Source organism: Chelonoidis abingdonii, chromosome 1 (genome assembly GCF_003597395.2).
Source record: "Chelonoidis abingdonii isolate Lonesome George chromosome 1, CheloAbing_2.0, whole genome shotgun sequence".
Lineage (NCBI taxonomy): Eukaryota > Metazoa > Chordata > Testudines > Testudinidae > Chelonoidis > Chelonoidis abingdonii.
The window spans coordinates 235177642-235249451 of record NC_133769.1 but is presented as its reverse complement, the minus strand read 5'-3'; the positions used below and the strand labels follow the sequence as shown (position 1 = coordinate 235249451).

The window sequence follows — 71810 nt, the reverse complement described above, 5'->3', positions numbered from 1 at the left end:
CCTAAAAGTAAATATACAATATGTTGTTATTTTAAAACGATCTTTGGATGGTCTTTTATACTTTGGATTAAGCAGTTGGCTATGTGATGTGCAGCCCACGGTCTCAGTAGGAATAAGACAACAAGGAAGTCCCAGGCTCAATGTCTAAGTTAAAACTGCCCAGTAATGATTTGATCACATGCCTCCCAGCAGAAATGTAGGTGACTTTACCAGTGGACACTTGGGTGCCTAGGGACTTCAGGTGCCTACAGAATCAGGCAGCAGCTGAGCAGGGGTTTTGTGAATATCAGTGGCACCACTATGTGGAACCTGAATGTCTAAAGGGGCAGTTAGATGCCTATGTCTCTGTTGTGAATCCAGCCCTCAGGCACTATAATAAAATAATAAAATAATCGTAGTAGTACCTAGCTCTTATATAGCATGTTTCATAGGTAGACCTCAAAGCTCTTTACAAAGGGAATTAAGTATTGCTCCATTTTACAGAGAATTGAGACACAAGGTGTGACATTGCACCACATATGTTTTATGGAAATAAGCTAGTGAGTGTGAATATAATGTAACTGGAATATGCTTTATACTAAAGGTCTCTTGTCAGGTATTATTACAAAGCTTATAATCTACTGAGTGTGTTCATCCTATTTGTTTGCATGTATTAATTCTATATCTGGAGTTAGGAGAAAAAGATATAAACTTGTGTTACTGATGTAAACATGTTAAGTGTAAGCCATTAAGGGTGCTTCAGAATCAGTGAACTGTGAATGGATTTGTTTACCCGGAACCCTTCCTATGTACGTGTGTCTTCCATCTACTAGGTAATGAAGAAGGAGGTCTTACAGTGACATGTGATCATGTCACCTAAACTGGAATCCATCTTAAACTGGTCCTTTTCCATTTAGAAGGAGGGGTGGGGAGCTAGGGAGACAAAAGATTCCTGCCTTGGGCCAAAGCTATAAAAGGGGGTGGAACAGAACAAAGGGGGCTGCAGTCATGAGAAAAGCCCTAGTTACCACCTGAGTTGCAATTAACAAGGATAGTACCAAGGGAAAGGATTGGGCCCAAACTAAGAAGTAGTCTAGTTTGTGAAAGAAGCTTATTGGAACATCTCTGAGGGTGAGATTTACCTGTATTCAGTTACTTAAATTAGGCTTAGACAAGTGTGTTTTGTTTTATTGCTTGGTAACTTACTTTGTTCTATCTGTTATTACTTAAAACCACTTAAATCCTACGTTTTACACTTAATAAAATCACTGTTGTTTATTAATTAACCCAGAGTAAGTGATTAATACCTGGGGGAGCAAACAGCTGTGCATATCTCTCTATCAGTGTTATAGAGGGCAAACAATTTATGAATTTACCTTGTATAAGCTTTATAAACAGTAAAATGGATTTATTTGGGGTTTGGATCCCATTGGGAGCTGGGTGTCTGCGTGCTGGAGACAAGAGTACTTGCTGAGCTCTTTCCAGTTAAGTCTACAGCTTTGGGGGCATGGTTCAGATCCTGAGTTTGTGTTGCAGCAGGCAAGTGTGTCTGGCTCAACAAGACAGGGTTCTTCAAAGAAAACGGGCTGAGAGGTAGTTTCAGTACATCAGGTGACATCCCCCAAGGAGTATCTGTGACTGAACCCGTCACACAAAAAGGGGAAGTGCCTTGCCTAAGGTGTGACAGTTCTGAGGGTGCCCAGGATTGTAAGTCATCTTGTTAGCTCCCCTGCCACCAGTGTGAGTGAGACTTAAGATCAGCACTTTGTTTAATACTGCAACACTAAGATATAATTATAGCGAAAACAAGAATAAGTTTATTTTCAAAGATTCAAGAGATAGTGAGTACGGATAATGAAAACAAGGGGTTACATATAAAACAAAATCATAGCATGCCTTCTAGAGACTAAATTTAACTGAACAAGCCAATCTCCTGTTAGCAGCTTATCTCACCCCAGATGTCTTCTGCTGCTTTTTCAACTAAGCCTAGCTGTGAGAAGGACAAAGAGGGCGGGGCTCCACTCTGCAAACTTGTAGCTTCTTGTTCTCTGTGAACACAGAGTATCTTCCACATGGAGGTCTGCTATGTGCCACATCAGCTCCTTGCCTCCTTTGAGTAGCATGGCCCCTGCAGGAACCATGGGTGCCAGGCCTGACTCACATTTCCTAACTTCTAAGTGCTTGACTTTAAACCTAATAAATTCTTTAGGGTTTTGTGTTTCAATTGCCACAGTTTTTGGGAGTTATAAGTAGAAGGCAAGGAAGATCCCCTCATCCTGTGCCAAGAAGTAAATGAGCAGTACATTTACATTCCACAGTTTTTAGAAAAGCAAAATGAACAAACAGAAATTCCATCATGGGCACACATGGGTCATTAGCAAGGTTAGAACCTTCAGATCCACCACAAAGACCTTCCACTTGATAACAACTTATTACTGCTTATCAGTTAGCTTCTGTCATAGTATACTTTCCTCAATCTGAACCTTAGAGTCCAAAATGAGGTACTAGCATGAAATCCTCTAAGCTTAATTCAGCTTAGATCTGATACGCTGCACCAGTCAGGACTCTGAGTGCCTGAAAAAATTCTGGCCTCCCCAAAACCTTCCCTGGGGACCCCCAAGACCCAGACCCCCTGGATCTTAATACCAGGAAAGTAAACTCTTTCCCTCCCTAGTGCCTCTCCTAGGCTTCCCCTCCCTGGGTTACCCTAGAAGATCACTGGGATTCAACTCCTTGAATCTTAAAACAGAGGTTTTTCACCTCACCCAGAGGCAATACAGATTCAAGCTCCATGAATCTAAACAAAGGAATTCCCTCTTTCCACCTCCCTTCTTTCTCTCTGTCTCCCCACCACTTCCCTGGTAAGTACAGACTTAATTTCCTTGAGCCTCAACTGGGGAAAAAATCAAACAGGTCTTAAAAAGCAAAACTTTTAATAAAAAGAAAGAAAAATAGTAAAACTTATCTCTGTAATCTAGATGGTAAACATTACGGGGTCTTTTAGCTTATAGACAATGGAGAAAAGCCTTCTCCAACAGAAATACAATTTAAAATACTTTCAGCCAAATACACATTAAAACTCTACCAGCCAGATACACAGTTGCAAATACACAAACAATCAAAAGACTATAACCACCTTTTTACTCAATACTCACTATTCTGAATACATAAGAGACTGTAGCAGGGAGATTGGCAAGAAACTTGGTTGCACATCTAGTTCCTTCCAGGCCTCAGAGAGAACAAAACAAACTCCAAAAGCCACAAACAAAGGCTTCCCTCCACCGAGATTTGAAAGTATCTTGGTTCCTGAGTGGTCATCTGGTCAGGTGTTGCAGGTCACTGTTTGTTAACCCTTTACAGGTGAAAGAGACATTAACCCTTAGCTATCTGTTTATGACAGCTTCTCTTTGTGGACTAGCACTAGAAGGGGAAAGGACACTTTGCCAGTGGCTTTCACAGATATTTGCTGACAAGAGAGGAATGGGGAGACTCAGGAATCTTGGATTCTATTGGCTTTGGTATGCTCTACTGGGCACAGACTCTGCTGCCCTTTCCACTCAGGCTTCACCCCTTCAGCTGGACCCTTCCAACTTGTCCCAGTCCTGTCACTTCTCCTTGTTCAGTTCCTTTTTCCTTGCCTACCCAGTCCCAGTCTCCACTCCTCAGGCGTCTCATCCTAGGCCCAGTCTCGTTGCCCAGCCAATCCTACTCTTTCTCTTCAGGTTTTTCTGTCTGAGTCCCAATCTTCCCCCCTCCTCATTCCCAGTTTCCCCCTCTCCTCATTCTTCCCAGTCTCACTCTTTTTGCCCAGCTAGTTCTAGTTCTCCCCTCCTGAGTCCTCCTATGACCGGTGTCTCCCACAACTGGCTCCCAGTCCCAGTCTCCATCCCAGGCTCCCCATCCAATCTCATCCTCCCCCTGTACCCAACCCTGGACCTTTGTCCCAGTTTCTTTTCCCAGCCAGTTCCAGTTCTTTCTCTGCACCTCAGCCCCTTGTCAGATACATCTCCCTCGCCACCCTCCTTCTTCCTCATACTGCTTCCTAGTCTCAGTCTTCTTGTCCAGCCTGTACCAATTTCGACCCTCCTCTCAGGTCTTCACCCAATCTCAGTGTCCTGTCCTCACCCCCAGTCAATTGGCTACCAGTTTTTCCTCAGACCCCACTTTGCTCACTAGCTTCCAGTCTCCTCTGGGTCTCAGTCTCCTTGTCCACCCAGTCCCAGTCTTCCCCCAATTCCGAGTCACAGTTTTTCTCCTCCAGTGTCCCAGTTTACCAGACTGCTTGTCTCAACCTACTCCTTTCCATCTCCCTCTGGTCTGGGTTTTGTCTCTTCTGCATTCAAGTCAGGCAGCTTACTCCTCCAGGCAGCCTGGATCCCAGTAGGGGGGTTATTGAGCACAGAGGAGACACGGGATCCTTGATCTCAGTTCCAGTGTCCTGCCTCACACTGGGAAACAGCAATTACAGAGAAAGTCCTGTTAGCCCTGGGCTGGAGCATGCTCAGTCACTCAGTGTGGATTGTGCATGAGTAGTCCAGTCAGTGCCAGGAGCTGTAAGAGGCTTGACCATGCACACTGAAGATGGAATCTTCAGACATTTTAGCTGCTAAAATGAAGATGTCTCTACTGAATATGTGCACACTGCAATTTTTTAAATGCTTATAACTTGGCAAAATGTAGGCAGATGTTTTCACTGGGATGGCAAAAGGCACATCCCTGACACAACACTCACCCCCTTGCTGCCAAATTTCAAGTCCCTGCTCTAAAGCATGGGTGCCCTAGAGCAGCTGTTCAAAGAAAATGCCACCCTAGTCCTAGCCTTGTTCTCAGAAGCAGCTGAACTATTTTGTCTGAAATTTTCCAAAACAATTCAGTCTGAGGCAGACACCCAGCATGTAAAATTTCAGACCAGACTGTTCAAGTTCGGCAAAGTTATATGTAACTGAAATGGGAAATGTCAGGAAACCTTAATAACAGGTAGAGATACCGCACACACTCCTGTTACCCCACCCCACTATAATAAATGGAAATGGAGCCCTTAATTCCAGAGTTTCCCATGGTTTTATGTATGGTAGAATAGTGATTGCCCTTTTCATATCTCTTAATTAAATTATGGAAAAGCAAGAAGTACACTTCGTATAAGTAATGTCAGGATCTCTCTGTAGAGCTGTATCCTGAAAAGAAGAAGTGCCTCACCCACTTGGGTTTATGGAGCCATTGTAAACAGCTGAAATTAGTGTAATTAGCAGGGCTGAACCTGAAGGAGATTTGAAAGGAGCAAATTTCCCCTTAATAAAATGAATTAGTTTTTATGTAGTAAAGGGAGATTGCAGAAGCAAAAAAGAGTTTCCCCTATTAAATGTTTACTGTCTGAGCCTTGCTAATGATGGTCTCAAAGAATTTAGAAGTTGATTTTCTCCTCCCATTCAAGTCAATGGCAAAATTCTTATTAGCTTCAGTGGGAGCAAGATTAGCCCTTTACTTGCTTATACATGGGGATATAATTTTCTTCATATATAATATTGAAAATCAGCCTGATATTAAATAGTACCAGTCATGTAATATTTCTGAAAAGCTGTACAATGGATTATTGTTGAAGGGAAGTTTTTTATGAGTTGTGCTTTGATTCTCACTATGGAGTCTGCTGCTCTGACAGCTTGATGCCTCTGTCCAGTTCCTTCCAGTGCCTTAACTGAGAGGGGACAGAAGTATTGAAAGCATGAGTTATTATACTGGTGGGAAGATTTGCATGATTGGATAATGAAAGATTAAGAGGGTGAAAGGAGAGAGAGAATGGGACTCTGTCAAAAATGGTATATCTGTTTCTGAGTCATCGATGGAAGCAAATGATCTTGATTTCTTATGGATCAAATCTCTAACAGGTAAAACACAAGATGAGGTAGTAGTTGATGTCTGCTACAAACCATTAAATCACACTGGAGAACAGGATGAGCAGATTCATAAGCACTTATCATTAAGGGGTAGGGAAAAAACTCTGTAATATTGGGGGACTTCAATCTGAGCAATATGCCAGAGGTCTTCCAGGACTACACTGTCCCTGGAATTATCATGGACAAGTCTGCCATTCCCATCTATAGTGGATCAACACCATTACTAGAGTTCCTTTTGCTCCTGATGTACTTAAAGAACTCCTTATTGTCTTTAATTCGGTGGGGCATGGAGGTCTCCTTTTCTCCTTTGACTTCCCTTATCAATTTTCTGCAATTCCTAGCTTCTAATTTATATTAATTGCTATCAACCTCCCACCTTTTCCCCCATCTGTTATACATTGCATTTATTTTTTACAGCTGCTTTCATTTCCCTATTAAGCTAGATTGTTTTTGTTTGTTTGCTTGGGTTTAGTTTTTTTAACCATTGTAGTCTTCTTTCTTGATTATAGGATTGCAGCTTCTTGGGCAACTAGTAAATTGTTCTTAAACCATTCCCAAATATCCTAACTTTTTTCTGTTTAAATTCTATTTCTCAGTGGATTTGGCTCATAATTGTTTCAGCTTTGTGAATTGGCCCCTTTAAAGCACTAAATATTTATATTACTGGTTGGCACTTTATTACATTTGCACGTAATAGATATAATCACGCAATGGTCATTTTTCCCCAAGCAACCACTAATTTTAGTTCTGTGATCAATTTTTCTTGATCTGTCTCCGGTAAAAGGAGGTAGTGGAGGAATCCTGCTGGGGAAGAAGCAGATGTAAAAGAAGGGGCCAGGAAAAGGAGCCAAGAAGCAGATGACAAGAGGCAAAGCATAAGAAGTTATTAGTTTGGAAATTTATTTATTGAACTTTCTGTTGCCCTGAAAGGAGCATGGATTTTATATGACTTGGCTGGAGGACTGAGCCACAAAATACACAGTGAGAGGCAGTTGGCTTGCAATAGGTACAGGAGCCGAGGATAATGGCAACCTCACCCACTGACACAAGGGGGCATTATGGTGGCAAACCCAACTTATCATAACCTATGTTAAATTGATTAAAATCTGGCTTTCTAGTAGATCTCAAAATGTAATTGTAAATGGGGAATCATTAAGTGGGTGTATTTCTAGTGGGGTCCTCCAGGGATTGGTTCATGGCCTTATATGAACCATCTAATATTTTTAGCAATGACCTGCACAAAAATATAAAATCATGCTGATAAGTATAGATGAAACCTAGATTTGGGGAGCGATAAATAATGAAGAGGGCAGGTCACTAATACAGCATGATCGGGATCGCTTTGTAAGCTGGGTATAAGCAAACAATATGTGTTTCAATAAGGATAAATGCAAATATATGCATCTAGGGACAAAGAAAGTAGGCCATACTTATATGGTGGGAGACGCTATCCTAGGAAACAGTGACTAAAAAAGACTTGGCTATCATGTGGATAATCAACTGAACCTGAGCTCCCAGTGCAGTGCTCTGGCTAAAAGGGCTAAGGTGATCCTTGGATGCATAAACAGGGAATACTGAATAGGAGAAGAGAAAACAAAAGATCATAAGAACGGCCACACTGGGTCAGGTCAATAGTCCATGTAGCCCAGCATTCCATCCTCCGATAGTGGCCAATGCCAATGCTTCAGAGAAAATGAATAGAACAGGCAATCGAGTGATCCATCCTCTGTCATCCACTCCCAGCTTCTGGCAATCAGAGGGTAGGGACAGCCAGAGTACTGGGTTGTATCCCTGACCATCTTGGCTAGTAGCCATTGATGGACCTGAACTCCATGAACTTATCTAGTTCTTTTTTGAACCCTGTTATAGTTTTATCCCTCATAACATCCCCTGGCAATGAGTTCCACAGGTTGACTGTGAATATATTACCTCTGTTATTTGGTACTGTTGTGATTGCTACTGTGCAGTACTCATGTGTACAATTCAAGAAAAAGATGAAAAATTGGCCAGGATTCAGAGAAGAGCCACAAGATGGATCGGGAAACACATCGGTTTCTGAGAGATTCAAGGAGCTCAAAATATTTTGCTTATTTAGCTTATCAAAGAGCAGGTAAGAGGTGATTTGATCACAGTCTACACGGCAAGAGAAATTTTGTAATACAGGGCTCTTCAATCTAGCAGACAAAGCTATCACAAGATTCAGTGGCTGAAAGTTGAAGCTAGACAAATTCAGTCTAGAAATAAGGTGCACATTTTTAACAGTGGGTATAATTAATCTTTGGAACAACTTACCAAACTTTTTGGTGGATCATGGATTCTTCATCACAATAAAGTTTAAGATCAAGATTGGAGGTTTTTCTAAAAGATATGATCTAGTTCAGTGCTTGTCAACATTTTGTCCTTTGTGGACCTCTAAAAAATTTTGAATGGAGGTATGGACCTCTTTGGAAATCTTAGACATAGTCTGTAGACTCCCAGGGATCCAGGGTCTGCGGCCCATGAGTTGAAAACCACTGATCTAGTTCAAACAGAAGTTAATTCAGGAAAGTCGTTTGGCCTGTCTTATACAGGAGGTCAGACTAAACTATTACAATGGTTCCCTCTAGCCTTAAAATGTATGAAAGCTACAAAATATGGATTTACAGGTAGTAGTACAGGCTCTGAAATAAAAGCACTCAGAATATTTATCCAAAGTTCCACAGGTTTTGGAGAGCTGTTTCTTCATCACATTGTGTTTTTTCTGTGTGGGGCCAGTGAAGATGCAGGAAGGCCAAGGGATGAGCCTGGCCACACAGCCTGGTATCTACAGGAAAACCTGACCCAAACCCCACTGATTTCTGGCTAGATGTGGGTGCAACACTTCACCCTATATTTTTCATGGTTGTAGATTATGATCTGATTATGACATAATTACAATGCAATTTGTACAAGATGAGTCATAAGGTGTCACTGGAAAAGTTATATTTTGCTGAATATGATTATCTTATTTGTGTATATGTATAATTTTGGATCTAAAGTTATGAACATTGACTATGTATCTGTATTTCAAATGTAGGTTTCAGAGTAGCAGCCGTGTTAGTCTGGATCCGCAAAAAGAACAGGAGTACTTGTGGCACCTTAGAGACTAACACATTTATTTGAGCATAAGATTTCATGGGCTACAGCCCACTTCTTCGGATGCATGGAATGGAACATATATTGAGGAGATATATATACACATACAGAGAGCATGAAAAGGTGCGAGTTGCCCTACCAACTCTAAGAGGCCAATTAAGTAAGGGGAAAAAAAAAAAACTTTTGAAGTGATAATCAAGATAGCCCAGTACAGACAGTTTGATGCTCTCTGTATGTGTATATATATCTCCTCAATATATGTTCCATTCCATGCAGGGGCGGCTCCAGGCCCCAGCATGCCAAACACGTGCTTGGGGCGGCATGCGGCTCCGGTGGACCTCCCGCAGGCATGCCTGCTGAGGGTCCGCTGGTCCCGCAGCTCCGGTGGTCCACCAAAGCCACGGGACCAGCGGACCCTACACAGGCACACCTGCAGGAGGTCCACTGGAGCCGCCTGCCGCCCTCCTGGTGACTGGCAGAGTGTCCCCCGCGGCATGCCGCCCTGCTTGGGGCACCGAAATGTCTAGAGCAGCCCCTGATTCCATGCATCCGAATTAGTGGGCTGTAGCCCACGAAAGCTTATGCTCAAAAAAATTTGTTAGTCTCTAAGGTGCCATAAGTTCTCCTGTTCTTATTTCAAATGTAGTTACCCTTGAATGACATCATCTGTAAGCAAGATGCAATCCAGCCTAGACAGCTGGTTGTGAAGGGCCTATTCAGGGTAATGGGCCATTAGGAAAAACAATAGGCCTTAGGAGATGGCATAGGAGCTGATTTACTACAGAGAATTCTTTCCTGGGTGCCTGACTGGTGAGTCTTGCCCACATGTTCAGGGTTTAGCTGATTGCCATATTTGGGGTCAGAAAGGAATTTTCCTCCAGGGCAGATTGGCAGAGGCCTTGGGTTTTTTTTTGTGCCTTCCTCTGCAGTGTGGGGTATAGGTCACTTGCTAGAGTCTCTGCACCTTGAAGTCTTTAAACCATAGAATATCAGGCTTAGAAGGGACCTCAGGAGGTCATCTAAGTCAACCCCCTGCTCAAAGCGGGACCAATCCCCAATTAAATCTCCAAATCACCCCTTCAAGGATTGAGCTCACAACTCTGGGTTTAGCAGGCCAATACTCAAACCACTGACTCAAACCACATCCCTCCCCCCATGATTTGAGGACTTCAGTAGCTCAGACATAGGTTAGGGGTTTATTACAATGGGTGGGCGAGAGTCTGTGGCCTGCGTTGTGCAGGTGGTCAGACTAGAAGATCATAATGGTCCCTTCTGATCTTAAAGTCCATGACTCTATTTAAAAGAAAAAAAAAGCTTAACCCACACCTGGTGAGCCTTCCTGAGAATGCTCCAGACAGCCTGTAAGTAATGGCTGCTATTATTCAGGAGGGCATGTGACCCGACTACATGACACTGATCTCCATTTTGGGTACCTGTATTTTTCCACAAACTGGGCAGGGAACTGTTTTTGGAACAAAGAATTCCCGCCGTATGTTAAAGCTATACAAGGTGGGGTGTGACATCATTAGGGGGCCTCACTCCCCGCACAAGAGAACTTCTGAAAACACCTGAGAAACAAAGACTGGACCACTGGGGGAAGTGCTGGACCCAGGCTAAAAGGATTTCTAACCACTATACGGAAACCTGGTGAACTGCTTGTACCATCAGCCAGGGTATGAAATTGCTAATTCATATTCAATCTATCTAGTATTTTAGGTTTGGTTTGCGGTTTTGTTTATTTGCTAGGTAATCTGCTTTGATCTGTTTGCTATCACTTATTATCACTTAAAATCTATCTTTTTGTAGTTAATTAACTTGTTTTATGTTTTAATCTAAACCAGAGTGCCTTTGATGGAAGTGTCTGGGGAAAATCTCAGCTTGGTTTAAAACAAGCATATTGTGCATATTCCTCTCCACATTGAGGGAGAGGTGAACTGGGTAATAAATTCATACTAGTCAGGGTCTTAATCAAGGCAGGATGGTACAGCTCTGAGGTCCTAGGCTGAGGGACTGTGGGTTATTTTGGCTTCAGCCTCTCTATTGTTGATTCATGCAGTGGCTGGCCAAAGCTTGCATGCAACTGCAGCTGGGTGTGTCCCTGACTGTGTGAATGCTGGTGGGAGTGGTCTATAGCCTGTCACAGTAGCACAGTGCTGAGAGGGAGTCCAGGCTTGTGAGTCAGAAGGCTCAAAGGTAACCCAGTTCCATATGGTATCCTGGGGGGAACATAAGAACTTGAGAACGGCCGTACCGGGTCAGACCAAAGATCCATCTAGCCCATTATCTTGTCTACCGACAGTGGCCAATGCCAAGTGCCCCAGAGGGACTGGACCTAACAGGCAATGAACAAATGATCTCTCTCCTGCCATCCATCTCCATCCTCTGACACACAGAGGCTAGGGACACCATTCCTTACCCATCCTGGCTAATAGCCATTTATGGACTTAACCACCATGAATTTATCCAGTTCTCTTTTAAACACTGTTATAGTCCTAGCCTTCACAACCTCCTCAGGTAAGGAGTTCCACAAGTTGACTGTGCACTGCATGAAGAAGAACTTCCTTTTATTTGTTTTAAACCTGCTGCCTATTAATTTCATTTGGTGACCCCTAGTTCTTGTATTATGGGAATAAGTAAATAACTTTTCCTTATCCACTTTCTCCACATCACTCATGATTTTATATACCTCTATCATATCCCCCCTTAGTCTCCTCTTTTCCAAGCTGAAGAGGCCTAGCCTCTTTAATCTCTGCTCATATGGGACCTGTTCCAAACCCCTAATCATTTTTGGTTGCCCTTTTCTGAACCTTTTCTAGTGCCAGTATAAAACCTGTCACAATGGGGCCTCTCTCTCCATGTTTCTCCTAGAATCCCATCAATGGCAGCATGGTTTTCCCTTTTGTCACTTACATTCTTCCCAAACCTTTTACTCTCTGTCTCTTCCCATTGTGCATGCAGTGTTGATGTAGCCATGTTGGTCCCAGAATATTAGAGAGGCCAGATGGGTGAGGTAATATATTTTATTGACCCAACTTCTACTGGGGGGAGAGACAAGCTTTTGAGCCACAAGGAGCTCTTCTTTTTCCTTTCCCTGGCCTGAAGAAGAGCTCATTGTGGCTCGAAAGCTTACCTTTTCCCATTATTGGCTTATTAATTCTATCGTTACTATCACACCTAGTACTGTGACCCTATGCCTGAAATAGTGTTGCTGGTCTCATTTACCAGCCTCCTTTTCCTCTGTTAAATTCCTCTTTAAAATCCTGTTTTCTGAACAATTCCTTCTCCCTCACATCTTCAATAATCCTCCATTTGTAGTCCTATTTTATTTGTGAAATCCCTTCAACTGGGAATCTTCCAAATCTGTTTGTTAAATGCTAAGTAAAGTAAAATAAAAGTAAATAATCTCATCAACAGAAGCCCAAAGAACAACCTCAGTTATTTAAATATCATTTGATAACCTAGGTTTCAGATAAATTAGGGAATTGAACTCACAGAAGACATGGGACAAGACTCTGTTTCAGATAAGAGGGAGCTTCAAATGACTGGGGTAAGGATAATTAAAGTTGCATTTGAAAAACTCATGAGAAAAATTGAAGAACAAACTATGGAAGGAAAGATTATTTTGAAAAGTGCCTTCAAATCATCTGTATAGAACAGTTTTAAATGAAAAATAAACACTACTTTTTACAGTGTCACCTGAAAGTCAGAACACGTGTTCTCATGGCACTGCTGTAGCTGGTGTTGCAGGACATTTATGTGCCAGATGTGCTAAAGATTCATATGTCCCTTCTTGCTTCAACCACCATTCTAGGGGTCATGTGTCCATGCCGATGGTGAGTTCTGCTTGATAAGAATCCAAAGCAGAGAGAACTGATGCATGTTCATTTTCAGTACCTGAATCAGATGCCACCAGTAGAAGGTTAATTTTATTTTTTGGTGGTTTGGGTTCTGTAGTTTCCACATCAGAGTGTTGCCCTTTTAAGGCTTCTGAAAAGATGCTCTACACCATGTCCCTCTCAGATTTTGGAAGGTACTTCAGATTCTTAAACATGGTGTTGAGTGCTGTAGCTATCTTTAGAAATCTCACACTGATATCTTCTTTGCATTTTGTCAAATTTGCAGTGCAAGTGTTGTTAAAATGAACAACGTGCTGGGTCATCATCCGAGACTGCTTTAACATGAAATATATGGCAGAATGTGGGTAAAACAGAGCAGGGGACATACAGTTCTGCCCCAATGAGTTCAGTCACAAATTTAATTAACACACTTTTTTTTTTAATGAGCATCATCAATGTGTCCTCTGGAATGTGGCTGAAGCATGAAGGGGCATATGAATGTTTAGCATATATGGCCCATAAATACCTTGCAATGCCGGTTACAAAAGGGCCATGCAAATGCCTGTTCTAGGGTGACCAGATCACCCAGGTCAAATATCGGGATGCGGGGGGGGGGGGAATAAAATGGTGGCAGACAGGCAAAAAAAAAGAAAACAACCTACCCCCGATTCCTCCTCCCTCCGCAAGCGATGGAGGGAGGCCCGAGAGACTCAGGGAAGCGCAGGGCCGGGTGAGTGTGAGTCCGGCCTGGCCCCAAGCAGGCAGGACTCAGGTGCGGTACCTGGAGGGAGAATAGGGGGTGGCCTGCGAAGCCAGGCGGTGGCTGTTCTCCCCACCTGGGCAGCGGGACTCGGGAACAGCCGCTGCTGCAGCTCCCACTGCAGTGGGGGGAGGAAGTGGCCGCTGGCCAAGCTTGGTGGCTGCAGCTCTGGTGCCCGGGCCTGAACCTCCTGAGCCCGGGCCTGCTGCAGGGACCCAGCGCGCACGCTGCGTCCAGCCCCTGGCCAGTCGCATCTGGGCTGGCTGCCCAGCTGGTGCAATCCCGCGGGTGGCCCCGGAGTGGGGGCAGCAGGCCCCAGCCCCCCCATCCTGCTCAGGTCCCGCAAGGGTACGAATGGGGCTGGGCTGCCGCTGCCTCCGCTGCGGAATTGCACCAGCTGGGCAGCCAGCCCAGAAGCGACTGGCCAGGGGCTGGGCGCAGCGTGCACGATGGGTCCCCGCAGCAGGCCCGGGCTCGGGGGTTCGGGCCCGGGTGCCAAAGCTGCAGCCGCCAAGCGCTACGTGCTTGGCCACTTCCTTCCCCCGCGGCAGTGGGAGCTGCAGCTGCGGCTGCTCCCAAGTCCCGCTGCCCACGCAGGGAGAACAGCCGCCGCCTGGCCCCACGGGCTGCCCCCTACTCTCCCTCCAGGGACGGTGCACGAGTCCTGCCTGCTCGAGGCCAGGCCGGACTCACACTTACCCCAGCTCCGTGCTCCCCTCTGTCTCCTGGGTATGGCATGCTTGGCAAGAAGCGGGGATTTGGGGAGGGAGCCAATGGAAGAAGGAGGGGGCGGAGTCGAGACAGGGGAGGGCACGAGCCCTTCTGAGCTCCGGAGCCTTTGCTTGTTTGTCCAGTGTCCCGACCTAGCATTGGTCGGGACGCGGGACAAACAAGCAAATATCGGGACAGTCCCGATAAAATCGGGACGTCTGGTCACCCTAGCCTGTTCTCACTTTCTGGTGACATTGTAAATAATAACTGGGCAGCATTATCTCCTGTAAATGTAAACAAACTTGTTTGTCTGAGTGACTGACTGGACAAGAAGTAGGACTGATTGGACTTGTAGGCTCTAAAGTTTTATTTTGTTTTGTTTTTGAGTGCAGTTACATAACAACAAAAATCTACATTTGTAAGTTGCATTTTCACGACAGAGATTGCACTACAGTACTTGCATGAGGTCAATTGAAAAATACTATTTTTAAATCTTTTTTATCATGCAAATATTTGTAATAAAAATAATATACACTTTGATTTCAATGACAACACAGACTACAATATATTTGAAAATGTAGAAAAACATCCAAAATATTTAATAAATTTCATGTGGCATTCTATTGTTTTAATTTTTTTTAAATTACGATTAATTTTTGAGTTAATCACATGAGTTAAGTACAATTAATCAACAGCCCTAGTTCATTTATTAATATGTTCTTTAAGTCACTGCCTCACACATTTGTTTTCTCTTTGTGGGGTATTTTAGTGCAATATCTAGAGGGACAAACATCCATCTCAGGCTTATGTTGTGCAGAGTGAAACTAGCCGTATAGTGAGGGGGAAGCTTTGGCAGGATTGGCATCCATGTTTCTTGTTAGGTTCATGAAGGGATTATACACTGATACACTCAGCAATCCACATTGTGCACAACAAACTTATACCTTTGTTTTCATGTATCTCAGATGATTTTGACCTTTCTAACCATGGGGATCTCAGCGGGGGAAAACATTTTTCTAAATGATTGAGATAGATCACGAATCACTGACTGGAATATGAGCACTTTCCTAGTTCAGGAAAAAAGCCATTTTCAGAATGAGGTTAACAACAAAATGTATGCTACAGGGGAACAGTGCTTTATAGTGAGGAATGAGCAAATGTATGATTGAGGTTTTTATGAAGTGCTTACTACTTACAGCACAATGTGTTACTATCAGATCAATTGAGGTAAAAAGATATGATGTGCAACTGTGCAAGTTATGGTGAGACTGTGCTGCAGAAGCTCCAAAATTGCAAACGGGAACACATACACCTCTACCCTGATATAACACGACCTGATATAACATGAATTTGGATAAAACGTTGCAAAGCAGTGCTCTGGAGGGGGGCAGGGCTGCGCACTCTGGCAGATCAAAGCAAGTTCGATATAACGTGGTTTCACCTATAATACAGTAAGATTTTTTAGCTCCCGAGGACAGCGTTATATTGGAGTAGAGGTGTACATGTAATAAAATACAAATGTGAAGGTTTCAATAACGTTAATTTGGTTACATTTCACATGAGTAGAATTTTCAATTGTTGGTAGTATTAAATGTATAATTTAATGTAACTATATACACTGTCTCTCTAGTTAATGGACGTAAAATTTTGGCAATTTAATTTTGTGGTTTTGAAAGTTTTTGTGTTTATATAGTATGAAGTTGGTTCAGGTTTTCTTTATAGAGTTATTTGTAAGACTGTCTTTGGTCATATATACCGTTATTATGTATTTCATGAAAATTTATTTTAATTTATAATCTTAACATAATTATTTTCCTTTTTGTTTAGTGTTGTGGATTCCTCTATGATTATCTTCACATTACAGGTGTAATCTGGATAATTTAGATTGTCAAGAACAGATGCTGATTTTTTTTGAATGTTTGACATTACAGATGAAAATAACAAAATTGCCTAAGAACTGCAGATACAATAGTGAAGTTAGCACTAGCATCATGTTGGCAGGCCTTTTAAGGGTAGGGAGGTTCAGCCACACCCCTGTGGGATGAGGGACCCCTTTCCTGATCAACTGGGTGATTTCTATACAAAGGGCTGAGAACACGGTTTGTGTGAAGACCTACAAAGGCAGGGTGAAAACAAGGAGTCCTTGTGGCGCCTTAGAGACCAACAAATTTATCAGGGCATAAGCTTTCATGAACCCACTTATTCAATATATTACATACCTGCACCTATATTTTCCACTGCATGCATCAGATGAAGTGGGTTTTAGCCCACAAAAAGCTTATGCCCAAATAAATTTGTTAGTCTCTAAGGTGCCACAAGCACCTCTCCTTGTTTTTGTTGACACAGACTTAACCCTCCAGGGAAGGAGCCAGGAACTGACAGGCAGCCCAGGAGGGACTGGGACCCATGAGGGGGCTGAAAATAAGGCAGCTGGACCGCCACCTCCAAGGGACGGTGACTGGCACACAGAAACGCTCACTTTGCACCACACGTCAATCATGCAGCCCAGGGGAGCAACACCCGCTCCTTGCCCCCACCCGTCTCCGTGCCCACGGCGGGGCCCCTCCTCTGCGGCGCGGGGCCCCGGCCGGGGGGCGGGGCTAGCTCAGGCCCCATCCCCGGAGGGGGCGGGGCTTCTCCACGCTTCGCCATGACGAACAAATGACCGCGCGGGGAATGAGATTGAAGTTCCAGCGAGGCGAGCGCGTTCTCTGCTTCGAGCCCGACCCTACCAAGGCCCAAGTGCTCTATGATGCTAAGGTGACCCGCCGGCCGCGCGCGCGCCGCTCTCCAGCCCCGCCCCCCGCCGTGCCGCGGCCTCCTCGCGCGCCCTCTTCCCCGCCCCCCCACGCGCCGGCCCGCAGTCCGGCGGAAGCGGTTGCTCCGCCCAGACGCCGGGGTGGGAGGTGTGTGTGAGACACGAAACAGGCCCCGCCTCCCCCGCCTGGTCTGGCCCAAGGGGCTCCTGGTCCCTCCCCCCATTCCCGCTGGCTCCGCCGGGCGCCCCCGTCTCTCTTCGCCGAAGCCTCGGGCCGGACCGCCTCCGCCCCGCCCCCGGCGCGGTGCAGCGTCATACCGGGGCCTGGCTGCTGCCGCGGCCCGACCCCGCTAGGGGGCAGCAGCCCTCTGCTTCGGGCAGCCGCCGCGCTGAGCCCCGTGTGCTACTGGGCCCCTTTCCCCGCCGTGCTGAGCGGCTGGAGCCCGGCGGCTCCGATCCGGACGCGCCGGGGTGTCCGGGCGCCCAGCTCCCCTGGGCGTCAGTCGGGGTCCGGCACTTCAGTACCTTGGAGCACTGGGGCCTGAGGCCGCCAGCGAAGCGCTTCGCCTGCTCCGGGCTGTGTCCCTAACTTGGTTAACATCCTTCCCCGGGCGGATGTGCTCGGCGTGGGAGACGGTGGCAGCTGTGTGGGCTGCCAGTCACGGGCTCCCTCGTGTAATAAAAGTTGTGAGCGAGGAGATTCCCCTATCACAGCAGGGCTCTTCATATCCTAGAAAGAGGAGCAGTGTGAACGGGCCTGGACAGACACGCGCCCACCCGCAATTCCTTGTGCACCTGCAAAATAGTCTGCCCTCTAGAGTTCAGTCCTATGAGCCTTTAATAGGTACAGTACTGTTAGGGAGCCCTCCCTGCTAAGTGTCTTAAGTTTGGACTTCAAGTCAAAGGTGCAGTTGAATTAAGCAGAAACAGAGTGGGTAAAGTGGCAGTGTGTGATGAATTACATAGTGTTGGCTAAGTGGTTGATTTCTAGGCATTCTGACTTTAAAAAAAGGTAAAAAAGAAATGTAATATTGGTTTTGGGTGTTAACTAAATAACACTGAAACATCCTTTACATTAGCTCCTAACTCAGGCTATGTAATGGTGTAGATTCTTGTCTTTCCAGTTTCAGGGACTTCAGCAACTTTGGTTTTTTTTTTCATGACACCCAAAGGATAGTTTCAAACCTTTAAGTCCAGTTTTAATTTCTGTGATAGAGGACTTTTCAGTTTCTCTCTTTGATGACTGCCCTTTTAGTTGCTATAAGAACATCCAGGCTTGTATGTCTGACCTGATCCCTTTAGAGTTTCATTGGGATAGTTGCCTGCAGGAGTTCCTTAAAATGGGTGTTGCAGAGTTGTGTATTATTTTGTTAATGGTCCCAAATGTATTTGCAAAAGATATAGAAAAACAAAAAGACCCATACTTTTCTGTGGCCCTGGCTCCTTAGCTGGATCACAGCTCCTATGATGGACTGCGTTGATTTAACTGGTGAGAAGACTACAGTGCATCATAGGGGATGTGTTACAGGTCTAGTGAGGGAGCCAGGCCCATAGAGGAAAATGCGGGCATGAAGCACCTGAACTACACAAGGCACTGCAACAGCACAGGTAGATACAAATTAATGTTGACCTAAAACAAAATGTTTTGGTTCAGTTCTGCAAACCAAAATATTTAAATGAAACTGAATATTTAGTTTCTAATTTCCAGTGGAAAATAGAAAAAAATCAGCAAAACTGAAATTGTGGAAGCTGCATTTTATGCCCAAAAAAACCCAAACAGAAAATTCCAGGCCATCTCTAGTTAATATAATTGATTTGATTATTGTGAGCATTGTGGAAGAGATGAGGTTTCTCAAGGGAGTTTCCTATATAACACTCCTGATATGTGTGGTGTGTATGTTGAGTGTGTATTTAAGTCTTATGTGAGGCACAATTGTCCAGACTAGATTTTAAGTTATTTGGCAAGATTTAAGACAATCCTTCAGTCTTCTAGATTGTAGAGTTTTTTGAGAGATATCAAAGTGAAAGTACTTTGAATTCAAGTCTGTTTATATGCGTAGATGGAATTGCGGTACTAGATGGAATAAAAGGGCACTCTGTGAGGGGCTATGGCTGTATTAGCTTTTAGTGTCAAGAATATCTCCATTCTCAAAATCTGCCGTGTTATTTCACTTGGAGTTCAGTTCAGACATGCGCAAAGCTCTGTTCTTTTAATTCTGCAGTTTAGCCCTACGTGCTGTTCACGAGAAGAGTGTTCAGTAGTTTTAACTAAGCATTTGTTCTTCCTTCTGTACCATAATGTTAGTCTCTTGTTTTGAAGGTCTGCAGAAGCAACTCATGAAGGACATAAGGCGGCCAAATGTGCAAATCCACAGTGTTCCATCCCTCTTCTTCAGAGCACTTTTTGGGATGCTTTGGGATGGATAGGAAATGAGGATAAGGCAGGACCCATTGGTAGTCTCTTCAGTGTCTAGATCTCAGATCAGTACACAAACATTGTCTATCATCTTTGCTGCTCTTAGTAGTTCCATGGGCTCAGGAGAAGGTGCATGATTTCCTACAGTATGGATGTTCAAAGGCAATTCATTAGGTTTCCATTTACTCAGAATTATCCATTCCTTTCTTGTGCCCACAAACCCATTCCTTAAACACTCATTTCTATAGAAAGTGCACTGTAATCTTTGTATCATGCCACATTCTTTGTTTTCTTTTTCAGATTGTTGATATTGTTGTTGGAAAAGATGAGAAGGGCAGAAAGATTCCAGAATATTTGATCCATTTTAATGGTTGGAACAGAAGGTGAGAATATACAGTGCACCATTTTATATAAAAAGTTTTTGTATTTACAAAATCTTTTCAGTGACATGCTGTAGCCTACAGGATGGTGTAGGCTAAGAAATAAGTAGAAGTTAGGTTTTGGGCCTAAATTAGCATAAGAGTAGAGGAGTATGGGAAATGGAAGTTGCTGGTGTAAGGGAAATGGAAGTTGCTAGTGTAAGGAAGTTGGAAATAGTGTTATGGGTAGAGCCCTACCAGTTTCACAGCTGTGAAAAACACATCACAGACCGAGAAATAAGCCCTTTCCCATGAAATCTGATCTCTCCAAAATCAGCTGGACTGGGGAAGGACAGGGTATGTCTTTCCCCTGCACAGCCGTTATCGGATGGAGATCAGACCCACCTCCAAGGCAGTACAAAAGTGAGGTGTACCACCCTCACTTCTTCGGTGTAGCAGCCCCAGTGCTGGGCTCCAGGCGTTCACCTCTTGCGGCTCTTGCCAGTGCTCGGGCACCTGGGCTGGGGGCTGCTATCGCTGCCCGCAACTCCTGCCATGGCTCTGGGCTGCTGCTCTCGCTCCCACCCCCTGGCAGCTCCTGCTGGGGCTGGGGGCTGCCCAGGCTTCATCCAGAGCTCAGAGACCTAGGCTGGGGGCTGCCACACCCTGCAGTTCCAGCACCTGCAGGTCCTGCCCAGCTCGCCCTACCCCCTCATTCCCTCCATGGCTCCTTCTGGGCCTCGGGGCTTCCACTCCTTGTAGCTCCTGCCCGTGCTTGGTGACCTGGCGTGGGAGTCCACAGCTCCATCCACCGCAGCTCCTGCCAGACTCAGGACTGCCCCCTGCCCACCATGGCTCCTGCCCAGGCTCAGGGGCCTTGATTGGGGGCTGCCACCCCCTGCAGCTCCAGTTGGGACTCGGGACTTTCACTCTACACAGATCCTGGCTTCTGTCCCCCCTTCCCTCCCTGGCTTCTGGCTAGGCCCAGGGCTGCTGCCCCCCATGGCTCCAGCTGGGCCTCGGGGTGCCCTGGCTCAGGGCTGCTGCCACCCAAGGCTCCTTTGTGGGCTTCTGGCCACCCAGGCTCGGGGATTCTGGCCCTCTCTTCCTGGCTCCTGCCCAGGCTTGGTGCTTCAGCCCCTGCGGCTTCTGCCGGGGCTCAGGGTGCCCGAGTTTGGGGCTTCAGCCCCCATAGTGCTTGCTGGGGCTTGGGGCTTCCACCCTGTGGCTCTACCAGGGCCCCCATTTCTGAAATTTTCTGGGGTGTCTAGGCATGGGCCCCATGAGCCCATGCCTTGATTCACCGCTGGCCCTGACTAGCTTCTAGGAGCCCCTAGTTGGGGCACTCCCAGCAGCATTGGGGTGATCGCACCTACTTCCACCTCCAGGAGTCTCCTCCAGCTGCAGGAAACTCCGCAGCTGCTGCCTTCAGAGATGATCTCTGAAGGCAACACAGAAGTGAGTATGGCAATCCTGCAGCCTCCCTACAACAGCTTTGGGCCTCATCACAATCCCCTTTTGGATCAGAACCCCCCACAGTTACAATGCAAACATCTGAAATTGTGTAATTGACCAATTTTAAGACCCTGGGGATAAGAAATTGACCAAAGAGAACCTTGATTTTGGTAGGACCCTAGTTATCGGAAAGTAAGAGTTAGGAAGGATATGGCCCAGGGTTATGATACCATTATGTTTTGGTTATTATTCGTTTGAGCAAGGTTTTTAACGAGTACTTGTAAAAGTTGTGAATGTTTTATTAAAATGCTATCTATATTGATAATATAGGAAAGACATTGACGCAGATGTTAATGTAAATGATGTGTAATATAAAGAGCCAGTAAGAAGGTAGTTTAAAGTTACTTAGTATTATAAATGAGTATAAAAGGAGTAACCTTGCTAAATTTCAGGAGATCTCCAATTAACATAAAAATGGCACTGTTAGGTTCCAGGATTATAAAGCTGTATTTCTCTCTGTTGTTGTACCGATTACCCATTGATAATATGAGTGTAATTATAATTGTAGTATTTGTATTAATTAGAAACATTTCAACATAAAGATTACTATACCTTCATAGGAAGAAATAATACTATAATGAAAAAGGAGGACTTCAGTTATCTTTATTTTGTGAATACTTTTAATAAATGCTTTCTATGGGACTAATTCATTTATGTTGATATATTGGTTTATGGCCCTTGTGTAGTTGGAAACTCAAACTCTATCTCTGTCATAATCTGAGTTGCTTGATGGTGAAGTCTGAAAACATTCTGATGTTGACAGAATATTCCTTAATATTATCTTGTTGCTTCAAGTACTGAAACTTATAAAGTTAAGGAGAAAGTCTCATTCTCTCTCTCTCTCTCATTTAAAAGGAAAAATAAAGCCAAAGGATGGTGCGAAAAGATGCAAGTCTACATCATACATCACTTAATTCCAGATTTTGCTTCTAAAGAGCACTAAAATATTACTTTGTAGATGACTGTAAATCTACATTTGTCATTCAGTATTTATTGGGAAAGTCAGTTTCTATTTATTAACATTTTTTTTCTTTTGCCCCATATTCAGCTGGGATAGATGGGCAGCTGAAGATCATGTTCTTCGTGATACAGACGAAAACCGCAGATTACAACGTAAATTGGCAAGAAAAGCTGTAGCTCGCATGTAAGGAATACGTTTATCTCTTGCCTTCAAATGGGCTCTTTCTCCAAAAACAGATATCTGTCTGTAATACTTGCTAGCCTTTTATGGCAGCAGAGAAGAACAGGGTGGCAGGAGTATAGTAAAATGTAAAAACATTAATGTGTCCACCACTGAATATTGTCCCTCAAGTAAATTATCGTTGAAATAATAAATACAATCACAAACACTCGTCTATGCATATTTTATTCTTGCTTTTGCATATAGCATTGCTTCTTATGCTTTGGCAGCAGTAGTAAACAAGTGAAGTAATGACAGATTGAACAATTCACTCAAATTCTTCTTTAGGAGAAGAAAAGGAAGGAAGAAGAGACATTGTCGGCTGCCTGGTGTTGACTCTGTGTTAAAAAGCCTTCCTGCTGAGGAAAACGATGAGAGTAGTGAAAATTGTGAGTTGTCTTCTCTTTGATTTGGTGACTACGCTTGCATCATGTTATTTACAAAATTAACTTATTAAACCACTGTAGGATCTCAATTTTACAAACTTCAATCTTCTGAACAACCAGTTATATGAACAGTTTTTCCCGAGTAGATGGAGAGGGGGACACACATAACGAAAGTGATGTTGATGAGGATCAAGTTGACATCCCTTCACATTCTGATGCCTTCATTGTGTTGGTAATCACTCTGCAGTGATTTGAAGGACAAGAAAACAATGGAGGGCACCATACTGCAATGTATCTTGTATCTACTGTAAATTGAGATGCTCAGTTTTATGAACTCAATCCTCAATTCATTCATAAAACAATTTTACTGTAATTGTGCAAACTGAACAATCTGATTTGCTACTGGGTTTGGTATTATAGGCGTGTAATAGCACTGGCTAGAATGTTAATATAACCATATAAAATATATTAATATGTTTTGTGTAAAAAATGAGCAGATGTTACACCAAGATATCCTCCTCCTCTCCCTACCCTTGAGGCAGACAATACTCTTTGCTTCACCCTCATTCAGCTCTTCTGGGCACTCTGGCCTAGATTTTTAAAGCTATTTAGGTGTTGCTGCTCTCAGCATGTCAACGTATAATTGATTTAGGAGCTTAAATCTCATATTCAAAAAGGGATTTAGACATGTAGTTGTTGCGATGCAGAGAACAGCAGCACCTAAATATATTTAAAAATCTGGCCTCTACCCTTTGATCTGAGAGTAGTGTTGCTCTGTCTGGCCCCAGTCTCCCGTCGTCCTTGCCTTGCTTGCGCACTTACCGTTTTGGCTTGTCCTGGTCTTCTGGGCAACAGGATTTTTCCTACCTGCATGGTAAAGAGGTCTGTTTCTTGCCTTCAGCATGTTGGTGGTTGTTCCTGGCCTCTTTCTTCTATCAGCCATCTAGTCCAGGGCATTTTTCCAGTAACTTTAAGGTCTGTTTGTATTGTTTTGCAGTGTCAACAATTCATTAGTATGCTGGCCTTTGTCATTCCTCTGATTCAGACATCTTTACACCATTATTATTTACCACTTTTTCATTTCAACAGTTGGTATAACTTGTTCACAACTTGCATTTGGGCATATGAAGTGATATTTATTTAAAAGCTTTTTCTTCTTTTTGCCTTTTTAAGCTGCATACTGTAATCTTTTGCTTACAACGAGAGGCCAGTGAAAATTAAGAGTTACTGGTTGTTGAAAAATTTTGTGAATTTGCATATATTGGGGAATGTTCATCAATTAAAGTTGATATATGAACATTCTGTTTGTTTGAGGTTCCTAACTATTGCACACTAAAATACTTAAAATATTCCTTCAGCATTTCTAGTTTATACCTGATTACAAAAAACAAACCAAACAGCCTTGAATTAAATGTTACAAAGTGAAAAATTGTTGGGTATTAATCTCTGTCCAATGTAATATGCAGAATAAATTTGTTAAATATCAAAGATAACTCATTTCTCTCTTAAACAGCTATAAGTAGTTCTTCTGATGACAGTGATGAAGGAACCGATGAAGAAATAAAAAGTGAAGAAAGTGATCTTGAAGAGAGGACAGACATGGTATATTCCTATGAGCTCCCTTGATTTTAATAATACTTAGTACTTTGCATGATTGAAAACTGGGAAAATTGAGACAGGTTAAATGAATTAATTGCTCAAGGCCATGCAGCATGTAGTCATAGGGCCAGGACTAGAACTCATGATTATTTGACTCTTTAACAGAGATCTTATTGTAGTAGAGCTATTCAAACTCCTAGAAGATGTTTTATTCCCTTATAGATGGCATTGATCTCAATACAAAATGTATTAACTTAGATTTGTTCCTCTCGTACTATTTCCACTTTTAATGTCTGCCAGCAAACAGCACTACCCAGATTTATAGTTAGTGTAAAATGTTACTAGTCTCCTCAGGTGAAGCAGATTCTAATGCCATCAGGATTTTAATGGCTGATGTACAGAGTTTCTTTAAAGAGGGTCTACCAACTTGAATTAGGCTAAAATTTAGACCTATTTATAAGAATCTAAGACCAGTAGAAATATTTCCACTGTACAAAAACGTCTGTGGAAACAGGTGTGTGAAAGCTATTTATAATCTAAACACTGCAGGAGAGATGATTTGAAAGTGAAATTGGTTATAAACAAACAAAAAGTGACCTGGTTGATAATTTTAATTATTATTAAATTTAAATTTAATGTGAATGAGCAAAAAGCAAACAGGAAAACAGTGAAAAAACAAAGAAAATTTTTAAAACAGGACTTTCAAATAAATTGAAGGTGTTACTGGTAACACAACTACAACTACATTGTGTACTGTTACATGTATTTTACCATACAAGTAATTAGATTCAGTTTCTATTTCACAGAAATTTTAAAATTTGATCTAGTTTTGCCTAAAATACTACAGTAATTAACTAGTAACACTAATCATTTTTTCTTACACTGATTTGTGCTGTTGCAGAAAGAAGAACAAGAGATTCACAGTAAAAGGGATATGGAAGAAAGAGCAATAAGTATAGAAATTCCTGAGGTTTTGAAAAAAAAGCTTGAAGAAGACTGTTATTATATTAACAGGAGAAAACGGGTATGATTGGCTAAATGAGGGAGAGTATAAGAAAAATACCTGAAGGCAGTCAAAAGTTGTTAACATGTAGTGATTTCCATTATTTTAGCTAACTTGCTTTCACAGCAAAACTTCTAAGATTTCAGGGGATAAGGCTTCTAAATTACTAGAGTACTGAATTAACTATTGTTAACTATATTAATCTGTAAAATGAGGGATCACATCTTTATTTGGTTTTGTTTTAGAAAACTTGGAATAGAACATAGAGCTAATCCCCTTCTATCATATTTATGTTCCCCAAAACTGGACACACAAGGGATTGAGCAAAAGTATAATTTAAGGAGCAAATTTGAAATATATGTATAAAGTTCTGCTGAATAGGCTAGTTAATTAGGCTAGGCAGTGGGTCACAAGTTAATGTTATGGCTCATTGCTTAAATCCATAATTGTATTATTTGACAGTCATCAAATTGTCTCTTCAGCTAGTGAAACTGCCTTGTCAGAGAAATATAATAACTATCTTGGAGTCATATGTGAAGAATTTTGCCATTAATGCAGCGTTTTCAGCTAATGAAAGATCTCGGCACCATCAAATGACTTCACATGTCAACATGAACCTTCATTATGTCCCACCAGAAAAGAAGTAAGTCATGTCTAACATTTTTTGGGTGTAGAGGAAGAGCAGATTTGAATTTCAAGCCCAAGTTTTAGGTGTGTGCTTTTGTGCCCATCCGTATACAGTGGACTCATACCCCAGTGTATAAGACAGCACAACAGTATCAGGACAACTTTATGTTTAGAGATGAGAACATTACTTTTATCCAAAGAGTTGATGTTGGAGTTGCTAATAATAATACAGGGATATTACCACAATATTAATTTAACCATAAATTCCTTTATTAAGTCCAAAGGCCAAATGGTATTTTATACAGTTGCTCTAAACATGCCTAACAGCCCAAAGGATGAGCAGTCACTGCACCCAAATACAGCAACAAAGCATTCATAAGCGTGTGATCAGTATACTTACAGATAGTTTCCCCTACATTTGGCATTCTCATCCTGATGTTCTTCAGCATGATCAGGTAGGGTCTGACAACCCTCAAATTCATAACTTTTTATACCCTTCCACAAACAAATGATGTCATAGCTATTACTACTTTAGCTACCAAACAATTTGAGACAGTTCACCCTTATTTCCAGTCTTAATCCAGACAAGATGTACAGCCTCCTTTTTCCCCAAGGCCTCTCCTCCTTCTTGCTGACCAGTAGCTTTTTATTGTTGCACCTGGGTTCACATGGGACTTTACTTTTTAAAGTAATACTGGTTTGTGGGATGGGAAGCTCCATCCTGGCTCCTTCTTGGACAGATTCTCTCTTATTTAAAACCATCTGCAGTCACCCCTTTTGGTAGAGGTCCTCTTTTTAGAGACTTCACCTTACTTTATTAGTTATTCTTTGACCGAACATCCTCCCTAGTTAATTTCTTTTGGCCTTAGATTATTACTTTCAAGACCTTCTTTCTATTTGCTAGTTAGGTCCTTTCATTACTGCACATATATTTCCTTAACTGAATTTAAGCTAGCTAATTATTTATTTTGTATTTATTCTACATTTACATTACAATAAAACATTACTCTCCCCTTCTGTCACATAAGTCAAGTCTTCTATTTTAGCCATTTTGTTAAGAATTTCTGTATATATGGTGCATTTTCACCTCTACAAGACAAGAATCTAATTTTGAGCACTAAGGGGTACCTATCTTCCACTGCAGGGGCTGGTGTGAGATACCCCCTGCTGAAGTAAAGTTAAACTTTGAGCTTTATGAGTTGACACGTGGTCAGGTTATAGGAGCACAAACTCCAAAAGTGCCGGTGTATCACAAAATGCCTTCAGAGGGCACCAGTTACAGGCAAGTAACTTTCTTGTGTGATTAGGCTGCCAAATGCTCTTAATCTCAAGCATCACTATGCAGTGAAGTTAAATGTGTGTAGTGATAAAACCATTCATACATGGCATGTTTGTGATTTTTTTTGAAGCGTATGATCCCTCCTGCTCCGGGGTTAACTCCTCTTAAAGTAACAGTCCGAATGGATGGGCTGTCCTATTTCGGGTTAACATTGGGGTGTAGTCTTTAATCCTTTTAAAAAACAAACAAACTTCAATTTGTTTTGTCACATTCTGTTTTAGCAATTCAGAATTGTCTTATTCCCTGCAGTGCTTCAGTTTGTACTATCATGTATCATTCACTATTTTGACAGGATGATACTTAGGTCCTTTTTGCAGTACAATATCCCAAACCAGTGCTTATCATGAGACATCAGAAATAGGAACAGAGAACTAAATGTACTTTTTTATTAATTTAAACTAGTATATGTGTACTAATTGAGACTATTAGATTTTTAAATGTTGATTTAAATAAAATAAATTACAGCTAATGGGAGCTGTGGGAAGCACCGGGCCAGCATGTCTCTGTTGCCCGCTGCTTCCCACAGCTTCCATTGGCCGGGAAGGGTGAACTGCAGCCACTGGGAGCTGCGGGGTGCCATGCCTGCTGACTGTCAATGTCAGCAAAATGTTTTACTGCTCGCAGTCAGATTATCCTGATGGGCTGCATGTGGCCCGTGGCCCACTGGTTGCCCACCATGGCTATAAGTAGTAACTTCAACAATTCCAGGACTCTTTGTCACTTACAAGCAAATTAAGGTCAAGGGATTATCTGCCACCTAAATTAGAGAAACTTCATCCTCCTTACTGTTCACAAAGAGTCAACTAAATAATGAAATGGTGTGCACTGTTTGAAAAACAATGCTTTCCCAAAAGCTGTATTCCTTTGTCCTTTCTCTCCCATACTTTTTCACACCATTCTGTGGTCTGTTTATGTGAACTTACAGGTATTTCCTTTGGTGTCTTTATTAATGGGAGTGTCCCAGCTTTTCACCCAGATTAACACCACCCATGTGAGATAGAGTTGCCCTATTTTGTAGATCAGGGGTGGGAAATTTTTGGCCTAAGGGCCACATCTGGTTGGGGAAATTGCATGCAGGGCCATGAAGCTAGGGCAGGGGCCTGGGGCGCGGAAGGGAGTGCGGTGTGCAGGAAGACTCAGGGCAGGGGTTGGGGTGCAGAAGGAGATGCAGGGTGCGGCAGGGGGCTGAGAGGCAGGAGGGGTGCAGTAGGGGTCTCAGGGCAGGGGTGTAGGAGGGGTGCAGCAGGGAGTTGAGATGCAGGGTGCAAGAGGGTTCGGGGTGCGGGCTCTGGCCCAGTGCTGCTTTCCTGGAGCAGCTCCAGGGTGGCGGTAGCCCACAGTAGGGCTAAGACAGGCTCCCTGCCTGCCCTGGCCCCGTGCCGTGTCACTACCAGACGTGTCAGCACCATGTCCCTGTGGCCCTTGGGGGAGAGGGGGGCAGAGGGCTCCATGGGCTGCCCTCGCCTTTGGGTACCTCCCCCGAAGCTCCCGTTGGCCGCGGTTCCCTAACCTAGAACTGAATCCTCTCCCTCTTTTTCAACCTTTTCTCTAGTGTTGAGTTATGTAAAGAAATGGTGGATGGACTGAGGATAACCTTTGACTTCATTCTTCCATTGATCTTGCTCTATCCCTATGAGCAAGCACAGTTTAAGAAGGTGACTTCATCCAAATTCTTTCTTCCAATCAAAGAAAATGCAGCAAACACTAACAGGTAAGTTGGATAGACTCTGAATTGTGTCATGAGGCAGTAAACATATTATTTTGTTGAGCACTGAAATACATTTTGAAATAGATAGGGTGATTAATCATAACGTTGCTTTTGTATTTCAGAATCATTTTTATAAAATCTTGAACTTTCTTCCAACCATTGTTTTTGAGGGGGTTTTTTGTCCTGGTTTGGAATTTTTGTTGCAACCAGAAGGTTAACTTAACCTTGGAAAGAAATTAAGGTAGAATTAAGTGGTATAGAAGGAAACTGAAAATTTGGGAATAGATTAAGGTTTACATTTGTTTAATTGGTGTAAAGGGCTTCAACATTTGAAAAATAAGTACTTATATTTGGGGAACTCAACATTTTAAATAAGCCACATTGTCCCCCAATTTTCAAAAGGAGACTTTAACCCTAATTTGGAAAATTATTTAGCTAGATCCGAGAAGACAGGTTTGTTTGTTCTTTTAAAATCTGGAAAGCTGTTCTCTTTTATAATTATATGAGAGGCTTTCTCCTCATTTCCTAGAAATCAGGAGGAGCTATCCCCGAGTCCACCTCTGCTGAATCCACCAACTCCTCAATCCACAGACAGTCAGCCTACAACAGGAGAGCCAGCAACACCCAAGAGGCGAAAAGCTGAGCCTGAAATACTGCAGTCTCTGAGGCGTTCTACACGTCATACGTCGAACTGCGACAGGTTGTCAGAAAGTAGTGCATCTCCACAACCTAAACGACGGCATCTTGATACACCTGCTTCAATGCCAAAACTGTTTTTGCATCTGGAAAAAAGTAGGTTTCAGTTTTATGATATTACTGTAGATCACAACACCTTTGTGGGCTGCGGAACAAATATGTTTGTCTTGAGTAGTTCTTTATTGTCATATTAACCTTTTGCCTCTAATTTTTTATGTACAAATGGGAAATCTGTAGTGACTGTTGGGGGAGTTTTAAGCAAGTAATGGAAACTGGGCAGAGAATGGCTTTTGTGAGAATCATGGGAAAGACTTGGAAGTAGGTAGGACCAGTAGTGGAGAGGTGAGACTGTAGTAAAGGGAGAGCCAGCTAAGTGAGAAGACCCTGAGTGGTGACTGGCCTACTGTCACACAGAAGCTGCAGCTGTGACACATGGTAGAGAAGAGGAGATGAAGCTGCATGCTGGGGTTGTGAAGAGGTAACTTTTTAGGGAGTTAAGGGAGAAGAGCTGGTCAGTATGTTCCGTTTGTTTAGGTAAGGGCGAAGTACTGAAATGTTTTTGTTTGCCAGCTTTTTCCAGTGTGCTGAATTATACATACTCTTTCCAGTATAACTGTTTCATGCACAGAAGAGTTTCTGTTCTGAAACTTCTTACATTTCCAACACATTATAAATAATCCATTACCCAGTATGAAGGATCCTACTGTTGTCAAGAGGTGTTGTTAGATGCTACCGGTGTGGTGCTCTGCTTTGCTTTTTCCTTGTTGGTATCACTTGGCTGCGTGCGTGTGTTCCCTCTGTGTGCTGCCCCAGCTTTGCAGATAGCTGACACAGCAGGCCCGAAGAGAACCCCCAATGACCACAGAGTCTAGTAAGGTACGAAGGCACGTCGGCCAGGTTGCTGTAAAAACTATAACTTTTAAAACAAAGAGAGAGAGTAGAAGTGAGGAGAGGCAGGGGAAAAAGGGAGAGTGGGTGAAGAGCAACCTAGGAAGGTAGGGAGACCTGAGCCAAGAGAGATTAACTCTATCAGAGTATTTGAAAGTAACGGGCAGCAGCAGCAAGTTTAGCACACTGAGAAAGCATAAAAAGGACAAAACTTAACTGGTATGTAAAAATATATGAGAAAGAAGGTTATATTTTTAGATATGAGCACGGAGTGTTACAGCAGACAGCTCGCTTACTTACCAGATCAGCAGTCGGGGTCACCAGTGTTGTCAAGAGGTGTTGTTAGATGGTACCGGTGTGGTGCTCTGCTCTGCTTTCTCCTTGTTGGTATCACTCGGCTGCGTGCGTGTGTTCCCTCTGTGTGCTGCCCCAGCTCTGCAGATAGCTGACACAGCAGACCCGAAGAGAACCCCCAATGACCACAGAGTCTAGTAAGGTACGAAGGCACGTTGGCCAGGTTTATTGCCGTATTGGATACAGTAGTATTTCCCTGTAGGTTTTTTAGCCTAACTCAGGGCATACTGCAAATATGTACCCACGAACAATGGACTCAGCTCAGTCAGTGTTAGGACTTTCCACTGCCCCCTAGGCCGGGCAAAGACACCACCCCAGGGATACATTCTTATACACAGGTACAAACAAGTTACACATCACTCCTGACGTATTGAGGTGCAGGAGAGCAAGGTACAACCCCTCTACGTAGTAAGGTGCCGCCTCTCACCTTGTGCATGTTGGTTTGAACAAAACAACTCTATCCATCATATTACCTTTTTGGCCCTGTCATTGGGATGGGATAGCCTGTTCCTTGTTATCTGTGTGGAATGTGAATGTTCTGATCTCTAGTATTCAGTACCTTTTAGGTACGTATCTTCTTGCAGCATCAGCCCTTTCCTTGCCAGCTTCTGTGAGCAGAGCCTGCTTCTGGCTCACAGCTTAACTTTGCTTTATGTTAGCAAAGTCTTGACCATTACTTCAGTTCAGGCCTTAGGCCTCATACCAGGCCTCTGATACCAAGGTTTATATCTTAGGGCCTCCTCTTACTACACCTACCTTACTCTTGTCCCTCCCAGCCTCCCTTTTAAAAATAAAAAAAAATAATATCCATGATGTCAGAAATAGGAACTGTAAATTGAGTTGAAGAAAAACTTTCTCCCCTCTCTCTGTCCTGTTCACTAATTACTTTTGTCCTTCTTAGCTAAAACCTTCTATATTCTGTATGGCTTCTAAACTAATAGGTACGCTTCATTTTATGCCACTTTGTGGGCAACAAATGAAACTTTTTACTTATTCACACTTTCACTAGTAGAGGGCATCTCATAGCTCATTACACTTGATAGATGTATTATTGTTCTTGTAGGCTGTCTCAGGTGATTGCTCATCCCACTAATGTGGGAGGAGGGGAGGGTGTCCACTGGGACTCAGTATTCTTGGCAGATTTTGACTAGTCTGGGAACTTGTGGGTGGGGAAGAAGAGTTGCAGACTAATAATTGCCCAGTGTTCTGGGGTTTCTGCTGGCTGGCTATAGCGTGAAGTGCTCTGAGGGTCTGGAGTCTGTAATAGGCAGCCACAAATAGCTCTGTGCCCACCAGATGGAAGGCCACTTGGATTGTTCTGTAAGACACACTGAGTGAATAGGTTTACACGGATTTGTCTGAAGCGGTTGGTTTAAAAACTGGTTGCCTGGCTTTCACATGATGTTCAGCAGCTTTGAAAATCAGGCTAAAGGTTTTCAACTGAGCTTTCAGGTGGGGGAGGAATAGCTCAGTGGTTTGAGCATTGCCCTGCTAAACCCAGGGTTGTGAGTTCAGTCCTTGAGGGGGCCACTTAAGGATCTGGGGCAAAATCAGTACTTGGTCCTGCTAGTGAAGGCAGGGGGCTGGACTCGATGACCCTTCAGGGTCCCTTCCAGTTCTAGGAGATAGGTATATCTCCATTATTAATTAAATTTCTGATGGTTGAGTGGTACTCACAGGAACAGTTCTTCTTAGTTCAAGTCTGCACAAACTGCCTCATTCACATTGTCCACACGCATGTGTGACTTTTCTGACCTTGTAATTCATTTAATTCAGATATTTTAAATGAGATTTGATCATCTGGAAAAATTACTCTAAAAATGAATTCCATGTTGTTGTCTGTCCCAAAGAAAAATTAGGGAACAGGGTCATAAAGTCATCATTTTTCAGAATAAAAATGCAGATCTGCTCTTTCTTTTTTTTTTTTTTTTAATATAAACGACAGAGTTCTTGTATATATTCAGTCATATAGGTAGGACCCTACCATATTCACAGCCATGAAAAACAAGTTACAGACCATGAAATCAGGTGTTGTCTCCCCCCCAATGAAATCTGATCTTTTGTGTTCTTTTACCCTATACTATACCAATTTATTGGGGGAGACCAGAGTTTCTTAAACTGGGGATCCTAACCCAAAAGAGAGTTGCAAGGGGGAGGGGGTGTCACAAGGTAATTTAAGTGGGGGATCATGGTATTGCCACCCTTACTTCTGCACTGCCTTCAGAACTGGGTGGCTGGAAAGCGGCAGCTATCGGCTGGACGCTGTGCTCTGAGGGCAGCGCCCTGCCAGCAGCAGCGCAGAAGTAAGAGTAGCAAAGCCATACGGTGCCTCCTTACTTCTGCACAGCTTTCTTCAGAGAGTGGCGGCTGACTGAGGGCCCAGCTCTGCCGGCAGCAGCGCAAATGTAAGGGTGGTGATACCATACAATGCCATCCTTACTTCTGTGCTGCTGCTGGCAGCAGACTGCCTTCAGAGCAGGCCTTCTGTCCAGCAGTCGCTTTTCTCTGGCCACCGAGCTCTGAAGGCAGCGCCAGCACCTGTAGCAATGCAGAAGTAAGGGTAGCAGCATCGCAGCCCCCTCTGCCCCCCACTTCACACAATGACCTTACAACCCTGCCCGATTCCTTTTTGGATCAGGACCTCCTATGATTACACCTAAAATTTCAGATTTATATAGCTGAAATCATGAAATTTACAATTTTAAAAAATCCTATAACTGTGAAATTGACCAAAATGGACCCTGAATTTGGTAGGGCCCTACATCTAGGCATACTTTATTTTTATCCCTGGTGAATCAACACAGCTGCGGGAGTGAACTGGATACTTTTCTGGTTGTTTTATAACTAGAATTATTGACAGTTCCAGTGGTAGGACGATCTGTGCAAAACTCGTCTTCTAATTATTTCTCCTGTTAGACCACTGCCTCTCCAGTAAAGGCAACTAAAGACAGCTTTTTAGTCTTTTAGCAGTAATAATAGAACCAGAAAGAAAACAGCTGGACTTTAACATCACGATTGAGTTTGCAATGCTGTCTGTTAGAAAACAGTTGTAAACCTGAACAAATTTGATCTGGAAATTTATTTGGACACAATGCTTTCACAGCTCTTCAATATGAGTTCTACAAAGTAATTTGTTTTTCTAGCATTGACCTTCTTCTAAAGTATTGCAAGAATGTTTCAGGACTGAAGGCTGAAAAGCCAATGAGTGGGCTGGGGGATTGGACCAAGCCCTGGAACTCTTCTCGCTTAAACCCATCTGCCTCACTTGCCACCCCCCTTGATAACTTTACACAAAAGCTGCCAACTTTACTGATTGGTGCAGGTCAGAACTGAAGGGGCAATGATGTTTTGTTTTTGTTTTTTGTGGGCAGATTTGATAAACTCGTGATAGGTGTTTTGCATATTCAGTTTGTTCCTGTGTTTAAAATTTTAAAGGTTTTAGCAGCAGGGGTTGACTCTGTTTAATAGTTGCTGTCATGGTACAATTCCCCACTCTGAACCTTAGCGTCCAAAAGATGGGGTACCAGCATGAAATTCCTCTAATCTTAATTACCAGCTTAGAACCTGTAGCGCTGCCACCAACCAGGAATTCCAGTGCCTGGTACACTCTGGTCCTCCCCCAAAACCTTTCCTGGGGACCCCCAAGACCCAGACCCTATGGATCTCAACACAAGGAAAGTAAACCCTTTCCCCCACCGTTGCCTCTCCCAGTCTTCCCCTCCCTGGGTTACTCTGGAAGATCATTGTGATTCAAACTCCTTGAATCCTTAAACAGAGAGGAAAATTCACCCTTCCCGCTCCTTCTCTTTCCCCTCCCATGACTCTTCATGAGAGAGAAAGTAACCTGAACACCCGAGAGAAATTAGCCTTTCTGCTCCCTTCCCTCCTTTCTCCCACGCAGTTCCCTGGTGAATTCCAGACGCCAGTCCCTGGGGTCTCACACAGAATAAAAAACAATCAGGTTCTTTAAACAAACTTTTAATTAAGAGAGAGAATAAAATATTTGTAAAATTTAAAATGGGGTACGGGTCCTTTCAGCTATAGGCAACTGGGGAATACCTACAGCCTAAAGTATCAAGGTACAAAGAAAATCTTTCCAGCAAAATACCAGTTTGAAACTCCTTTCAGCCAAATGCACAATTTAAACTCCTTCAGCCAAATCACATTTGCAAATAAAGAAAAAAACATAAGCCTACTCACCATCTAACCTAATACTACTATTTGAATCTATAAGAACCTGTATCAGGGAGATTGATGGGAAATCTGGTTGCACTCGGTCCTCTGAGCCCAGCAGAGGAACAACAACCAAAACTAACACACACACAGAAACTTCCGCTCTCCAAGTTGAAAGTATTCCTGTCTCGTGAATTGGTCCTCTGGTCCAGGTGAAGTCAGGCTTACTGAACTTGTAACCCCTTACAGTCAAAAGAATAAAAGTACTCTTTCTATTAACTCCTACCTGTCTGTTTTATGACAGCTGCGTAAAGAAACTGACCTTCTAAGCTGAAGGAAATAAACGCCTCATTAATGGATCTTTGTAAAAGTATTTTCTATTCACTTTTTGAAGAAACGCCGCCATAGTGGTCGTCACACCTATCACCTCTGACTTCCTAGCAAAGAAGGAGTGCAGTAATTTGCTGGGTCTTTGAAGGTAGAAGAAATAACGAATTCATGAGGTAACAGCTATGCTGAAGAGGCAATCTCCATAATTGGTGCCCCAAACTGATGTTAATTTATGCTGGAAAAACTTGGGACCCTGTAAATGCAACAGTTTTAGCAGGGGGGGGGGGGGGGGGGGGGGGGGGGGGGGGGGGGAGTAGCATCTTATAGTGCAGAAGTAAATAAGTAGTTCATTACTTATTGGTTTATATGGCTAGTTACCAGTCGCACATACCCGAAGACGTTCTTTTTCATTCTGTGGCCAAGTGCTTTTGTGCTGTCCAACATTACTTAAAAAAATCAAAAGTCACTTGAAGTAAGTGTGTGTGTGCATAATATAACCACACAGCCTCAGAAGGGCATTGGGAACAACACCAGAGCGCCAAAACAACCATTGCTCAAGATAGAGCAGTCGCCAAGCCAAAGGTTAGACAGACCAATCTGAGCACAGCCTGGAGTGACTATAGGAAAGCAATATGACTCAATGCCGCAACACGTGGATCTGTGAATGTCTGGCGCTAATAAAGCCAACAGGAACTAAGGTGACCTTCTAAGCAACTCAGTGGAACTAATGGAAGACACATAGAAGTCACTGCAAGCAATCATTCACAAAGTGGCCCAGCAGTCGGAAAATATACCCAAGGTGATGCCACTGGTCCCGGCTGCTGTTCACTGGCCCATAGGCTTAACCCTCAGCAGATAATTCACAAGGACGGATACGGGTAAGTTAAAGATGGACTACCATCAGCACCTCCTAGATGGATGGACATACAAGCGGTATGCTAAAATGAACGAGACATCGAACTCGCTAATCCGACCTGACGCGGATCTACAGTGAGGATTCGGGATGTCATTGACTGGAGAAGTGTGGCGGATGGAGTGAAAGAGAGGGAAAAGGAGTCATGAACTGAGGGGTGGAACGAGCCCACGGGCCTACATAGCAATAACATCCCAAGACATACAGACCAGCTCAAGACGTTGGCATCCCCCGCATCAATGGAAACCACGAGAGGAAAGCAAGGAAGACAGCAAACATCCAAGTAGTCACCAAAGGATAAAGACAGTCTGAAGAGCAGCCCAGTGGGAAAGAACCAAGATTCCACGCCAATCAAACGAATACTGCCTGCGTCATCAGATACCCTGCCGGTATATGAGCTGCCAAAGGAGGACAGGAGGCTGCCGATGTGAAAACCGAAGCTCCTTCACAATAGCACGAAAGATTCCACCGCCCAAGTCCAACACCAGAGACTGTATACACAGCCGGGAAGAAAGGCGGGCGGGCTTGGTGAGTGTCAAGGCCACTAAAATCCTGATGAAACCGGAACATCCAGGAGTACATCAGTAAGATTGGCCCCAAAGAATGAGCTGCTGAGAGAAAATGCCTGAGCAGCAGCAGACCGGGAGAAGACCCAAAAGCAGAAAAAAAAAAAAGAAGTGCAATGGCAAAGACAAGAACGCCTGCATGGATTACCGACAGATCTGAGGTTGGCTGACATTGCGAAATCCTACAGTGGCTGGAAAGGGCTGACTAAAAGACAGCACTGGAGGCACTGATCATCAGCAGCATCAGGAACAGGACTGGAGCAGCCAGATCCATTGAAGGCAGGGGTCTACCAAAAGCTAGAGAGGACCAAGGGGCAGACTGTTCAGTGAGGCTCAGAGACAGTCAACACATAGTGGCAGGAGTAAAATGCAGGCAGGAAACAGGCAATACACTGAAGGCACAGACCAAGTGCTGCATTGTGTAGCAGGAACATCTGCACAGCGTATGGGCTAGACCGCCTCCCAAGACAGATGGGATTCCGGCAGAAGGGTTGTGGGAGAAATAGCAGGGCTAAGATCTGTGGACTTCCAGATCCAGACGGACCCAGGCCAGTACTGGCCAATCAGCCAGACATCTGTAATGAACAAAGGAGGCAGAAGACAGCGTGTGGATAGATATAGCAGTGCCAAGTGACTAGCAACATCAGGAAGAAGGAGAATAGGAGAAAAAGCTGGAGAAAAGTACCAGAGGGCCTGAAAGAGGAACTAGAGAGGATTGGAAAGTGAGCCAAAAGTGGTCCCAGTGGTGGGAGGAGCCCTCGGGGCTGTTGACTCCTAAAGCTGGTGAGTTGGCTCCACGGGTGGGAGACCCCAGGAACCAACATCAAGAGTTCTCTGTCCAGAAGAGGCAGTGCTAGAACAGCTAAGATACTCGCAGAACCTCAACAATCTCAGCCTGCTGGAGACGGGGACCCGAGTTTGAGGAAGACACATACCACCCATAGGGGTGAGAGGGGAATTTTTTTTTTTTTTAATTTATTTTTTATATATATATTAAAAAACACAGTAAAACCGTTAAGCAAAGTGCTTCTTTTAAAATTACTAGTCTGAGAAATTAGTGTGACTGGGAAAAATGGAGCTACTATACTTTTTTTTTCTGCATTCTGATGAAAAAACAGCCTTCTGTGTTTCTGCTGTTAACTCTGTAGCACTAGTTACATAACAAAATGCTTATTCCTAGGACTGTGCTGGAATTGGTTGGATAGGCTAATTTACAAGACAATCGGGAGTGCATTTGTGTTTAGGAGGCATGGACTGTACAGTATTGTAGTGTGTACAGCGAAGCTTTGAACGGTGTTAAACAGCCTTTTTAACATCAAACAAGAAAGTTAAATAAAAGGAGGAATGTAAGAAAATATTTTTAAAAAATCTGATTGTCCTCTAATCCAGATTTCTGTGTGAATTAAGTCAGGCTATAGGCTATACTGTTCTTGATCACACCTTGATATATTTTTCTAACCAGAATGTTGTATTTAGGTGTTGTCTTGGAAACTGATGCCGGAGAACTATCCCCAAAGCGATCAGCCACCTCCTCCCTCTTACATCTATGGATCTCAGCATTTGCTACGGATGTTTGGTAAAACATAACTCTTGTTTTATGAAACACAGATCTGTATGCTGTACATCTAAATTGATGGTTTTACATTGCCGTTTTAATTTTTTTCCAATAGTGGCCTTAGGTAAATTTGGCTCATAATTTAAAGCAATTAGGTCCCATGTGCACTTACAGAACAGCCATTTAGAAAAACTTGGTATATCTCACACTGGTATCACAGCATTGCAAAATGGAAATTTTTATGTTTAATGCAGTTGTCTAGTTGCAGTAAAATATTTTGAAAAATGTGCATTAGATTTTAAATACATTTTTAAAAAAATGTCTTTATATGAGCATTTAAAATCTGCCTGTTGGGTACTGAAGCCACAGGCAGAGCTCTGAGCTCACTTTGCTGGCTTTGTATCAGTTACACTGCAGATATATATAAAAATATTATTATCTCCAGTGTATGTCAAGAAACAGAAGTAATAGTATTAACTTCCTCATTATGTTTATAATGTACAGTAAGTGTTTTGTGGTGGTGATTATAAATACTTTTGAAAGAGAAGAGAAGCTACTAGGAGAAAGATTTTTATATTCCTCTTCGATGAGTATTAAGTCAAATATAGAGTGAAAGCAATTAAACTGTTTAAAATGTAGACTTAAGTATTTTTGTTTATTTCTCTGTTTATTTACAGTTAAACTTCCAGAGATACTGGGGAAGATGTGCTTTCCTGACAAAAATCTAAAAGCTTTGGTAAAGCATTTTGAACTGTTCTTGAGGTAATTTGACATCCTATATTATATGCAAAAATGATGAGGTAATATTGCCCTAAGCTTTCAAGGGTAACTAGTGATTTTGGATGCCTTGATTTTTGGGTGCCTGATGCAATATCCTTAAAGGCCTGTTGTTGTTTTTTTTTTTTTTTTTTTTTTCTTTCGTTCTTTCTTCCAAGAAGCTCTGAGTGCCATTGAAAATCAGACTCCTTTAAGGCATGCGATGTGAATGCAAAAATCACTAGTTATTCTTGACAATTTAGGTCATTGACTCCATCTGGTGTAACTACCAGAGCAAATTATTGCCCTTAAACTTTGTCATAACTTTTGTTAAGATTCTTCTGTAATTGATGGACTCAGTGGGGAAGCAGAACTGTAGTCTGTGATGGGCATATAGTGGTTCAGAATTATAGCACATAAAACTTTTATTATTGACCATCAGACACACAATATCCAATCTGTCTTGGCCTGGAAATAAATTTTATAAATGAACATTAACTTACATCTGCACAGCTTGCACTGAGGTCATAACCTGAAGATAGGGAAGTAACACAGATACAACTGAGGGAAGAAATTTGGTCCCCAGAACCTTTGTTAAAGATGTTAACTTATTAATAGGAAAGAACCAACTTGTATTTTAGGTCCCAACACAAGTTTGTCAAGGTTGAAGCTATAAAAATCTTGTAAACTGAATGTACTTGGTCAGGAAGGCATTGAAAGAAAATTAATAAATCTCTTTTAATGTCACATTGTGTGTGTCTTCAAAGTAGTCACACATTGAAAAGTGGTTATATGGAACTAATGTATCAGAAGGTGTGTAAGGTTATCATGTCTGTTTAGTTTATGAACATAAGAAATGAATTTTTTTGTGTTGATTGTTTATTGAAAATAAAACCAATCCTAATTGTTACAGTTTATCACAGTATAACTTTAAAGTGTATAACTACAGTTCTGGTGAGGCAGGTTTTTGATCACTTATTTTTATTTGATAAGACCTTCCAACAGTAATCAACATTTACTTACCATAATATGCTTGTAACAGGATCACCATTATTCAGCAGCTGGATATTGTTTTTGCTTGGATTGAATATTATTTGATGCTTAACAGACTCAAGGTGTTAGTTTATCGCCTTGCTGTATCTCAGTGACCCGTGTCTGGATGACAGCTCCTCATTTCCATAATATGTACATATCTGCATTTTGTTAGATAGTAGCCTTGAAAGGATTATCACATACACTTATGAGGCAAGGCACAATATCTCTTTGCATATCCTTGCCATTGGGCAAAACATTTACAGGTATTTTACACGCAAGTTATGGAGAGGGAAAAAATTGCTTTTCACAAGCAGCTAACTAGAATTTTTGCCAGACCCTTTAGTCAATATCTGTCTTAGACTTCCATCAAGTTATCATGCTGAAATTTCTACTCTTAATCACTAACATGATACCTGATTATAGATGTTGCTGAATTATTTCAAGTTTTAAGTTGTAAAAATAAACTCTTCTTGTTGGTTCGTAGTGATGGTTGAGCAGAACTTCTTGCTTAGTGTTTCTTTCATCTCTCTCTCATATTGCATAGTTTCTGTTGCTGTCCCACTCAGTCTTCTGTATATGGGCTCAGTCATCGAAGTATCTAAGCACATCCTGACTGTTTGTAAAGATAAAAATAATATCCTTGACCCTATACCCTTATTTGAAAAGTTTTTGTGTACTGTATTGATATCAAGTGTGTATTTGTGTCTTTCTGCCATCCCTAGACTACTGGTAGTCTGAAACCTTTGCTTAACAAACATGGCATCACTGTAAAGTGCTTTCATTTTTCAAGGTTTACATACTGTCATTCTGCTTTTAAAGACACTCCCAATTTTATATTGAGAGTGCAGTAGCCTATAATTGACTAAATGCATTGCTCCTGAAAATCCTTTCATTTGGCTTTCAATCCAAGTCCATTTTAACTTGTTTTATTACATTTTAAGGCACTAGATGATAACGGCCTTCATATGTGATAGAGGTTTTATCCCAATATATCTTAGCCTATCTGTTGAGGTTAGAATCAGCAAGCTGATGGCACATTCAAATTGTAACTCAAAATCTTAGAAAAAGGCCTCCAACTATTTTTCTGGATTATGAAACTCTTATTACTATAGTCAGTACTCTGTGTTACAAGTTTTTAAAGAAAACTAATTGTTTCATGATGCTTCCTAAATAATTTTTGTGACGTGCTTTCTAAATCAAGGAGAGTGATGCTTTTTTAATTCTATCCCTCTCTTATACTGAATTACTATTTTTATAATCTGTAGACCAAAAGTGGGCAAACTACGGATCCAGCGCTTCCTTGAACAGCGCAGGGCTGGGGACAGGGCAGGCATGCAGGGAGCCTGCCCTGGCCCCGGTGCATGCCACTGTCACCCCAGAGTCTGAACCCCTCCTGCACCCCAACCCCCTGCCCTGAGCCCCCTTGTGCACCCTGCACCTCTCCTGCACCCCTCCTGCACCCCAACCCCCTTCCCTGCACCCCCTCCTGCAGTCCACACCCCTCCTCTGTGCCAATCCCTTGCCCTGAGCCCCTTCCTGCACACCGCACCCCCTCCTACACCCTGCACTCCCTCACGCACCCCAACCCCCTGCCCCGGCCCTGCATACAATTTCCCCACCCAGATGTGGCCCTCGGCCCAAAAAGTTTCCCCATCCCTGCTGTAGACTGTTGGAAGTATTGGTTTTTAATTTGTGGGCACCTCTAAAGGAAAGTTTCTTAAATGTAGCTCTTGGTATAGGAGGGTCTTACTCCTATTTTATTTGAATTTCTGACAATTTCTGTAAAATAGATTCTGAATTTGTACTCTAATTATCCCAGCAGGAAGGACCATTAGCTTTATTAGCCAGACACTAAACTGCTTTTCTTAGCAGGTATGCTAGCGTCTATTAAGCAAGGATATTTATAATCCAAAGTAGTTCAATGGAGTTTTCTCCCTAGAGCAGTGGTCACCAACCAGTCGATAGTGATCAATCAGTCAATCTTAGAGGATCTCCCAGTCGATTGCAGTCTTCGGTGGGGCTGCCGCTAAGGCAGGCTCCCTGCCTGCCCCAGCCCCACATGGCTTCCAGAAGCGGCCAGCATGCCCCCGGGGGAGGTGGGGGGAACAGGGGTCTCCCTCTGTGTGCTGCTCCTGCCTGCAAGCACCGCCCCCGCAGCTTCCACTGGCTAGGTACAGGGAGCTGTGACCAATGGGAGCTGCGGGGGCAGTGCTTGCAGAGAGGGGTAGTGTGCGGAGCCACGTGCCCCCTCCCCCAGGGGCTCCAGGGTATGTTGGCCCCTTCTCGGAGTGGCGTGGGTCCAGGGTAGGCAGGGAGCCTGCTCTAGCAGCAGCCATGCTGCGCCACCAACCAGGGGCCACCGGAGGTAAGTGCTGCCCGGTGGGAGGCTGCGCCCTGTCCGAGACCAATACAGGTTCGAGTAAGTTTTTGATTGAGTGAGGAAAATCAAAACGTGTATCGAGAATTGGAAAGTTGTCAAAGAACCGTACTGGCCGTTTATTGACTGGGCGGGATAATCATAGGTGCAAACTTTTGCGGCGTGGGAGAGCGCTTTATCAATTACACAATACATTATGAACCAGAATATACACAACTTGATATACAATCTATTTAACAAACCAACAACAGAGACAAATGGTATCTGAGATTATCTGCTCAGCCAGAAATAGAGCAGGTAAACCAAACTGAGTAAACCTACTATTGCATTACCAAAATTTGTGAAAAGTAAATAATTAACACAATACCCAATCAATACACACAATTCACTTACGATACCTAGTACTTACACTCTGCGTAAACCCGAACTAAACCCAGAGTGAAAAATTGGGATCCGACTAGGAGCAATGAAAATGCTGAGGTAAACCGTGATAAAGTTCATAAAGACAATCAAAAGTTGCTCCACTTAGGACTAGGAACAATCATTCCACACATACACGAACTTGGGAAGAGATCTCCTAGTAAGGAGTATCAGAAAGAGATCTAGACGCGGTAATGGACCACAACTAAATATGAAACAATCATGTGATAACTGTTGCAAGAAAAAGCAGACGTATTCTGGATGCATAAAGGTTGCTGTAAACAGACACAAGAAGTCATTCTTCCGCTCTACTCTGCGCTGTTAGGCCTCAACCTGGAGTAATTTCCATTTGGCACGATATTCAAGAAAGATTGTAGAATTGGAGAGGGTCCAGAGAGAGAGCAACAAGAATTGATAGGTCGAGAACGTGACTATGAAGAAGGCTGAAGAGAATTGGTTATTTATGTCTGGAAAAGAGAAGACTGAGAGGGGACATGAAGCAGTTTCAGGTATCTAAAAGGTGTCATCAGAGAGAGGAGAAAACGTTCACTTAGCCTCTGATGAAGAACAAGAAGCAATGGCTTAACTGCAGCAAGGGAGATTTAGGTTGGTACATAGGAAAATTCCTAACTGTCAGGGTAGTAAACACTGGAATAAATTGCCTAGGGAGGTTGTGGAATCTCTGTCTCTGGAGATATTTAAGAGTAGGTTAGATAAATGTCTATCAGGGATGGTCTAGACAGTATTTGGTCCTGCTATGAGGGCAGGGGACTGGACTCGATGACCTCTCGAGGTCCCTTCCAGTCCTAGAATCTATGAATCTATGAAAAAGGAAGAAGCTAAGCAGACAGAGTATTTACAGCAATTAGAGTGCATATACCACACTCCAGGCGCAGCTGACCAGCAGTACAGCCACCAAGAGCATAACGAATTGGTGGGAAATAATCCGTAAAGACACGACCCGAGCCGGCTAAATCCGCAGGAGACCCTTCTGGCTGAAAGGATGATCAGGCCTTCCAGCTAATATACGGATACTCCTGGAGATTTTGGCGCAAGACATGGTTTTATTCGAAGGCTCCTACTCGTGTCAGCATCTGATTGGTCCCTAGCTCCTTCACTTTCCAGTTTCTGAGCTGGAGCCCTCCACGTAAACAGGATCTGCACACGGCACGGTGGTATTTTTGCGCAAGGCACTAGCCTGACCCCTAGGTGACCAGGCAAAAAGAGCAGGAAAATGCACACGGCACTGTAATGTAGCACACCGCACTACGGTGTTGCACACGGTACCAGTGTGACCTTTTGACCGACAATTGGCCAAACAGACACTGTGTTTGAGCATAGGCTTTAGGGCTGCGACACACCCCAGACCTCATCTGTCTCCCAGAGCGATTACCCCATTTCCCCTCCTGCACCCTGAACCCCCTCCTCTTCCCCAAGCCTCAGTCCTGACCCCCCTTCCCAGAGCCAGCACCCTGTACCCCCTCCTGTACTCCAACACTCTGCCCCAGCCAGGAGCGCCCTTCTGCACCCAAGCTCTCTCCCAGAGCTTGCACCCTTCACTCTCTCCTGCACCCCTGCCCCAGGCTTATCCCAGAGCTCCTTCCCACACTGCGAACCCCTCAGCTCCAGCCCAGAGCCAGCACCCCCTCCCAACCCCTTACCCCAGACCAGTGAAAGTGAGTGACGGTGGGAGAGAGTGAGCAGCAGGGGGTGATGGCGTAAGTGGGGTGGGGCTTTGGGGAATGGGCAGGGGTAAGGGCATGGTGGATCCTGGATTGCTCTTAAAGTCAAAAAGTGATCTTGGGTGTAAGAAGGTTGGAGACCACTGCCCTAGAGAATATAATTTGGAAAAACTCAGAACTTCAGAACCTTAATTTTAAAGGTAAAAATAACTATTTTTAAAATTGTCAAATTAGTCCTTAACGAAGGAGAAATTGAGTGAAGAGAACTTAACTCTTTAGGGTGGCTTTCTCCTCATATTATATATGCTAGCAGTACTCTAGATGACTAATGACTATACAGTAAGGAGTCTCTTTTCCCTCTCTCCTGCACTTTGAGTGAGATTTATTTCCCCTTTAATAAATAGGAGCTGAGTTTGTTAGAGACAAGTAGCCTACTCACCTGAGGACAGTTCAGTGAACATCTTGGTGAGAAGTTGCACAGTTCAGAATGGCAGGTTGAAGTTCTCTCGTTTTTTTCTTTAAATTGTGGCTGATCGAAGGGAGGAGATCTACATTGTCCATATAGTGTAAGTGTTCCTAACCCCCTTTTTAACTAACCAGTATAGATCAGGCATAAGTAGTTTACTATTACACTGTTGGCATGAACCATGTTTAAGTTTTATTTAAGAAAAAAAGTTAAACATTTTGATCTCTAGTGTAGGCAGGGATTTAATCTCTGAATTTTAGAGAGATAAATTTAGTGTTTATGTTTGTAGTTTCACTTAAATCTCTGGGCTATTGCAGTTTGTCTTGAATTGAGAAACTTTCTTGGATATACCGCTTTTGTCTGGAAGCTTATTTTACACTACATTTACTCACAGCCTGATGGATGTTATAAATGAGATACTGCTCTGTAATATTCTCAAACGTCAGATTGCTTCTGGACATGACTGATTTTAGTTTTCAGAATAAATATACTGTTGTAAGAAATATAGAAAATATACACTGTTTTTCATTAAAAGAACAGTTACCCATTCTGCTCAGCAGAGCAGTCTTACAGACTATATTGAGCATTTCTTCATGTACCATTGAGAAATGAGTTTTAAGTACAGTACTCTTTTTGAAAATTTTCAAATTAAAACTGGCACTTGAGAAAACACTGACCCTGAATCCTAAACAGTTCAAAACACTTGCTTTAAGAAGGTAAAACTGGGTTGCAATTGAGGCTAGTGCCTAACTTGCCATTTCTTGGTTCTGATAATAGTGAGAGTAATCTATCAGTAATCCCTTCCAGTCCTATGCTTCGGTGATTCTAGGCAGCTTGGGTCAGGGGTGGCTCCAGGCGCCAGCACGCCAAGCGCATGCTTGGGGCGGCAAGCTGCGGGGGGCGCTCTACCAGTCGCCGTGAGGGCGGCAGGCAGGTTGCCTTTGGTGGCATGCCTGCGGAGGGTCTGGTGGTCCTGTGGCTTCGGCGGACCTCCTGCAGGCTGCCACCGAATTCGTGGGACCAGGGACCTCCCGGAGGCAAGCCACCAAAGGCAGCCTGCCTGCCATGCTTTGGGTAGCAAAATGCCTAGAGCCGCCCCTGGCTTGGGTTAAAGTGATCATTAAATGGCAGAGTTCATGATTCTGTGGTAGGAGGGAAAATAGCACAACAGAGATAATAGATTTCAAGAAGGCAGACTTGAGCAAACTCAGGAATTTGATAGGTCAGATCCCATGGGAAGCAAGTCTAAGGGGAAAAACAGTTTGAGAGAGTTGGCAGTTTTTCATAGAGACATTATTAATGACACATGAGCAAACTATCCCACTGCATAGGAAAGATAGGAAGTATGGTGAGAGACCCTCCTGGCTTAACAAGGAGATCTTCAATCATCTGAAACTCAAAAACGAGGATTGGAAGAGGGCAAATATAGTGCCAGTCTATAAGGGGATTACAGATCAGTCAGTTTAACTTCAGTACCTGGAAAGACAGTGGAGCAAATAATCAAGCAATCAGTTTCCAGACACCTAGAAGATAATAAGGTGATAAGTAAGTCTGGATTTGTTAAGAACACACTGTGTCAAACCAGCCTAATAGCTTTCTTTGACAGGGGTAAGAAGCCTTGTGGATGGGGGGGAGTGGTAGATGTGCTATATTTTCACTTGATATATCTGGTTTGGCTGCGGGTAACCATTCCTACTCTCTTGGCCCACTTCACTTGGTTGGCCAAGTCTTCCCCCAGTAGCATGGGGATGGGATAATTGTTATAGACTGCAAAAGTCCACATTCCTGACCAGCCTTTGTACTGGACAGGCAATTCAGCTGTAGGCAAGTCCACAGCTTGTGACATGAAGGGGTAAATGGTCACTTTGGCTCTTGGGTTGATGAGTTTGGGATCGACGAAGATTGGTTGGTTATAGCTGACATTTGTGCCCCCGTAGTCTCTCCGAGCGGTAACCTTCTTTCCGCCCACTCTCAAATTTTCCCTTCGCTCCAAGGGGTTTTGAGAGGTATCTGGGCCTGGGATCTTTGGTTTGCTGGGGTGCAATTGACTTGCCACCCGGGTGGGGTTATTCGGCAGTTGGCCTTTGGGCAGCTTGCTTGATATGTCCCGTTCATTACACTTATAGCATCTCCCAGATAACGGGTCACTGGGTTAGGTAAGTTACTGAAGACTGGTGAGGTGGAAAGGATAGGGTGTCTGTGGCTTCCCTTGGGTTGTAGGGGGGTTTGGGTTGCCCTCGGTTGTAGGTTATGTCGGTGTGGCCCCTGGGTTTCACTCCCCTTCATGAGCTTCTTGCTTTCTGCCACTTCCATCCATTGGCTCCAATCTCCCCTGCCTCGGTGAGAGTTTTGGGTTGTCCATCTAGGATGTACCGTGTTATGTCCTCAGGAACACCATCCAAGAACTGCTCCATGTATATATGAGTGGCGCAGTTGTTCAAAGGTTAAGCCTGGGCTCCTGCTATCCAGGCGTCACAATGCTTTCCAACGTAGTAGCGTGGTCGGGAAATGACCCTCTGGTTCCACTTTGTTTCTGAACCGCCGTACGGGCGTGATCTGGGGTTATCCCCATCTGTATCTGGCCTTGGTTTGAACAGTTGTATAATCGTTCTTGTTCCCTTGGCTTTTAGCCGCCACGTCTGCTAAAGGTCCACTGAGGAGTGGCCTCAGCTCTAGCATGTACTGGTTTTCGGGATGCTGTACCAATATAACCCTTTCGAATTTTCTAGAAGTTTCCCGGGTCATCACCTTGCCTTGTAGTTGGGAAATTTCCTGTGTGGTTGATCAGCAACTGGCGCCGAGGTGGTAGGATTTGCTGGGGTCGTATGCTAGCCTGTTCTACTTCCAGTTCATGCTTTCTCTGTTTTCCCTCTCTCACTTTCTTTTTTTGTTTCCTTTTCTTTGGTGGTGGTTCTTCCCTCTCCTTTGGAAGCTGCATCTTTGCTGGCTTTCTTCTTATAACCTTTCCATCTCTAGATTTTGTTTTCCATCTCTAGTTTGTGTTTTCTATCTCCCGTTGAAGGCTGCATTTGGGCTTCTGTTCTCTTTTATGGGTTGCCTCCTGGGCTTCTTGTTCAGCCTTAATTCGGTCCATCTGTCTTGATGTTCCGTTCCGTTGTGGCTATGGCTTGTTGCAAGTGCTATTACCTTTTTCAGCGCATCTTTGGCACTCATGGTTGTCTGTTTTCTTGGTTGGAGGCGCGCTCTGTTTGTTGCCTGATTGCTGGGCTTTCTGTTCGCTTTGAGATCTACAACTCATTTTCTGCTAACCTTTTTGATACGTGAAATTAACCAAAAAACCCCCACTGTATTACCTCGTGGGTGTGTAGCTGTTGGGATAGTACTCGATATTTGGAGTCCTATGTTAACAAAAGACGTAATGGTTCTCTGAATGGACTGTGTTAAAATGCAATACTGCCAAAGCAGAGCAGAAAAAAAACTTCTGTCCGGCTACTTTTAAACCAACCCGTCTACACTGCTGAATTCCCTAGCAGGGGAATAAGATAATAATATTCTACTGGCTTCTGGATCTTATCCATGACACCGCTGCCGTGCATGTTGGACAACGTCTTCGCCAACTGGACTCAGCGATCCAAAATATCTGGTGCTTACTATGATTCCCCCAAGCTTGTACCAGCTGTGGTCTTATTCTCGCTGCCACCAGATAGAATTCTGGCTCCTAATCAGCCCCTCAAGTCGCCCGCAATACTTATCTCCTGGCGCGGGAATCGCCTGTCAAGGACCCAGAGCGCCTGGGTCTTGCCGACTCAATTCATCCCAGCTTTCCCCCCTTTTCCTTGGGTTAGGCCGAAGCGATGGCCTTACGTATGCTTCCTTGAATGCAACCAGCGTAGTGATGAATCTATTTCCCGCCTTAGGTATGCATTCAACTCAGTTAAGCTCACAAAGAGATTCACCCCTCCCTTTGTCTCATAGCAGAACGTTAGAGAAACAACCTCAAACAGCAAGAGGAACAGAATTAGTTCTCACTCCTATCCCCTATGACCTTTTTCCCCGAGCTTGTTCCCGCCCTGACAATACGCGAAAGATAAACCACAGCGATGGGCTCCCCCCCCCTAGCCTCTGTCACACAGAGGTAGACAGAGCTCCGGGCACGAGAAACTTCCTCTCCCCTTGTGAGCCACCACTAGAAAAGAAACATCCCACAAAGTTTAAAAAGAGAACTTATTAAGAAAGGAAAGAACTGTACAGATAACAAAACTGCTGCATTAAAGAAACTCAATACAGGGAATGGCTTATAAGAAAATAGAATAACAGAAACATCTGAGTTTAAAGATAGCCAATTAAACCAGTCACAAAATCAACCCACACATGTAAATACAAACCCAAACACACAGGTAGCGAGCTTATTGGCTGTTGTTTCCTTTGTTATCTCACACTTGTAGTAAGAACTATTTGAAGAAGATGGAGTTAGAAGAAAAGCTTGTTTACTCACAGCCGAGGAAAACAAAAAGACCCCGAGTTTCCAGTTCCCTCCCAGACTCTTAAAAAAAATCCAGGTCTCTGATTGGTCCTCTGGTCAGGTGTTTGGTTCCTGCTTTGTTCACCCTTACAGGTAAAAGAAAATTAACCCTTACCTATCTACTTATGACACCAGCCTAATAGCTTTCTTTGACAGGGTAAGAAGCCTTGTGGATGGGGGGGAGTGGTAGATGTGCTATATTTTCACTTGATATATCTTTAGAGAGTACAGTTATAAAGACTGAGAACGATACCAAGCTGGGAGGGGTTGCAAAAGCTGTGGAGGATAGGATTGTAATTCAAAATGATCTGGACAAACTGGAGAAATGATCTGGAGTAAATAGGATGAAATCCAATAAGGACAAATGCAAAGTATTCCACTTCGGAACAGTCAGTTGTACACACACAAAATGGGAAATGACTGCCTGGGTTGGAGTGCTGCAGAAAGGTATCTGGAGGTCATAGTGGATCACAAACTAAGTATGAGTCAACATTGTAACACTGTTGTTTGTTTGTTTTTTGTTTTTGTTTGCACATCATTCTGGGATATATCTGCGGAAGTGTTGTAAGCAAGCAATAATTCTTCCACTGTACTCTGTCCTGATAAGGCCTCAGTTGGAGTATCATGTCCAGTTCTTGGTGCCACATTTCAGGAAAGATGTAGACAAATAGGCAAAAATCCAGAAAGCAACAAAAATGATTAAAGATATAGAAAACATGACCTGTGAGGGAAGACTGAAAAAGACAGGGTTGTTTAGTCTAGTCTTAAGAAGAGAAGACTGAGGGGGAGGGACAAGTTTTCAAGTACATAAAAGGTTTTTTACAAGGAGGAGGGTGAAAAATTGATCTTGTTAACCTCTGAGGATAGGACAAGAAACAATGGGCTTAAATTGCAGCCGTTGAGGCTGAGGTTGTATATTAGGAAAAACTTTGTTAGGGTAGTTAAGCATTGGAACAAATTGACTAGGGAGGCTGTGGAATTTCCATCATTGAAGGTTTTTAATAACAGGTTAGACAAACACCTGTAAGGAGTGGTCTAGTTATTACTTAGTTCTGCCTTAAGTGCAGGGGACTGGGCTAGATGACCTGTTGAGGTCCCATCAAGTCCTGTACTTGTATGATTTTATTACTGGGTTCATAGAGGTATGTGCATATTTGGTGACCCAGAAATTAGGTCTGTAAGATTGGTCATGTCCTACACAGAACCAGGAGAAGAGGGGACTTGAGAGAGATGAGATTTAGTATGAGACTTTTATTTTTCCATAACCTTCTGATGGGTAGCATAACCTATGAAAGGCAGATTTTTTTTTTTGCTTAACATTGTTCTGACATATGAAGGCTGTTGCCACATAAGCACAATTAATGAGGGGAAATTTTAATTTCTCTAGTAGATCCATGTGCCCAGGAATTCTATGGGGCTTCATAGTTCTGGAATGGCACTGGGTGTAAACCCCCCCCCCCCCCCCCGCTCAAACCTTTTCTGACCTAGTGAATTTAAGATAGTGGATGCTGGTGCAAGGACTCCTTTTACTCACAATGTACAGTAGCATGCATCACCTATGACAGCTACCTCAAATCTTCCTGCCACATACCATGGGTATACTGTAAGAATTTTTTCCCCCCAGTTATGTAATTTCAGTCTGTTTTTAGTAAAATATGCTATTGGGCTGTAAACTCTTCGGAGCAGATGTCACAGATTTGTCTGTCATGTGAGGCACCTAGCATACCTTGATATGCTGTTTAAATAATAAAAGATGGTATTAGTGTGAGCTGCCGCACCCATTTGCCATAATTCTGATCTAGAGCAGCCACCTCTCAAAGAAAAGGGTAAGTTCACGTTCTTTCCTCCTATATCCTTGGTGTCTGTCAGCAAAAGGTACCAGTTGTAATTAATCTTCTGTGTTGTGGACCTCTCTCTACTGGAAATGGTCTTTCAGTCAGATCTATTTGTTTCATGTAGGTCCTTAAACAGCTTCCAGAAGACTACAGCTATTCACTGTTTCTCTTATTCACTACTTTTCTTCTATTTATTCATTAGGATTTAGAGAAAAGTATGTTAGTTCTTAAAATGACACTTCTAAAAAGTTCCAATAAATTTATCTTTGCGAGTCCAACATGTGGCTTTTCAGATTATAGGAAAGTGCTTTCCTAGTAGTCCATAGCTTTTTCTATTAGAAGCTAATAATCTTATTAAAACTCAGTAAATCCTATAGGCGGCTATTTCATTGCATCCCTTAAAGCTTTCTTTTAAGAATATTTTAAAGCAGCTTACCTCTTGTACTGCCAGTCTGAAACCTTTTGCGTTATGGCAGTAAAGAATTTTATTTCTTTTCATACTTTCAATATTTTCCAAGTAGGGAGTAACATCAATATTTGACAAAAGTATACAGGAGTTTAATCTTATGAGACCAGTGAGCAAAATCTTGTGTGTGATTATTTTCTGTTGAAAATCAAAGTTGTTGCAGAAGATGTGACTTTATGAAAAATGTCCACTGGATTGTGCAGCCATCCTATTTCTGGAAGTAATAAGTAATTTTGTTACTCATTGTAGTAGTCGATTGTGTCCACTAGTCTGTGCTAATGTGCAATTAATGTTAAGCAGTTATGATTCTAGAAGCTTCATACCAGTGTGATAAGGTTACAGATTTCAGATATTCAGTTGATAAATGTTTAATGGAATATTTTATATATTTTAAGAAAAAATGTTTGCTACTGAGCTGGGAAGATGAGGTGAGCTGAAATATTCTGAGATAAGAGCTGGTTAAAAGTGGTTATATAACAAATGTGAACTCTGTCAGGAGCCTGGTTCTGTTGCTGTTTCTCATGTTGAGTAGTGCTTTATTCTCATGAATAATGTCTCTAATTTCAGTGTAAAAACTCTGATTCAGGAAAATATACCTATTTAGGACAGTAATTAATCACCACCTGCTTAAGAGCTTTCCTGAATCAGGGTCTAAATGTGGCAGAATCAGAATTCAAATGAAGATTAGAATTCTAATGAAGCAGAAGTCAGGGTATTGGTAGGAGGGGATAGACCACGTAGTAAAATCTCTTAAGGGCAGGTCTACGCTACAGCCAGGATGGACACTCTCTGAGATCGATCCCTCAGAGGTCCATTTAGCGGGTCTAGTGAAGACCTGCCAGAGTGACAGCTGATCGCTCTGCAATCGACCCCTGTACTCTACCCCGACAAGAAGAGTAAGGTAAGTCTCAAACTTCCAACGGGAAGGACCCCCCCGCCCCCATGGTAACTCAACCTAAGGTACATTGATTCCGACTTCAACACGTATCTGGAGTTGCGTAGCATAGGTCAGCTTACCACGGTAGTGTAGACATAGCCTAAGTTTACCCACTGGAATATTTCAACCAAGCTGATACCCCTCAGAGATGCTCCCATTTTGTTAATGTAATTTAAAATTACTTCATCCTAGGGTCCACCTGTTGTGCTGGGATCAAAGAGAATGTCATTTACATTAGAAATTTTTTCACCTGTTTTGTTTGTGGACTGCACACTTAATTGCTCTTTAAATCTAATTCTAAATTTATTAATGAGGGACTCTTATTAGCTCAATTCTGCTTAAGTGCTTCATCCAACGCTATTCAACCCACCTATCCCAGGGACAGAGACAGAGCTTAGTCAAGTCCAGTAGTATTTTATCATTCAGCATTCCTTGTTTTAAAAAAAACTACTATATTTCTGGTAGGCTTTTTGTAGTGTTTTCCTACAGTAAAACAGGTGCATAGTACCTATGACAAACTGTTTCTGTGGGAGCAGAGAGAGTTTTTTGTTGACTCTTCAAATAGAGATTTTTTGTTTTTAAGGAGTGCCATCATATGTTCTGTGTTAAGTGTTGCATAAAGTCTTTGACTAGTTGTGCAGCCTGGTAAACTTAGCAGAGTGGCTCCTAATTGTCTAGTGATCAACTAAGGTGATGTGGTGGAGACACAGATTACTCAAATCTTGATTACTGCATTGAGTTCTGGTTCTATATTAGTTTTTATTCATCAATAAAAGTGTTCCTACTCTTTTTATTCATTTTGGCAACTGCCAAAATACTCTCCTATAAAACCCATTTATATTCACTATAAAGTATCTTCAGTTTCTTTGATTGTGAAGAGCAGCTTATTATTCTTTAAGGACCAGATACATTAGGAACCGTCGTCATTTCTGTGAACAGAAAGCTGTAATAATACATCTGTAACTCTGCTGAACCATTTAATATCATTTCTTAACCTCAGTTGAGGGTAATTTTCATAGAAGTCTTCAATTCTGTCTATCTGCCCCCTAATCAGATGTGCCTTTCTGCTTTGTGCTACTCCAGTGGTTCTCAAACTTTTGTACTGGTGACTCCTTTCACATAGCAATCCTCTGAGTGAACTCCCCCCCCCCCCCAATAAACTATAAATACTTTTAAAATATATTTAACGCCATTATAAATGCTGGCAGCAAAGCGAGGTTTGGGGTAGAGGCAGACAGCTCATGTCCCAACCTCCAGTTTCAAAATCCTATGCTAACTTGTTAAGTACTGAGCAAAATCTCCTGATAGCTTTTGCAGGAACTAGTGTGAAGCCAATAGAATGTGCATATTATATTGCATATAGAAAACTAACTTAAAAACATAAAGTGCACAATAAAGTATTCATAAGTTAGGAAATGCCAAAATGAAGATTACCCTTCAGTTTGGCCCTTATACACATACATTATGATAGTTTTGCCCAGCATCAGTCTGTGACAGAGCCTCTGGAATCCTTGCTTTAAACACACAGGAACATCCTTCCCCCTCCACCCCCTTGCAACCCTCTTGCTCAAATACATAATGCCAGAATTAAGATAACTTGGCAGTTTTAGATTTCTTCTAATGTAGTTTTCTGTATGTAAATTTCTAAGCAATTCCATTCCCCCCTCTGCCTGCCCAAAAGGCACAGTTCTATCACATGGAAACATATTGTTTCCCCCTGCTGCCCCCCCCCCCCCCCCATCTTGGCCCTTCAACACGATTTAAAACTGGGACCTCTTATGCCCAATATAGAGCTCTGTCAGCCTACACTGTTGACTTTCTGTAGTTAACACCCATGAGAATGAATGAAATTTCATAGGATGGCAGAGGCCACTCTGAGCAAATCATGATGAATCAAAGAGATTTTCCCTAGATAAAATGTCTGTCTTTTATTGCTTACATTATTTTATTTATTTTTTTATAAATATTGAAGTAGTGGTCTTGCTTAAGCAAAACCAGATAAATAACATGTTTGATACCCTGTTCTGAATAAAGTTTTAAGTAAAGGCAAGTGTTGTAGAGAACACCTTTCCATGGTTGCTGTAGTCTGTTTCTATTTAAAATGAAAGATAAACTTCTGAGCTTTTAGTAATTAATGTATTTCTGTTTAAATTTTGATTGCCTTATGTGTAGAATCTTCTTTTTCGGTATTCTGTGCTGCTTCAGATTTCTTAATATAGAAGATCAAAAGAAATTACTTATTTAAAGGAACTTAGTGAGGAATAAGGTTGGAGAAATGTACAGTTTTTTTAAATACATTATATGCTGAACATCACTGGTACCACTTTCATCTAGACCGTATATACTGAAGTATTCATTATACTAAATTTACTGACTTCAGTTCTGGTTTCTAACAGATCACTCCTGTCCAAGAGCCAAGCACAATGGGGCCAGATTTCTCTTGCTTCCCTACCCATGTACAAATGTGCAAAGTATGGCTAATAGTTGGAAATGCTAAGTGATATAAAACTTATTTATTTTCTACAGTGATTATTTTTGAGGAGGAGGGTTTTTGTTTTGTTTTTTACTAAACTTGTCCATTCCCAAACCCTCGTTTCATGTACATGTGTCCCAGAGAAGGGAGAGCTTGTCAGTTTTAGTAGCTCTGTCCTCAAGCATTGGTGGCTGCACCATTGTTTCCTGGGCTCAGCTCTCCAGGCTACACTGCTTGGGTCTCCTTCATGTTTCTGTATCAAAGCTGGGTTCCAGGTGAGGCTTCCAACCCCCTTTTTTTGCATGGCTTCATGGAAGAGTGAAGGGGATGTTCACTGTAAGCCAGGTAACTTCCCCTTATAGGGAGAGCTGGAGAACAAGAGGCAGGTCACAGCAGAACAAGGAGACAACAAAATGTCACCCTGCTGCAACAAAATGATGCATTTTGTGGCATCTTGGAAAAATGCCAAATTAAGTGGCCGTGGAACTGCAGTGTCTACAAAGGAACAAGTGTGTGTGGAATCAGGGCCTACCCTAGACCAAATGGTACCCCAGGCAAGGAATGTCTTCGGTGCCCTCCTGTTAAACTTTTGAGTACCTTATTTGTTATTGCAGTTTTAGTCCATTTCATGACTTTGATGCACTATTTGCATGCATTATTTATCCCTATCATATAAGATGATAAATTTGCACACTAGGATCTGTAAATTTATCATGCAATGCATAAGCAAATAAAATTTAGTTTCCTCTAAGTTTATAGAAACTTTTTAATTTTAAGAATAACTGAAATGTACTAACATCAAAAATTGAACAGTGCACCAACTTTGGGTGGACCCCAGTATTAAATAATATTACAGTGGACCTTAGAATGTTAACCCTAGTCCTTTAGTTCAGAAGGTCGTTTTCTCGCCTTTGCCCTCATAAACTGAATCACAGCATCAGAGAGATCCAAAGATTGGCCAGTGGCATTTTCAAGCGGTAAAATAGCAAGCGATGTCAGTCTTGTTGGCAATCGTTGATCAAAGATATGTTTTAATGAGCATGAGTTTTGAAAAGCTGTGCTCATCACTTGCGACTCTGACTGGCAGCATGAGCAGAATCCTCAAAGCTATCCACACATTAGTGTCCTTCAGCTCTGCATCTTGAATGAATTGGAGACCTTGGAGTGGTGAGTGCCACTCTGTGTCAAAATGTGACAGATGTTGTCTAGTTTGACATAGAGGTCTTTATCATTGACCTCTGAATATTCCCCATGTGTCAGCATCTAGTGAAGGACCATACAATTGTTCAAGAGTGTTTTACAGTATACTGAAGCTTATTAAGGTCATAGAAAACTCCCCAGGTCTTTTTGTGGTGCTTCATTTATCTGTACCTTTTTTCGGTGGACACTTGAGCAGTGTCAGTGAGCAAGCAGAAAAACTCTCGAATTTTTCTTTTGAGTTTCCCATTACCTCATCTCTTCCCTCATAACCAAACTTTCTCTTCTTCCGATGAATACGAGTTTTCTTGAAGACTGGCTGAACTCCTAAGTTTTCCACCATTTCTTTGCCAACAGTGATGGCATCTTCAAATCCATTGTCTCTGTAGGCCACAACAAAATCAAGGCAACTTCTCATCAAAATAGTAGCGGTTGTCATGTCCATTGACTGAGTTTTTGTAATGCCTTGCTTAGAATGTTTACTTGGAACAGGATATCATCCAAACCACACTTGAGACCAGAAATTTGAAGTTAGTGATCTGGTTTGGCTAGCTTTGTGTCTTGTTGAATTCTGGCCTCAGCTTTACTCGACTGCACCAGTTCCATCCAGGCATTGTAAACCTCAGTCACTTGGTAGCTCACTGGTCTTACGCTGTCATGTGGCTTTCCCAGCAAGAGCCACTTACCAACTTCATGGTCAGATTTGTAACATTGTCCGTGAGGATCTTCCATCTGATAGCTGATGCTGAAAACAGGATATTTATCCTTTGCAGTACTCTGAAGAGAGATACTGAATCTAAAGATAACAACACTGCATCTGACGCAACTAGGCTGAGAGAATGGCAGCTACAAGGCACGAAAGAAAGCTCTTGGATTCAGCACAAGGATCTTTGTCTGGATGCCACTGTTTCTTCCTTTATGTTCATGCCATTGTTGTAGCCTTGACCACAGCAGTCCTGAAGCTTTATTTTATTCTCATTCAAAACATTGATAAACAGTTCTGCTAGGTCTTTTCCAGTAGTCATCCACAGACCGGAAACAGATAAAGCATTCGTTTACTTGGCTACAGCCTTCCTCCTCAACAACAAATCTTACTGTAAACATCTTTTCACAGTGTCTAATATCAGGAATGCAGTCCATTATTTTGGTGTAGTACTTCATTTTGCTGAGCTGCATCAAACACCTTCCTTGCCATAAGGTCAATCAATTTGTTTTGAATAATTTTGCTGCAGTAATGGTCCATAGCTTCTTTACAAACTACTGTACATAGGTGCTCACGCATGACATCATCATATTTCCCCAGGAACTCTACCAGACTGAGGAAATTACCATTATACTCAGTGAACAACTTATCTGGCGAGCCCTGGAAAGCCAAATTATTCTTTGCCAGGAAGAGGATAAATGAGATCAGACACTTGAGCACATCCCTCCAGTGCTGGGTTTCTGTATTAATGTGGTGTTGGTTTTCTGCATCTGTGCATTTATTCAGCTTGAGTTTAGAGTTGACCGACATCCATTTGGCGTAAGCTGTAAAATTGTTGGGTGACTTTTCATGTTGCTTCAGAGAATCAGCTAAATTATGCCAGCGATTGTAATTGGAAAGTGCAAGCAGTGACTTGGCATTCTTGTCAATTATTTTGTAACAAAACCAGAATGTTTTGTCCATTGATATTGAGTAGCTAACACCAATTCAGTTTCTCACCATTCTCAAGCACTGTCTTTCAGTGCGACTTAGAGGAGTGTTGCTTCTACTCATTTGCTGGAAATGTTATATTCTCGATTTTTTTTCTTGGCCTGTTCAAAATTGTATTATCATTACCAGCAGAGTTTGGATCACTGACCATAAAGCAGAATCTAATGTATTGATTGTGGTGTGCAGGTTTTTCTTACTACTGTTTGTCATCATGCGAGGCTAATTCTTTGTTTCTCTCCTTTTCATGTAAACTAGATTCTTCTTTGTCATCACTCTCCTTTACAATGCCAGGAAAACTGGATGATTCTCCATCACTTTCCTCACATTTCATTCCTTATCTTCAGGTAAAGCTGTTAATTACTTAGTAATAGGACTTCCATTATTTACACTTTGCTCCTCAATTTCTTCTGCACTGGGACAATCGGTATTGCCTAAAGCCTGGTCTATGTTCTGCTTCAGATGTTCTCCCATCAAATTTGCCTGTTTCTGCAAACTGGATTACAGTTGAGCTTTTCACTTCCTATACTGAACTCCTCAAGGCTTCTTTGGGGGCATCTATTATTTCTTACAGAGGAAAACAGACAGTGTTAGGAAGAGCAAAAGTCTATGTTCCGCAGCCTTAGAAAGTCATCAAACGTGTTAAGCATGGCAAAAGAAGTAACAGTATTTCTGTTATATTATTGCGTAGATAGGTGTTTTGACAGATATCTCTGGCATTTCGCTCTTTGTGTCTTAAAACACAAGTATACTTTCACAATTAGACAATGAAACAAGGATCACAATATTGCAGGTGGGCTCTCATTTTCCTTCAGTTCGCTGACTTTTATATCTCGCTGACTGACTGGTGAATCCCCACTCCTTATATACTCACAGAGGCACGGCTGACGACATTGTAGGAGGTTTGAGGAAAATGTAGTTCTCAAAGTCTGGAAGGTTCCATGAGATTTTTACAAAGGTCCAGAACATTGTAGAAGATTAGTGAAAAATGAATCCACATATGGAATACCTGAAACGTTTTACTTCAAACATTCTATTTTCCCTTTTGTCACTAACAACAAAAAGAGCACCCGAGCCCAGCACCCCAGGTGATTGCCTGGCTCGCCTGGCCCTAAATCCATTCCTGTGTGGGAGTGACGGGTCGGTGTGTGTGTGTGTGTGTGTGTGTGTGTGTGAATTAAAAATCCATGAAAGAAGGACTAATTCTGAAGCACTTAGAGGAGAGGAAGGTGATCAGGAACAGTCAGCATGGATTCACCAAGGGCAAGTCATGCCTGAATAACCTGATTGCCTCTATGAGGAGGATAACTGGGTCTGGTGGATGAGGGGAAAGCAGTGGAGTGTTATTCCTTGACTTTAACAAAGCTTTTGATACAGTCTCCCACAGTATTCTGCCAGCAAGTTAAAGTAGTATGGGCTGGATGAATGGACTAGAAGGTGGATAGAAAGCTGGCTAGATCGTCGGCTCAATGGGTAGTCATCAATGGCTCCATGTCTAGTTGGCAGCCGTTTCAAGTGGAGTGCCCAAGGGTCGGTCCTGGGGCTAGTTTGTTCAATATCTTCTTTAATGATCTGGAGGATGGCGTGGATTGCACCTCCAGCAAGTTGCAGATGAACTAAACTGGCAGGAGTGGTAGCTGGGGTAGGGATAGGATACAGAGGGACCTAGACAAATTAGAGGACTGGACCAAAAGAACTGATGAGGTTCAACAAGACAAGTGCAGAGTCCTGCACTTAGAACGGAAGAATCCCATTCACTCTTACAGACTAGGAGACCGAATAGGTAGGAAGCAGTTCTGCAGAAAGGACCTACGGGTTACAGTGGAACGAGAAGCTGGATATGAGTCAACCAGTGTGCCTTTGTTGCCAAGAAGGCTAACGCATTTTGGGCTGTATAAGTAGGACATTGTCAGGCAAATCGAGGGATGTGATCATTCCCTCTATTCGACATTGATGAGGCCTCATCTGGAGTACTGTGTCCAATTTTGGCCCCACACTCCAAGAAGAATGTGGAAAAATTGGAAAAAGTCCAGTGAGGGCAACAAAAATGATTAGGTGTCTGGAGCATGGCTTATGAGGAGAGCTGAGGACTGGATTGGTTAGCTGGCAGAAGATGAAGAATGAGGGGATTGATAGCTCTTTCAACTACCTAAGGGGGTTCAAAGAGATGGATCAGACTGGTCTTTCGCAGCGGGGTACCAGATGACAGAAACAAGGAGTAATGGTCTCAAGTTGCAGGGGGGGAGGTTTAGGTTGGATATTAGGAAAAACTTTTTCACTAGGAGGGTGGTGAAGCACTGGAATGAGTTACCTAGGGAGGTGGTGGAATCTCCTTCCTTAGAGGTTTTTAAGGTCAAGCTTGACGAAGCCCTGGCTGGGATGATTTAGTTGGGAATTGGTCCTGCTTTGACCAATGACTAGATGACTTCCTGAGGTCTCTTCCAACCCTGATATTCTATGAATGCTTGCAGGAGGACAGAAAATGGGATTATACTTACTTTCAAGGGTGTAAGCTGACAGCTTTTATTGGATATCCAATAAAACCATCTGTGTAGAGCTACAGATTCCATTTAAAATAAATATGGGTGAAAGTACATAGTAGGCACAGGTGGTGTCTGCTACAGTTACAGTTGCGAAAACATTTCTACAATATCCCCTTGTTTTCATATACTTATTTCCTGAAACTTTTGTTTTGCACTGAAATTTTCCATACATAGCCTCTATCCCAGCTGTTTCTTTTGGTGATGCTTGAGCAAACTCTTTCAATATCCTTTAGATTTGAAAGTATGAGGGGAAAGGCTGTGCTCTTCGCTGTGTGTGTAAGACTTTAGCACCTTTTAAGCTTTGAAACTTGTGCATGAAGGACTATGTACATCAGCACGTGCTTTACTAAGCTTAAAAAACGCTTTGAGAATTGCACAGCCTATTTTACTGCATCTTTAAACCTAAGTGTTTGTCTGATTTTAATCTGTGTGCTTTCTTCTCAGGTTTCTAGCCGAATACCATGATGACTTCTTCCCAGAGTCTGCTTATGTAGCTGCGTGTGAGGCTTACTATAGCACCAAGAATCCTCGGGCAATCTACTGAAGCTTTTACTGAACAATAAATCCTGCCGTACATAGCCCATGGTTGTTGCTGCTTTGCCACATAGCTACGAGATGAAGATGAAATGGAATTTTGAATGGCCTTTTTCAGATAGGAAAAAAGGAGTCGCTTCTATGACTACTGGATTTGTTAGCAGAGATGGACCACTTCTTGTTTCAGAGCCATGCAAACATTGCATTCTGAGTTGCTCCAAGTGTTGCATGTAAGCTGCACTTCTAGAAGAAGCCCTGCACTGATTTCTAATGCATAAGACTGCATAAAATTCTTACTAAGAAGTGGGGGAGGGGGGGAAAGCAGGTGCATTAGCAATGGGACGCTTTCCTGAAAACAATTACCTCATGCTGTCTTTCATTTTAACATGAACTGTTTTCAGCATGAAAAGTAAAACTGGCTTCACTCTCGTGTAAGGAGAATGCATAACTGGCATCCTGTGGATTTCGTTTCACACACACAGAACCCACACTTCATTTTGTGAAACAGTCATGGCACGAAAGAGTGCTGCATATAGAGGAAGAATTGCATAGCGATTTTATTGTCATGATCTGTGACTCAAGAAAGTAGTTTTCTGTGGCTTAAAGCAAGCAACATTTTTTCATTTTTCTTTTTAAAAAGCATCTGTCTTTCCCATAGTAGGTTGCCACAGTTACGAGTGCAGACCTCACCCAGTGATTCATCTTATCCATGTCTGTGAATGATTCCTAAAGGCATTAAAAAACAGAATCTTCTAACAGGTTCTCACAGAGTAAGCATAGAGTGAATAAAGTGACAGCAGTTACTTTGGCAAACTTTTTTCTTAATAAAGAAACTGATTGATAATTGAAGGTGTGATATTTTGGGTGGATGATCTCAACAATAGGGTTTTGTTTGGGCTTTCATTGTATATTTTCACTAAATATTGTTATGTAGAGAATGGGAGGTGGGAGTTGTGACTGTAAAAATGGTACCTTTTGTACAATTTCTGTCCGTAAAGCAGAGGCACATCTTAGATTTACACTGACAAATTTTACTCTCTTTAGCAGTGCAAAACTCATGCAGCTGTGTGAGAATGAGCTGGATTCTGTTGTCCATCATCCCTCTGACAATACATACTTGGCAGAACTAACTGTTTATCTTGGGTACCTCCATTTCTGTGAGTGCCTCACAATCTTTAATGTATTTATCCTCACAACACTCCTGTGAGGCAGAGAGGTGCTGTTATCCCCATTTTGCAGATGGGGAATCTGAAGCACAGAGAGGAAAGTGACTTGCCCCAAAACACAAGAAACCTGAGCAGGAAATTGAACCTAGGTCTCCCATGTCCTGGGCTAGTGCCCCAATCACTGGTCAGTCCTTATTCCCTTGAAGCACCCCAATTATAGAACGATTGCCTGTGATTCTGGAGCCAAAAGTACCCACTTGAACTTGTGGGTCTTGGAGTTAGTAAAACCATCTCTTTCCATGTAAATCACAAATATATTCTGTAAGAAGTAACCCAGATCTGAAGAAAGAGCTCGGTGTAAGCTAGAAAACTTCTTTAATTGACCCAACTTCTGTTGGGGTGAGAAAGATATTACTTCACCCACCTTTGTGTCTCTAATATTCTGGGACGAACACGGCTACAATAGCACTGCATTACCAATTAATGTCACTTGTCAAGAGTGGAATGGCATGTTTGAGTCTTGAACTGAAAAGGTAGAGATGACCTTGGTTTTAGTGAATGAGAGACTGCAAAAGGAAAAGCTTCTACAGAGTCTTAATGTCAGGGTAGCTGCACTCATTTTGGATCCATACCAAGATGAGATTTGGAGACCCTTATTTCTAAAGATTCATTTAGTGGTGCTATTTTTTAAATTGTATTCCTGTAGTACCAAGTTTCCCAGGCCATAGTCTCCATTCCAAAACTGTAGAGATTCTGAATCTACAGTACAAGCTGAGTAGTTCACGATCCTCTTTAATATGAAACACTCCTGTCATAAACTTGATATAGCAGGTGGTAAATACCATTCAAATATTAATGTCTAACAAGATATTAAGCTTAGAATATTGCTGAAACTCCATCCTTAATCCTCTCCATTGTGGCAGAGTGTTGCAGTGCACATGACAGGTCAAATCTTTTTTCCCTATCAATGCCTAAGAATAAGAGGGCAGGTTGAGAGTAGAATTTAAACCTTATTGCATGGTTATGTTTAACTGTAACAGTGACATTTTTATGCATGCCATGATTATTTATTAATGTCTGTATTCAGTTTGCTCAGTGATTTGAGAAGGTTTAGGTAGTACCTACATGCATTGTGCCTTGTTCAAACCAGTTGTATGAACTCATTTTCATGCATAACCAATTTCCCCCCATCTTTCTACCTCTACACCATTAGATATAAAAACAGACTCTTGCATCCTATAAATCTGCTGCAATATGTGTGAGCCTGGTCGAAGTATTCATTGATTTGTGTTGAGTATAACACTAAAGGCAACCTACAAATCTTCCTACAAAATTTCTTCACCTGGAGCAATATGTTTGTGAGCACTATTTGCCACATTACCAGATTCCTCAAATGGAGCAGAGAGACTTGCAGGCTATCTTTTTATACCTATGGTTTAATTATAGTGGTACTGAAGAAGCTGCTATAGGTGAAGGTTAGTGAGCATTTTGGTTACTTATAATATGTGTCATAGGCTGCTTTTTAAAAAGAAAATCCTCCCAACAGAAACACTTTGGTTATGTTTAGATCTCACATGTGTGGCTGAGTAGGAGGTAGTTTTACTAATTGTTTGTTTTTAATCAAAGTTTAAGATGGATTTCACACTTTTTACTGTGGGTAAGTGACTGGTGCACAGTTATCTAATTACTCTGGCATTAAATATCTGCTGTTTTTTAATAATTTTTTTTTTAAAATGTACAATTGATATAAACAACAGCTAATTGGATATTTCATAAGGATTTTACTTAGTGACAGATGGATGATATGACACACACAATATATATGCAGTATTGCCAACTCCAGTCATTCTGAAGTCATGAGTTATTCCCCAAAAAGATGTGAGATTAGTTTACAAAGCATGATGTTTACCTTCTGGTTTTTTGAGTCTCTGAGGCATACATGGGTCAAGTTTTCATGCTTTTCTTTGCAACTATGAGTGTTAGAAACTTTCTTGTTTTTAAATATTAGCGGAGATTTTCAGCTAATCATGAGCCTCCAAGAGCTGGGACTTTAGGAAAGTATCGCAAGATTGGCAATAAAATTGTGAGTTAACGCTGCATTGTTGCAGAATGCCATTAAATTCAACACACACACTTCGCAGTTTTTCTGATGCAAACAGATGTGAGACGTAAATCAGCTTCCAATAGGAGTGTTTTTCAGATAAGAAGTAGTTGCTTAAACAAAATTGTACTGTATAAACTGGTCTACCTATGCCAAAAGGATATATCTATAATTTATGGAGCAAATAATACATTTTTATGATTTAAAGTTGCTCGCAGTGAATATTAATGTCTAGCGGAAAATGTATAGGTAAATACTGTATCAGCACAAAATTCTACTTCTTTAGAAAGAAGAAAACAAGATGACATTGTGACACTTTTGAATCACTGACATAGTGGTGATATTGTTCATATTGCTCCTGACCCCCTCCTGAATGTTTCAATTTCTTTTGCTTATAAGAATAAGGGGAAAATAAGTTACCTAATGGTATTGTCTTAATCCTCTTATTACTGAATCCAGAAGAGACAGGAACTAACTTGTTTTTTCTATCACTGACCAAGCACACACTATGTATATCAACAGTTCAGGCTGACTTGAAGCCCTGTAGTTGCTTGTGGCTAATGGTATTTGGATCCTGTTAGTTACAGAGCCCCATTAATTATAAATCCCTCCTCTGCCCTTCCACCAAACTTGTTACAGATGTTCATTTTCATCACCTTATTAAACAAGAACAACTAAAAAGACAGTGTTTTTAAATGGAGGACAAAGACTAACAGGAAAAAAATGATGTCCAGAACATGGAAGAAGCATATTGTTTGCCAATTTTGTCTATGCAAATAACTGGGTAATTTTATTGTTCGCAGGAAGAAGCAGCTCTGTGTCGCTTGAAAGTTTCTCTTTCACCAGCAGAAGTTGGTCCAATTAAAGATTACCCACCTTGTCTCTAGGTAATTTATTGTAAATGTACATAAATATTTAGAAGGACTGTAAAGGAAAACTTGTGACTGGGGTGGGGGGAGGGGAAATAAGATCAGTCCTACAGATTCAACTGCAATTCCTGACAATGAGGTGTAAGATGCAGATGATGGTGATTGGAGGCATTTTGGCCAGATAGCAAGTATAAGTGTCTTCAAAAAGACTACTATTTTATTATCATCTGGGATAGACAATAAAGCCAAGTGTTCATATGATTCAAAAATTCTTGAAGACTGCTGTACAACTAATAGGCATTTTTATTATTAACCATAGATAACATCAGTGATTTGGGGAAGGGCAAATGTAGTTCCAGTCTTTATGAAGGTGAAAAGGGACTCATCATCATATACACATTGTGCTGAAATTCATGTGAAATTCACACTTTGTACCAAAGATCTTGACTCCCCTTTTATTTAAGATGGTCCCTGGTTCCTGGCTAAATAATGCTTGCTGTTTAAAGCTATTTTTAAATTGAGTTTGAAACTGCTACAAGTAAAAGAAGTAGTCAGTGCCAGCAAATGTCAAAACACCAGTACAGCTTTCTCAGGGTATATCTACACTGCAGCTGGGAGAAGCCTTCTAGCCCAGGTTGGTTGACTTGCGCGAGCAGGGTTCAAGCTGGCATGCTTGAAAATAGCAATGTAAACATTATGGCTTGGGCTCTGAAGCCTGTGGAAGAGGTGGTTTTGGGAGCCCAAACTCTGCTTGAGCTGCAACACTGAAGCACCATTTACACAGCTATTTTTAGAGTGCTAGCACACATCTGGGCTGAGGGGGGGGAGGGGGGGCTTCCTTCCAGATGCGGTATAGACATGCCCTAAGAGGCCAATTTCATTCAGGGCTTGTGTGTCAGCTGGAGAAGGTGAGGAAATGGTGGCAGCCAAGATGAGGAAACTGAATGAGTGAGTCAAAAGGAGGTGTAAATTATATTTACATATGAGGGGGAAGAAAGATTGATGAATACTTCACTAACTATGCTTGCAAAAATGCTGGGGAAGGAGCCCCTCACTGTTCAGAAATGCAGTGACCGCATCTGCAAACACCACACGTAAAAGATGATTTCCATGTGGAGATGCTAGAGGCATCCCTGCTGCTTCTGATAAAATGTAAGACTCGCCCATTAGAAGAAGATATTTTTCTGGGATGGGAAAACTGCTGTTATTCTAACAAAAGCGCAAAGGGAGATTAGAGTTTCCACTTGAGATTTGGGCTCCTCAGTTGCAGGTTAAATTGAACACCAAACGGTGTGTGATCTGTGTGCAATGTGTGCTTGTGTCAATAATTAAAGAGTGCTTCCTCCTTCATAGGTAATAATCAGTTTGGGGTTCAGTAAAGGAAAGTGAATTCCAAGTCCCATCATGTTTTTATTACTGTGAAAATGGAGATGAAAGATTCAAACTGTAAATGAAGGAAGCTTGTTTCCAAAGGGCCTGTTCAAGTGTTGAAAGGGAAATGGTTTAACCTAGTTTTTTAAACAATAATAGTTTAACACGGGTTCTCAAACTTCATGGCATCGCAACCCCCTTGTGACAACAAAATTATCACATGACCCCAGGTTAGGGGAGAGGGGGCTGGAGCCTGAGCCCCAGGTGGGAGTGGAGCTCGGGCTTCAGCTTCAGGCCTGGGTCCCAGCAAGTCTAATGCTGGCTCTGGTGACCCCATTAAAATGGGGTCTCGATCACTGTGTTCCCAACCCGCAGTTTGAGAACCACTGTGTGAAAAGATCTGAAAACCAAAACAACTTTTGGACCTCTCATGTCCTTATCTTTGTTTTATGGCAGAAGTGGGAGGCAACTCAGATTCTCCATATGCATTGCAATGCCACAAGTCTTGCTAATTTCTAGAGTGGAAAGCATAAGAGAGAGCTAGAAATCTGGTCAAGGTTATAAAACAATTTCCTTCTCACCTGTGTGAGGACCCCATTTTCATGAATTTTGGGGTAGGTTTTTTTTTTCTTCCAAGTTGCATAACATGGAGTATGTTTTTTCCGCTTTAGTTGAAGAATGTAAGGATGTAGTGATCAACAGCTTGATGTCTAGTTGGCAGCTGGTATCAAGCGGAGTACTCCAAGGGTTGGTCCTGGGGCAGGCTTTGGTCAACATCTTTATTAATGATCTGGATGTTGGGATGGATTGCACCCTGAGTAAATTTGCAGATGACTCTAAGCTGGGGGGAGAGGTAGATACGCTGCATGGTCCAGAGGGATAGGGTCCAGAGTGACTTAGACAAATCGGAGGATTGGGCCAAAAGAAATATGATGAGATTCAACTAGGATAAGTGCAGAGTCCTGCACTTAAGATGGAAGAATCCCATGCATCGCTACGGGCTGGGGACCGACTGCCTGAGCAGTAGTTCTGTAGACAAGGACCTGGGGATTACAGTGGACGAGAAGCTGGATATGAGTCAGCAGTGTGCCTTTGTTGCCAAGAAGGCTAAAGGCATATTGGGCTGCATTAGTAGGAGCCTTGCCCGCAGATTGAGGGAAGTGATTATTCCCCTCTGTTTGAGGCCTGGTCTACACTATGCATTTAAATCGATTTAAACAGCGTTAAATCGATTTAACGCTGTACCCGTCCACACTACAACACTCTTTATATCGATATCTGTACTCCTCCCAGACGAGAGGAGTAGCGCTAAAATCGATCTAAACATATCGGATTAGGGTTAGTGTGGACGGAAATTGACGTTATTGGCCTCCGGGCCGTATCCCACAGTGCACCACTGTGACCGCTCTGGACAGCAATCTGAACTCGGATGCAGTGAGCAAGTAAACAGGAAAAGCCCCGCGAACTTTTGAATTACATTTCCTGTTTGCCCAGCGTGGAGCTCTGATCAGCACGGGTGGCGATGCAGTTCCAAATCCAAAAAGAGCTCCAGCATGGACCATACGGGAGATCGGCCATTATATAACGGGCCGATACTTGATCTGATTGCGTTAGGGGAGACAGATCTGTTGCATCAGAGCTCAGCTTACAGAAGCGAAGTGAAAGCGTTGAAAAAAAATCTCCAGGCTACACAGGCTGTCATGAAGGATAACGGAAGCAAAGAATCATGGACACTCATTGGAGGGAGGGAGGGGACTGAAGACTCAGCTATCCCACAGCCACAGCAGTCTCTGAAAGAGTATTGTTATTCTTGGCTGAGCTCCAATGTCTGTAGGTTGAAACAGGTGTTGCGGTGGTTCAGGGAGCTCCTCAAGTTTCTCCCGCTCCCCCGCACCACGTGAGAAGAAAAGGAAGAAAATCATTTCTGACTTCTTCAATGTCAACCCTATGTATACTGAATGCGCTGTAGACGCGATGCTGCAGCAGTGACAGACAGTCATCCGCACCTCCTCTCCTCCCCGGTGTGTAGACGGGTGCATATGACTGATATCGCTGTCGTCGCCATCAGCCCGTGATGCTCCTGGCGTGCCTTAGGGTGAGGCTGGCCGGGGGCGCCGGGGTAAAAATAGGAAGAGACTCCTAGTTATTCCAGAGATGGTACAGCGAAGCTGTAACCGCGTCTCCTATAGCAACTGTGTGGCTGAGCTCCAAGCACTCCCTTCTGTGTAAAGAACAGATTCTGTACATACTGGACTATCATGAGCAGCATGCTGGGCTCCTCTCCCCGTCCACCGCTTACTTGTCCTGACCGGACTGGTCCATAGCCCGGGAGTGCGCCTCCCCCTAATTTTTTCTCACTCACAGGTCTCATGTTTTCTTCTATGTCCTGCATCTTTATAACTTCAGGACAGCAAATGCCGGGGGGGATACTTGCCGCGTTTAAAGCCAGGAAAGGTTGGGGAGGAGGTACAGCAACGGGTGGGTTGTTGCAGGGCAGCCCCTGTGAAGACTGACACTGGAGCAGCTGTGCGTACACGTCTCAGTACACTGTACTAACATACTTCCCCCTTATTCCTACGGCAGGACTGACGTCTATCTCTAATTTTAAGACCAACGCCGTGAAAGGAGGGATTGAGAACTCTGGGAGTCATTCCAATTTTGCCTTTTGTCCCCCGGCCGATCTCGAGCAGGGGCACTCATGATAAGCAGTGCACCAGTACAGAGGGGAGAAGATAACCGTCATCTCATTGGCCAGTATTCTGTCCGACAGTAGATCGGTAACAGAACGACTGTAAACCATCCTCGCTATCAGTGCAAAAAGCAAATGAATCTGCTGTGTAGCGCGGAGTATTGCCTCTGTCTGCGCCATCCGTACACGGTATGGTACCTGGGAAACAAAAGAACACTGAAGCGGGCTCCATGGTTGCCGTGGCTATGCGTCTGCCAGGGCAACTCAGGAAAAATGGTGGCGAGTGTTTTCCCGGAGGAAGGAATGACTGACGACATTTACCCAGAACCACTCGCGACAATGATTCAACCCAGAATTCCAAGGGGTGGGGGAGACTGCGGGAACTGTGGGATAGCTACGGAATAGCTACCCACAATGCAACGCTTCAGAAATCGACGCTAGCCTTGGACCATGGACGCACAATGCCGAATTACTGTGCCTAGTGTGGCCGCGTGAAATCGAATTTATAATATCAGTTTTATGAAACCGATTTTAGCTAATTCGATATCACGTAGTGTAGACGTGGCCTGACACTGGGTGAGGCCACATGTGGAGTATTGCATCCAGTTTTGGGGCCCCCACTACAGAAAGGATGTGGACAAATTGGAGTCCAGCGGAGGTCAACGAAAATAATCGGGGTGGGGCACATGACTTACAAGGACAGGTTGAGGGAATAGGTTATTTAGTCTGCAGAAGAGAAGAGTGAGGGGGGATTTGATAGCAGCCTTCAACTACCTGAAGGGGAGTTCCAAAGAGGATGGAGTTAGGCTGTTCTCAGTGGTGGCAGATGACAGAACAAGAAGCAATGGTCTCAAGTTGCAGTGGAGGAGGTGTAGGTTGGATATTAGGAAACACTATTTCACTTGGAGGGTGGTCAGGCACTGGAATGGTTACCTAGAGAGGTGGTAGAATCTCCATCTTTAGAGATTTTTAAGGCCTGGCTTGACAAAGCCCTGGCTGGGATGATTTAGTTGGTGTTGGTCTGCTTTGAGCAGGGGGTTGGACTAGATGATGACCTGAGGTCTCTTCCAACCCTGGTCTTCTATGATAATATGAAGTTAATTAGGCCAAGCCTACATTAAAAACATAGGTTGACTTAGATGTGTTGCTGAGCGCTGTGCTATATATACACCGCTGAATGACAGAGTTAAGCCGATCTAACCGCTGGTGTACATTGACAGAAGAATTCTGTCAGCCTAGCTACCACCTGCTAGGGAGATGCTTTAACTACACTGATGGGAGAACCTCTCAATGCTCTGTAGGGAGAGTCTGTACTGAAGCACTGCAGCTGGCAGTGCTGACAAGTAGCTTGACAGTTATGAGTACAGGAGTAATTTGGAGAAGAGAAAATGGAGTAGCCAATTAGAATAGAAAGACTTGCAAAATGTGGAAATCCAAGTATTCTGGCTGTCATGTTATCCAGTTACAGTACAGAGATTTACATACTGTGTGATTACTAAGAAATAACAGCATAATAATGATGCAAATGGCACACCAATAGACTAGTTGTATTGTAAGATATTGCCTAATTGATTTGTGTAGTCATGCAGTAATAATTATACAGCATCCCTGCACCTAGACCCAAGTTCTATTTTGGTATAATAATATTCAAATGGAAAAAAGATACATCTGGTCAACCTATGGTGTATAGCTTAATGTTGATGATATCTTGATGTCTGTCTGTGCTATGAGAGGAATATTTTTTATGTTTAGAATAACTGTGGGCGGATGTGTGGCTAGAAACTTTGAGGTAAAGTGTATTTATTTTTTACTTACTCTTAAGAGATGTCAATAAGTTATTACTTCTGTTTCAAGCTTTTATGATATATCATGAACATGCAGGTGTTGACATTTCTCTCTCCTTCCTAATTTGGAAACAGATAAGATCAGAAGTGAAGTACAAGATTTCTCCTGTTAGTAAAATTGATCTGTGTGCATATCTATTTAAATATGTAAAGGCATGCAGTTGTCATTATAGTGAGTCATGCTGTATCTGAGTTCTGTGTCGTTGTTTTTAATTAAAAC

The 71810-nt window shown here is 42.7% G+C and overlaps 2 protein-coding genes across 2 annotated transcripts; both read left to right on the top strand.

Annotated features, from left to right (window-relative positions):
• Nucleotides 1-16904: 16904 nt before the first annotated feature.
• On the top strand, nt 16905-30374 carry LOC116824462 (MSL complex subunit 3-like). Its single transcript, XM_032779768.2, has 10 exons — nt 16905-17051; nt 19766-19848; nt 22388-22483; nt 22808-22908; nt 24419-24507; nt 25406-25528; nt 25990-26150; nt 29026-29184; nt 29711-29973; nt 30292-30374. The coding sequence occupies exons 1-10, from the start codon at nt 16953-16955 to the stop codon at nt 30357-30359; spliced, it is 1242 nt and encodes a 413-aa protein (XP_032635659.1). The 5' UTR covers nt 16905-16952; the 3' UTR covers nt 30360-30374.
• An 8173-nt stretch (nt 30375-38547) lies between these two features.
• On the top strand, nt 38548-62394 carry LOC116824463 (MSL complex subunit 3-like). The gene is made up of 3 exons (XM_032779772.2): nt 38548-38677; nt 39334-39418; nt 61461-62394. The coding sequence occupies exons 1-3, from the start codon at nt 38596-38598 to the stop codon at nt 61558-61560; spliced, it is 267 nt and encodes an 88-aa protein (XP_032635663.1). The 5' UTR covers nt 38548-38595; the 3' UTR covers nt 61561-62394.
• The last annotated feature ends 9416 nt before the right edge of the window (nt 62395-71810 follow it).

Excerpts from the sequence above, each read along its gene's own strand:
- LOC116824462 (XM_032779768.2), top strand. The coding sequence starts at position 16,953 with ATGACCGCGCGGGGAATGAGATTGAAGTTCCAGCGAGGCGAGCGCGTT. Across the intron at positions 22,909-24,418 it reads CGATGAGAGTAGTGAAAATT|CTATAAGTAGTTCTTCTGAT; the intron begins GTGAGTTGTCTT and ends TCTCTTAAACAG. Across the intron at positions 24,508-25,405 it reads TTGAAGAGAGGACAGACATG|AAAGAAGAACAAGAGATTCA; the intron begins GTATATTCCTAT and ends GTGCTGTTGCAG.
- LOC116824463 (XM_032779772.2), top strand. The coding sequence starts at position 38,596 with ATGCCGGAGAACTATCCCCAAAGCGATCAGCCACCTCCTCCCTCTTAC. Across the intron at positions 38,678-39,333 it reads GCATTTGCTACGGATGTTTG|TTAAACTTCCAGAGATACTG; the intron begins GTAAAACATAAC and ends GTTTATTTACAG. Across the intron at positions 39,419-61,460 it reads CATTTTGAACTGTTCTTGAG|GTTTCTAGCCGAATACCATG; the intron begins GTAATTTGACAT and ends CTTTCTTCTCAG.